This window comes from Vigna umbellata, chromosome 5 (genome assembly GCF_029865625.1).
Source record: "Vigna umbellata cultivar VRB3 chromosome 5, Vumbellata_1.0, whole genome shotgun sequence".
Taxonomy (NCBI): Eukaryota; Viridiplantae; Streptophyta; class Magnoliopsida; order Fabales; family Fabaceae; genus Vigna; species Vigna umbellata.
In genome coordinates this window covers 23,057,995-23,130,083 of record NC_142169.1, presented here as the reverse complement: position 1 = coordinate 23,130,083, position 72,089 = coordinate 23,057,995, and the positions used below count along the sequence as shown (strand labels likewise).

The 72,089-nt window shown below is 30.7% G+C and overlaps 3 protein-coding genes across 3 annotated transcripts; 1 reads left to right on the top strand and 2 right to left on the bottom strand.

Annotated features, from left to right (window-relative positions):
- Positions 1–31,033: 31,033 nt before the first annotated feature.
- On the bottom strand, positions 31,034–33,689 carry LOC148197955 (zinc finger protein WIP2-like). Its single transcript, XM_088091944.1, has 2 exons — positions 32,926–33,689; positions 31,034–31,630 (listed from the first exon to the last, which is right to left on the bottom strand). Exons 1-2 carry the CDS (start codon positions 33,532–33,534, stop codon positions 31,190–31,192), a joined length of 1,050 nt encoding a protein of 349 aa, XP_087948070.1. The 5' UTR covers positions 33,535–33,689; the 3' UTR covers positions 31,034–31,189.
- A 15,242-nt stretch (positions 33,690–48,931) lies between these two features.
- On the bottom strand, positions 48,932–58,062 carry LOC124827399 (1-acyl-sn-glycerol-3-phosphate acyltransferase 2-like). Its single transcript, XM_047300448.2, has 11 exons — positions 57,774–58,062; positions 57,025–57,147; positions 55,422–55,461; positions 55,186–55,259; positions 54,843–54,902; positions 52,968–53,045; positions 52,609–52,767; positions 51,319–51,444; positions 49,835–49,927; positions 49,514–49,600; positions 48,932–49,363 (listed from the first exon to the last, which is right to left on the bottom strand). The coding sequence occupies exons 1-11, from the start codon at positions 57,852–57,854 to the stop codon at positions 49,121–49,123; spliced, it is 1,164 nt and encodes a 387-aa protein (XP_047156404.1). The 5' UTR covers positions 57,855–58,062; the 3' UTR covers positions 48,932–49,120.
- An 8,110-nt stretch (positions 58,063–66,172) lies between these two features.
- LOC124827398 (uncharacterized) lies at positions 66,173–67,806 on the top strand. Its single transcript, XM_047300447.2, has 4 exons — positions 66,173–66,572; positions 66,658–66,707; positions 66,828–66,889; positions 67,156–67,806. The coding sequence occupies exons 1-4, from the start codon at positions 66,425–66,427 to the stop codon at positions 67,622–67,624; spliced, it is 729 nt and encodes a 242-aa protein (XP_047156403.1). The 5' UTR covers positions 66,173–66,424; the 3' UTR covers positions 67,625–67,806.
- The last annotated feature ends 4,283 nt before the right edge of the window (positions 67,807–72,089 follow it).

Here is a 72,089-nt window from a genome sequence, read left to right as displayed (position 1 = left end):
TGATTAGATAATGTTGCAGATGCGGTTGAAAAAGCTTAGAGATGAGAGAGATGCGGGGAAAAACTTTCAGGGATTTTTGTAAAAAGAATAAATTTGTATTGGGAAGATTATGTTGTGTAAAACTTATAAGTTGAAATTTCAATGGTGAAGACTACATTGTTTAAAGTTTGTAAGTTTGGTACTGTACTTTGGAGTAATTGAAATAAAGTTTGATTGTTTATATGAGATATCAAATTAATTTAGTCTCTACTATTAGTAATACCCTTTAAAATATTAGGGTGTTACATTTTGGTATCAGAGCAATGGTTTTCGAAAATATTTTGGGACTCTGGGGAGTGAAATTATTATTCTTAGTAAAATATCAATTGAGTTGATTCTTGTTTTATTGGAAACTAGACTCAAAGAGCTTCAATTTGACTACTCATACGCATATTTTGGACTTCGGGAAGGAGTCTAACTGAGCTGGGGAAAACGAGACAGTTTTACTGTCCAGGGGCTAGCGTCCAACCTTAATTTTAGGTGTATTTTTACAAGTTGCAACTTTTTGGAGTGAGTAGGTTGTGTTCTGCACTGGGAGAACATTTTGAGACCCTTTGGAGACTTTCCTTCCATGTTTTAGGGCTGGAAAATGGTTTAGGATGGTCCATTGGTTGTTTATTATTGTTAAGTGCCAAGTGCATGGGTCCTTAGTTGTCTAAGGCATCTTCTTTTAATTCCAAATCAGATTTGGAGTTTTGGAGGAGAGTAGAGAGGTCCTTGGTGGGAGGTGAACGAAATCCTAAGTGTCCTAAGTGTGGAGGCTGACTTGGTCTAGCAAGGAGGAGAGGAGTTGCTCTTTTTGAAGAAGAGTTTAAGGTGTTTTAGTCTTCATGAGGTAAGGGGAGCTAACTCAACTTAATTTCTAGAATTTTGTAGTTAGAAATATGGTTCCAATTGCTTGACTTTGATGAAGGGGAGCTAATCCTTTCTTGTTATGATCATGAATAAGAATATGAATATGTTAAAAATTTGGTAATGGTAGTTATCTATTGATTTGTGTAAAATTTGGTTTTCATGATTATAATTTCTTATTTTCGAGTTACTGTGGTGATAAATTTCTATTAATTGTTTTCACCGTTGGATTTAGCTAAAATTTTAATATGTGAATCCTAAGACATATTACTAAACTTTGACTGTTCGGATTTGAAAATAGAAGTCTGTACTTGGAGAAATAAATCCTATAAGTTTGAGTAAATTAGTTACCCCTGTAATTACTAAGTTGTCTCAGTAAAATATAGAATTCTGACCTATTTGACCGTTAGATCAACCTCAAAATTTGATATAGAATCCCTAAGACATATTAATACACTGTGACCGATCGGATTTGAAATTGAAGGTCTATGCTTAGAGAAAGAAATTTCGAAAGTTTGAAATATTTGATGAACAATGTGATTCTGTTCTTAAGTTATAATGGTAACAATTTCATATATATTCCATTTACCGTTAGATTGAGCCCAAACTTTAGTATGGAGTTCATAAGACATATTAGGTGATCTTGACCGTTCAGATTTGGAATTAGATGTCTGTGCTTAGAGGAATTCATTCCGTATTTTGAGTTTAACCGAGAATCACTTAAATTTCTGTCTCTGAGTTACCTCGGTAAAACCTTCATATCTACTTAGTTAACCGTTAGATTAACCTGAAACTTTAGTATGAGGTTTCTAACAGATAGGAACATACTTCGACCGTTCGGATTTTAGATCGGAGGTACCGATTTAGAGATATTAATTTTGTAACTTCTCAGGGATCTCAATATTGCTTAATTTATGTTTTTGGATCATTTATAAAAAAATTGATGATTTCCGCCTCATTAACCGTTGGATTGGACTGAAAAGCTTACCATATGATCTAAACATGTTGTTGATTAGTTTGATTGGTTCAGATCGTCGATAAATAATATGTTGAAAAAGGTAATTTGGTTAATTTGTGCTACTTTGGTAAGTAGGCAGAATTGAAACTGAGATATGTTGATTGGTTATTATGTGCTTGTTGAGCATCATTGGTTTGGTATTAGTGGTTGAGATGACATGTGATTGGTTATGAATGATATGTTAGGAAAATGTAATTTTGTTAATTTATGCTACATTGGTAAGTAGACAGAAGGGAATTGAGAAAAGTTCACCGGTTCTCTTATGTTTGTTGAATATGATTAGTTTTGGATGGGTTGTGGTTGATTATGAATAATTTGTTGAAATAATGTAAATGATGTTGGTTTGCGCTACCTTGGTAAGTAGGCGAGTAGATGTTGGGTCTACGTTACTTTGGTAAGTAAGCAGGGTGATTTGCGCTACTTTGATAAGTAGGCAGGATGAGATGATGAATGAAGAGATAAAGAGAATGATATAAATCGGGCTACTTTGATAAGTAGGCAGATTAACTATGTGAGTATTGTCTTGCTGCGCTACTTTGGTAAGTAGGCAGAAGATCTTGTTTTATGCTACTTTGGTAAGTAGGCGAATTAATTATACCGTACTGCTTTGGTAAGTAGACAATAATGTCTTGCTGTGCTGCTTTGATAAGTAGACAATATTGTCTTGCGGTGCTACTTTGATAAGTAGAGAGAATAACTTGGTTTGTACTACTTTGGTAAGTAGGTCGGATGAGGTGAAGTTGTAACACTTTGATAAGTGGAATAGTAAAATTGTTGAGCAATGATATTGTGATAATATGTTGAGTGGGTGTGCTTAACTGTATTGAATACTGTGGATGTATTATTAACGGATTGTGAATGGATTGTATGCTTGTTTCAGTTAGCTCACCCTATTGTTTGTGTTTGTGTATGTGAATGCAATGATCGTATAATGTGTCATATTATACGGGAGCATAAACTATTTCAGATGAATTAGCATATGGTTCTAGACTTGCTTAGAAGATGAGAGATCTGTGAAAAAAAAAAAAAAAAAAAAGAGACATGGGGGATTTCTAAATAAATATATTTTGAAATTTCAAACTGTGTGGAATTTTAAATTTAAGAAGTTTATGAACTGTGTGAAATTTTATTTTAGAAGACTTGTGTTGTAATACAACACTTAATATTTTGTTGGTGTTGAAAATTGTTAAAGAAAAGTAATATATGCATTTTTGTGGAAAAATAAATTGTAACGCCTAAATCGGGGTGTTACACTATTGGGTATCAGAGCAATGATTTTCAAAAATTCATATCTCTTTTGTAAGTAATCTTTTGTTAAATAGTCTTTGTTTAAATAAATAATTTTCGAGGACGAAAATAATTGTTGTTGGGGAGATTGTAAGATCCTTGAAAATATTTGTAAGTTAGATACTAGATAAAAAAAAAAATTTAAAAAAAAAAAATAGTGAATAGTAAATTGTGAATAGTAAATAGTAAAAAGTGAATAGTAAAAAAAAAATAAAAAAAAAAAAATTATTTTTGGAAAGGATAAGTGTTACACGTAGCTTTGAGATCAGAATTCACCAATTTGCAAATAAAAAATTATTTTTGTAATAGTAAAATGAATAAAAAAATGAATAGTACAAATGAATAGTAAAAATGAATAGTACAAATGAATAGTAAAATTTTTTACTATAAATAGCCAATGGGGGAGGCTGAAAATTTACACCAAAGAACTTAGAAAAATGTTGAGAGAAGAGAGTTGGAAGAATTTCTAACTGCAAAGGGGATATTCTGGAAGTTTTCAGAGAGCGAGGAGATTAAGTCTGTAATAGAGGTAAGGGAAGCTAACTTTGAGTATTTCTTTTTGTATTATCTTGAGTCTTGAATATGCTATATTTTTCTTTTGTCTGATTTTAAATCTTAAATATGGAGTATTTTGTTTCTGTATGATTTTGAATTTTAAATGAGAATATGTTTTTTTTGTGTGTTAATATCCAAGTGTGATAGTTGTAAAATGTGATATTGATTATGTTATGTCAATTGTATGTTATTAGTGGTTTATTTTTGTATTTTGGAAGGATTAGAAATTGTCTAACCGGCTCTGCCAGATTCAATTTCTTGTTTCCCCAAACATTTTATTGTTTTCCTTATTTTTTTTTGTATTTTGGAAGGATTAGAAATTGTCTAACCGGCTCTGCCAGATTCAATTTCTTGATTCCCCAAACTTTTTATTTCCTTCCGTATTTATTTTATTACATTTTTGGAAGGATTAGAAGTTGTCTAACCGGCTCTGCCAGATTCAACTTCTTGTTTCCCCAAACTATTTATTTCTTTACTTATTTATTTTATTGCATTTTTGGAAGGATTAGAAGTTGTCTAACCGGCTTTGCCAGATTCAACTTCTTATTTCCCCAGACATGTATTGTTCTTGTTATTTAATTATAATGTATTGATGGATGGATTAGAAGTTGTCTAACCGGCTCTGCCAGATTCAACTTCTTGTTTCCCCATGAATTTTTATATTAAGATTATTTTTATGATTGTCAAATATTGTATTCTTCTATGACCATTTATAGTAATGTTTTATTATTGTTAATTGTTTATAATTATCTTGTATGAATTCTATTATGGATGTTTATTGTGATGATTTTATTGAATGAGTTTGTTGGCTGAAATTAATCTTGTTGGAAGGTTTGGAATAAGGGTTCTGTAATAGCTTGTATATGGGTATTAAATATATATACAGTGTTTGAGGTTGTTGTGAGAGGAAGTAAAATTAGGCATTTTAAGATTTAGAGCATAAGAAAACAAGGTAGATAAATTAAATAAACAAATTGTTAATTATTGAAGGCCTCCCTTTGTTGGTAGGATAGAGGAACCTTAAAAACCTGAGTTGGCACATCCCTGATCATAGAGCAGCCCTGGTCTGGTCCAGTCAGTTGTGACTAGTCATATGTGCTGGCGTCGAAGGTGAGTTTGATGCGTTCAGACATCTGGGTCCTCTCCGGTGACCAATTGGGGTAAAGAAAAATCTCTACTAGGATGAAAATAAAATAAAACAAGTTGATTGTAGATGCATAATATTATCATGGTAAAAATTTCATATATATTTTATTTATCATTACATTGAGCCCAGACTTTAATATGTAGTTCCTACGATATGTTGATATATTTTGGTTGATCCATGATCTTTGTTTGGTGAAAATATGTTGAGTTATACTCGTTATGGGCAAAATGAGTTTATAATATGAAGCATGATATATGGCAATATGTTTAATTTATTGATACCAAAACGGGTTATTATGAATTCATGATTAAAGAATGAACATGATTGAGTTAGGTGGATAAGAGGGTATGAATTGTTGGTTTTATGAAATGTTGGAGTGGATATGAGAAATCATTACTTATGAAATGATGTTTACTACCGGGAGTAGTATGTTCGAGTTATACCATGAGAGTTTGGTATGAGCAATGTAACACCTGAGGTTTATGAAAGCAGGCAGAAAGTGGTCTGACCATAAGGCTTTGACATAAACATATGATTCGTAAGTTATATAGAAGCAGGCAGAGAGGGGTCTGACCATAAGGCTTCAGAAAGTAAGACATAGTATATAAGTGAGGCTTAAGGAAGCAGGCAGAGAGCGGCCTGACCATAAGGCTTCATGAGTAAGCATGGTACACTTGTAAGATTTATGGAAATGGAAAAGATGATTTTGATAATGATGAATTAATGACATCGGAATAATGATATTTTATCAATTGCAGAGATACATGATTATAATATTTTTATTACAAGTTTAATGATTTTATGATATGGTTGGCTTACCCTTATTTGTTTGTACTATGATCATATAACTCATGTTATATGTGATTAGATAATGTTGCAGATGCGGTTGAAAAAGCTTAGAGATGAGAGAGATGCGGGGAAAAACTTTCAGGGATTTTTGTAAAAAGAATAAATTTGTATTGGGAAGATTATGTTGTGTAAAACTTATAAGTTGAAATTTCAATGGTGAAGACTACATTGTTTAAAGTTTGTAAGTTTGGTACTGTACTTTGGAGTAATTGAAATAAAGTTTGATTGTTTATATGAGATATCAAATTAATTTAGTCTCTACTATTAGTAATACCCTTTAAAATATTAGGGTGTTACAACTTACAACCTTTGGATACAAAACTTGAACTAATTGACCTCGGGATTTACCCATAACTCTATTTAGATTGAAAACACAAAGTAAAATTAATATAATTATATTTATCATAAAAATTTAAGGTCAACATGAAATTCAAAGTCATTTTTGGAGAAACACTTACCCTTGAAGCATGCTTCTCAAGTTATTTCTCATCTTCCTTTCCAGCGAACAAAACCATATAATTTTACATTGATTGGGAATGATGACCATCAGCTGCCAATGAGACCTATCATGAATCATAAATAGTTAGTAAACTAATTAAGTAAACTTTAATGAACTTTTACATAAAACAACACATACCCATCAATGTATGGCACAAGGTATATGTCTCTTTTTGACTCATCCATCCATGTTTGCAAATAATATTGTTTGCTTTCAAGTGTGTTACCAGAAGGTTGAATGGTCTGAGATTCAACAAATCCGTACAAAGTTATCAATAAATATTTTTAAATTTAACATAGAAATACTAATAATAAAAATATTATACTTGTGGAATAGCAATGTGTGACATGATCAATGCTCTAGACCAGGCTATAAATGATCCTATGGCCTCCCCCACAAAATGAATTTCTGGAGTGGGTACAAGCACCTGAGCCTGGGGATCCCGAACCTCGTCAATCGTCACACGCACATGGTGGGATAATATGGGAACACCATGAATAGTCTGCCCTCCCTCAAGTACTCGTTCGACAGCCACAATGCGTAGGGGATCGCCATCAACCAAATATGAGAGTAGTCAAGGATGACCACAATCAAATATGCATTCGGAGAATAACATAAATACTGAATCGAAATTTTATCAATCTTATCCATAAACTCCAACGTACATGTTATAGAAAATTATGAAAAATAATTTTCTCAAACTGTCCAATCGGACAATTCAAAATTTAATACAAACGATTAAAAGATTAATCGTTGGTGTTAAATTTCAAACGGGAACTAAGTTTCACTCAATGATTTGATACTTATAATATAACATGCCAATTATAATAACACAACTAAACTTTATCACATGCATATTCAAAAGTCAATAACACATGCATACCTAAAAGCCAAAACATGCATACGCAAAAGCCAATAACATGCATACACAAAAGCCAATAACATGCATACACAAAAGCCAATAACATGCATAAAAAAGAGTCAAAAAGAGTCAAAAACGCCGCCCAAGAACACGCCAGAAACTGCACCAAAACGCAATGAAAACGAATTTTAATCGGTTCAAATAAATGATATTTCATCAAAGACTAATTTAATCAGAGTGAAACTAAATTTAAACGGTCCAAAAGAAAGAAAACACACCTGGAAACTCAATGCCGTAGAGAGAAAACGGGAGGAAGACGATGAACAGTGAGCGTAACTCCTCGCGGGTTTGCGTTTGCAGTATATTGACCTGTAGACGTCGGGTGCTTGGGGCGTCCGATGTCTATAACAGTATAGACGTTGAGACACTCACTAATATGACGTCTTTCCAATTTAAAAATTAATATTCGTGGGGCATATATATGTCGGGTAGGAGGGTGCCTGACGTCCAGGTTAACTTTTCACCTACCCTGTCAGTCATATAGACGTCTGCTACAGGAGGACCGACATCCATAATATTCTAGACGTTGGGCCCCCTACTAATCGACGTCTACATGACCAACTTATTTACGAAAATGTCACCGGTCAATTTTTTACGTTGGATATTATGTAATCCAACATCTAATGGGTGACGTTGAAGGCCATTGTAGCATGAACAATAGGAAAAGCAACTTTATCCAAAAATTGACTAGTAACTAAAACAAATAGAAAAAAACTAGTTTCAATAATGTGACAATATTGTAATTCACAAAAATTTATTAGAAATGTAGTAATCACCAATTTTGTTGAAAACATTTTATAACATTACATTGAGTTTCAAGTTTATTACAAAACATTAGACATAAACCTAACAACAACGTTCATAAGATAAAACAAACAATAATGAAAAACAACTATTCATAAGATAAACCAAACAATAATAAGCATGATAATCAATAAAAATGATATAATAGTGGGATCCATCCTTGGTAAAAACTTATAATGGACCTCATACGTCATAAAGAACCAAGTCAAAAGGTACATGAAAAGTAAAAACACTGTTAATAAAAGATAAAATAAAATTGACAATTTTACAGCCACAACAAAAAAAATATCATTAATTTGTAACTTTTCTAAACCTCAAGTGAAAATAAAGTAGTTAACTTAGAGGAAAAAACAAATGTCAAAGTAAAAATTGTCATAAATGAAAATTAGATGATATAGAAATTAAATGAAAAGATAATAAATCAATTGTAAAAGTTAAGTAAAGCGGAACCTTGAGCTCATCCGGAACCTTTAGCTCATCCAATGTATAAAGTCTCCTATGCAATGATAATGTGTAATTGAATAATATACCATATCAAATATATTGTCTTATATTAGTTAAATAGATTGTACTATCTCAACCACATTCTTGTTTATAACTCTTAAACTACAAGTGCGATGTTGGTTTCATTTTGTTATTTTTAGCTTCAATTCACAATGTTTGTATTAGTTATTTTAGATTAAATATCTCCCATTAGGGAGGAGAGGTTGCATTTACAACCATTTTGGAGACTGCGAAACATTAATAGTAAGGATAGTTATGAAAATAAAAGAGGCAAATTTAATGAATATTTTTTACTCTTAAGAATTAATTAGTTGACGCTTATAGATAAGCATATAAGAGTAGTTTTAGTTATAAAGATGAGTTTATTTATAATTATAATAATTCGAACTTATTTTATGAGATAAACATTTACGTAAGTAAAATTTTATGATATTCTTACCCTATATCATTTAATTTGATATAAATTATGAAAATAATTTACAATTTCATATATATATATATATATATATATATATATATATATATATATATATATATATATATATATATTGTCCACACATATCTTTTACTTTCAATTAGTTTCAACTCTCCATAAATATTTTAAATTTATTTCCAGCAAATTTAACAGCATCATCCATAGATAAACATTGTAAATATATGTTCACTTTATAATAATTATTTCCAAAAGTACATCTAACTTTTTTCTTATTGAGTGAAAATACCAAAAATATAGGGCCATGTGTAAAGATTAAATTATAATTTTCAGTCCATCATATTTTTAATGGCGATCCCCATTTTTCCAAAATCTCCATTGTCATTTAATGGCAATGCAGCATGATTTATTTTCCTTGCACAGTTTAAAGCGATTTTATATTGTCAACTAATTAGAAATTGATATTTATACGATTATTAGAAGTAAACAAAACTAGTGTCATCAAAATGGGTTGAAATTCGTGAGCCAACCTGTCTCACTACGGGTTTGAACCGGGTTGGGTTGAAAAAAAATACAAAACTTTTTATGCGACCAATTTTACCCGGCTCACTAAGAACCCGACTCACACGGGTTGAATCCGTGGTGGGTTGGGTTGACTCACCAACTCACTTATTTTTTTTAATTAAATTAATTATTCAAATCCTATTTTTTATTGAAATCAAATTAATTAAATTAGTTATTCAAAATGCACAACCTTTAGTTAGCAATAGAGCCTTTCGATCTGTCTTTCCAAAAGTTTCTCTCTGCAAATAAAACCCTAAGATTATAGATTGATAATATTATAAATGGAGATAAAGAAGAAGATGTTTAAAGACAGAATAATACTGTGAATTTGTCCATTCAAAAATTTTTGTTAACGGCTATATAATTTTATGTTTGATAGCTTATAATATATATATATATATATAACAATATATTTTTTTTTTGTTTCATTTTCTTTTATATCAATTGGTCAAATTATTAGTGTTTCAATTTGATTAATCAAACTAACATGTTATAAGAATATGAGAAAAAGAGGATGAAAAAAAGTTAATTAAGTGAATCAATGAGCCAACCCGTTTAACCCACCAATCCTTGATGAATCGGATCGGATCAGGTCGGGTTATTGACATCTTTAAACAAAAATTACTATTTATAAAATTTTATGACAAGACTGTGATATAATATTTTTACATCATCTTTATGTAAAACTTTTGCTATATATTTAAATATGTTACAAGCAACATGTGACATGAATATCTAAGTGCATGTCCTATCATTAACAGGTAATTATAGAGAAATAAATCTAACCATCACTATCAGAAAAATTGATAAATAGTGTCTAATATTAAAATTAATAATTTTAAAATATTAGAAAAATTTTAAAAATATATAGGTCATGCATTGGCTATACAAGACAGTTTTATACAAATAATCATTCATTACAATTATATTGACTTTTATAATAGTTATCTTAAAATTTTTATCGACGACCATATTTTTAGTTAACAGTTATTTTACTTTGCTAGAATACGACCATTTAAATATAATCACATTTACAAATGGTCAATTGATGGTGCTAAATTAAGTATTAACCAATTAAAAATCACTATTATGAGTTGAATATAATTAGGTTAAATCATTCTATTAGTTTCCATTTTTCTAAAGAAATCTGAAATCAGTTTCGTTATTTTATACGTTTTAATTTGGTTTTCATTTTGAAAAATTTGAAGACTCTGTTAGTACTGCACTAAGTTTATAATTTTTTATTTTCTTAATTATTTTTTTCAATTGTTTTTAAAAGCTAAAAATTTGTTACATATAAAACTTAAGTGATGTCACGTGGTAGTGACAGTATAACGCGGCTATAACAGTGACAATATCACGTGTTGTGTTATTATTATTATACTAGGTGTTATTGTCTTAATATTAATTTGATTTTTATATTTTTATTGTCTCAATTTAATTATAATTATTTTTAAAATCAAAGAATTTTATTTATTAAATTTAATTTTTATATAAATATTATACTAATATTTTTATTAAATATTTTTAATAAGATTAAGTTTATTTATCATTGAATTTTATTTAAAATTGTTTATAGTTGTTAATAGAAAAAAAATTAATTTAATATAACAAATATGTTAAACTTATTTCAACTACATTTCATAAAATTAAATAAATTTTTCAAAAATTTCAATTTTTTAAAATAATTGTATATTTTTAAAATATGTAAAATTAATTAATTTCTACACAAAATGTGTTAGTTTCAAAATAAAAATATTAAAAATTCTACAGTAAAATTTTAAAATAATTTTAAACAATTTTATAACAATTTTAAAAAATAAATTTAAAATTTGAAAACAATTTTAAATAAAGTTAAACGTAAAATATAAATATAAATAAATTAATATTGTTAAAAATATTTAATAAAAATATAAATTTTAGTAAAAATATTTGTATAACATTTATACAAAAATTAAATTTCATTTTAACTCTAAAATGAATGAAATTATTTCACTCAAAAAAATTAGGACTGAATTAAGACAAAATAAAAATAGAAGAACTAAATTGAAATGACAACTGGTATAATATTGACACGTGACATTGCAATTGTTACATCACACTACACTGTCACGTGACACGATGTCAATTTGACATGTGACAAATTTTTACTCTTTTAAAAAAAATAATTAAAATTCATTTAAAAAAATCATAAACTGACGTGACATCTCTTTAATAATGTTAATGCATTAGTGACAGAAAAGACTTGAGTGGATCAAATTTTTCAAAACAAAAATCAAATATAGATGTATAAAAAATGGAATCAATTTGAGATTTTCCTATAAAAATGGGAACAAATGAAATAATTTAATCATATAATTATTATAAAAATAAAAATATTTTCTATGACTTGAATCTAACTTATACATGTAGAAGGTTTTCATCTAACTTATCGAAAACTATATTTTTAATTTACCCGTAAGCTAGTTTTATTTTATAAAAGAATATTTTAAAATATCACACATCGGTTAGAGATAAAGTGAATTTAAAGTAGATAAGTGTGTGCAAAATTCATATCATAAAGTTAGTTTGACGAGGTTGAGTTAAATTTAAAGTTCACTTTTTAATATGGTATCAGAGTTATCTGAAGCTTATCGTAATGAGATTTATTGTATGTTTGGTTTATCATATCATCCCTCATCAGACCGCTATGAGATGATTATTAATGTCTAATTTCACGTTTGAAATATATATGTTTTGAGTTGAGAAATATGTTAAAAATATCACTTCAACTAAAAATAAGCAAATTTATATTATATAAGTGGAGGTAAATATTTTTTTATATAAGTTAATTTTATAAGATTATGTTAGGTTTAAAGTATTTACTTTTTTACTTTTATTTTCTTTTAAAAATATTTATAAAGATATTTATCCTAACATGCTTATAATTATATTAAAAAACGTTTATTACCTATTTTTCTATTTGTAAAGGGATGTTTTAGGTTGTAATTTTTATACATTTATCCTATGCTATGGTTTAACTCACTTGTATTTTATTTTAGCCTCTACAGTATATGTCAGGAAACGTACCTGCTAAAACTTGTACATATATTCGTTTATTGGTTACGTAGTGAACATTTTGGTTGTTGTGTCTGAATGCAGTGATGTATAGTACATATTGCTTTTGCGTACCAATCATTATTAGATGCGTTTCTTTGTTGAAAAATAAAGCTCTTGGCTGTGATCTGTACAAATTAATAAATTAAGAATGTTTGGCTCTATGATTATATATCATTATGATTATCATATAAGTTTGAGGTATATGTATATATCAACAATATAGTTAGTAGGGTAGTTTGCCTTTGTTCTTTCTTTCCTAAGTTTCAATCATGAAAGTCTCGTACAAAAGTAACCCTCGTAATAAAGAAACATTGTTTTGAAGATAAACTATAAAATACTTCAAACTTAATGGAAAAACAATATCTTCTCTCTCCCTCTCTCGTTTAAAGATAGAAATTTATGAAAACTATGACATGTTTGCGTTTTATTTATTTTCTGACGAAAGATGATGTTCTCATATCTATTTTAAAGAATACACATACAAAAAAAGTATGCTTTATGATAGGCATGTGTGGGTGTATGTTAAGATAAACATCCGGTTCAAAACCTCTCTGTAAAATACGTGTACTAATTATGAACTGAATAAAACACAACACGTAATATGTTTTCAGAAGCAGGGCATCTTATATGTTACAAGTACAATAAGGGAGTGCCCACAAAAAAAAAGTACAAACAAGGGAGCGTTTTCTGAATGGACATTGTTGTTTTGCAGCAAAGACACTTTTTGAAAAACATTATATTTCTAAAAACACAAAGTTAGACTTGAGGATACAATTTTTCAGCCACGTTCTTCCGTAGAAAAGCAGAATTAGTAATACTTTTGATAGGATAAAGATGGTTTGACATCCTTAAAGTGTATATACAGCCGTGGAGAAAAGGAAAGAGATAAAAAGAGCAAGAGTAAAAAGCAATATTAACGAAGAGATATTGTAAAATTGGACATAAGAAAAATGAGGTTGTTTATGATAACACAGAAACGTCAAGAGAGATAAAGAGAAAAAACATTGATGTTTAGGGCAGGGTCTAGTTAGAAAAAAAACTACTACATAGTGATGGTTCATGATTGTTTGTATAGAGTTATTATTTTGAGGGGAATAGTATGCTTCAAAAGGGGCAACCGAGTGGGGAAAGGAAGGAAGGAAAATACTAGAAATGGAAAATGGGTCATTAATAATTAGGAAATTGATAGCTGACTAATGTGCAAAGACATTAACTTTGGTTCAGTGATGGAAGACTTGTGGGATATTGTCCTTTTTGCCAACTAAGAGAAACTTAATGAAATGAAGGACTTATGGCCATCGGTTTAACCAGAGGAGAGAAGCACCTTGTGCCACCACTTTCTTCTTGCTTACCCTCATTTTCATCCCTTATTTATGATCCTATGTTTTTGTAGGGTCCAGTAGCCATGTGTTCTTTCTGCTCTCTCTACAATCTCTCTACAATAACCATATACCTACATTAACATTATATGCTCTCTACACTAATCCAACCCATATACTATATCCAAGTTTTCATTATGCAGACATAATCAACTGTCTGTGGGGACTCCTTCTGTCACCTTCACACTGTGCCCTTTATTCTATTTGTCTGCAGCAAGATCAATTCAAAGAGTTAATACATACACCAAATCAGAGAAGATTTCGTTACTGTACATTTCATGCGTGCATTTCTGTAGTATATATATATGTATACATGTACAGAAGCTGTAGCACTGTAATTTCATTAGAGTAACTGTTGATGAACAGAAGATAAAATACTTCTCTTGATTGATTTATGTACAATGAAAAGTGAACTTATTGGTCTACTTTTTATTTGATAAGACGGCATATTGCAAAAAAATAAAATATCATGAAAAAGAGTACATAACATAACATGCAAATCAATCACCAAGAGGATTTGATTTGTTAGGGTTTAAAGATGTTTATTGTGTCTGCACGTTTTTCTCTCACATTAGTCACTTCAAGATGGGGGCGGCTTTACCTCATTCAAATACATTTATTAATTAATTAATTAAGGACTTTTTCAAATGATGTTTCATGAATAACATGTACAAAGCGTGTTGACAATTAATTGAATAAATTCCGATTGAAATACTGCAAAACCGTACCTCCATCAACGGGAGACAGATCATGCAGTTCTTCCCAAAATTACATGGTTTTTATGGATTGCGTAATACTGCATGCTCTGTCAACCTCTTACATGGGCTATTGGGAAAATATGATTCAAATTTAATTTAGTTAAAGCGTTTTCTTCAAACTGTCGAAAGCTGAAACAATAATGCTGCCTAACGTTGCCTGGTTGGCATGATCTGTGACTTGTATCTTTGCCATTTTTTCCACCTCAGAAGACATCATTGTTGAAGCAGCTAAAATCCCAAGAAACAAATTAATTGTAATGGTGTAAAGGAGGGAGCTATAATAGGTAATCTAAGCCACATATCGTGTAGCTACCTAGGAAGAAAACCAAACAGACCAAAAACTAAACTAAACAACCAAACACACCCAATATACTCTCATTACGCTACAGTTTACACCCTAGGTTATGTCTCTACATTGAGAAAAAAATTTCAGCTATACGTGAAGTTAGGTTATTAATTAGTTGCGTGATTACTTCAAGTATCTAACTAATTGGGGTGAAATTCAAGCCCTGCATAATGTTCCATTGAGATAAAGAAAATATGTATCCATTGAAATAAAGATCGTCAGGCCCACCGACTGAACTACCATAATTGATTTCCGACAATATTCTTTGAGGAGACAAAGTGATCACATGATCTCTGCAAATTTGTGTGTTTTTGGACATAGGGTTTCAAGATCTATCAAGAGACCTGACTTATGGTCAAGATGATAATTAATATTTGATCTGTCATAAAAAATAAAATAAATTTTAGACTCTATCAGATTACAATTACTGTAACAAATAAAGGGTACCGCCACCCTAAATATGGCAGGTCCAAATTTCAATCCTCTCAAAAACCTGCACTGCACAGGATTATATGAAAAATCTTGTAGAAACCTGCAGCAATGACATTATTCTGAAGTATTACAGCCCTTGATTAATAATTAGATACCAATCCAATGGTCACGCTTTCTGCTACACAGAAAACTTTGCTGGAGAGGCTGACATGATCCAAGTCATCTCTTTTTGGTTCATAAATTTGTGAATAGCACAAAATTAATGCTGAATAGACGCTAATACTATGCTGAAAAAGGAATCTGCAGGGCCCACTTCTTTCCAAAAATTAGTTCAAGGCCAAACTGGTAATCTTATAATTATTTCAATCATCCAAAATTAGGTTATTTTAATTCAAATTTGTATAAGTAAATATATGTAGATGATAGATGATGAAATACATCTAGGAATAATCATTATGATATATAATTTGAATTTAAACCTAACCTACAAGTTAGTTTATTTATTGAATGAGAGTTAATTTTCTTTTTATATGCATTATTTTGACTATATTATTAATCATATATAATAAGATCTTAAACTATTGTATGCTTTACTAATGAGAGAGAAAAATTTAGGGTTTGAATTTATATATTCCAATTCACTTCAATCTTTCTGAACTCCAAATTGTTGTCTCTCCATGATCATTTAGCTAGCTACTATATTATTAATTTTTGCATGGAAACACATAAAACTAAATTCATTTTCTTTGATGTTATTTTATTTTACTTTTACATTTCATGCCCCTCTCCTTCGTTCATATTTCAGTATTCGTTTTATTCTTTCGACGTCATTTCTCAATTAACTTTTTTTTTTCTAATAATTATTATCATTTTAAAATTTTTAAAAATGTCGATAGCTTAATAATTATAAATTTATTTGATTAGTTTATAAAGTTGTTTGACTAACATAAAAGTGTTTGATAAACATCTTAAAGTAACTTACTAGAAGTTTTTAATTTATAGCTTATAAGCTTAATTTAACTTTATTTAATTTTCTTATATTATTATATCTTGTATTTTAATAATTTTTTTATCATCCTTAATTCAGTTTTTCCTTTGAATTTTACAGAGATAATTAATTATTACCTTATTTTTAATATTTTTTGAATTATTTCTTAATTCTTTATGTAGCTCAAGTTAAAAAGTATTTAGAGTTAAAAAGTAAAGTAATAAATGTTTCACGATGTTACATGAAATTTACACACAATAAAAGTTGTAAAGAATTAATTCAATATAATAGTAAATTAAATTGAGAAATAAAAAAGTTAAAAATTTATTTGTTGAAAAATGAATAAAAATTAAGTTTGATTAATATTTGTTATATAAACTAATCTAATTAAAAATTACTTGTCCAAATAAAAAGAATCACATATACAATTTTATTTAAAGAAAATAAAATATTAAAACTTTTTTTAGGAATACACATTTTATTTATACAGTAAAACTTATGTAGTTGTATCCTTTTATATTATTTATCAACTACTTTATGAGCTAGTTTGCTAAAGACTTTTATTTTAATAAACTAATTCATTATCTCGAAACTTAATTATATATTAAGAACTCATTAGTTAATAGTCAACTTATCAACATGGAAGTCGTTTATCAACTAACAATCAGTTTTGTCTGCTAGAAGTTATTAGCTTATCAATTAGCCCAATTAAATTATTAACTAGTTTTACCTTGTTTGTTTTTGTTTCAACTCAATACTTAATTTGTTATATTTGTACATTGAATTTGTGTTTATAAGAAAAAAAAGAAGAAGATAAATTGAAATGAAGTTTTATTATTGCATAATGCTTACTCTTAATTATGTGATGAAAAAAAAAGGCTTTCCTTTCTTGTTTAGTTTGAGATTGAGATGATATCCATTATTTTTTATGACTAACATTCTTCAAATTATAAGTAACATATTGTTTATGACTTGCATACTTTACAGTTAAAACACAACGTAGGAGTTTGAAAAGAAAATTAAAAAATGTTTGTTAGTTTTAATAAAAGTTCTCTCTAAAATTGTTTTATTATTTATCTAACATCAATTAGTTTATGATGAAATGGACACTTAGTTTGCGATGGAAGAGACGAAATATGAATTTAAAATGCAACTTCATTTAACATTTCTTTTAAAAAGTTATTTCACCATTTTTCTTCAATAAAAAAGTTATAATTATTTTTAAAAAGGTTTTCTCTAAAATGTACGTTTGGCTCCTCGTTTCGTTTTAGAGAAAAGCAAAACAAAAACAAAAGCAAGATATCGAAAAAACAACATTAATTAATACTAGTAACACTTTGATTGTTAGAAACGTGGGATATTATTTAAGTTTCCTTCCCAATCTTATATATAGGGAAATCATTTGTGTACAATTTGCATACACAAAATCATTAAATAAATATATTGTTTACGTGACAGAATTATATAATTTTTAAAACATAGACGTGGATCGATCTCATATTTTTCTTTCCAACCAAATCTGTTTCTTTTCTTAATATCCAACATTTCAAAGAAAGAATTTTAAATGTCTAATCAATATGCATTTAACTTTCCTTTTCCGTATACAATGGCGTAATAAACCCACCTTGAGTATTATTTTGGTAAAACATCACATTTTATTGATTAAATTGGAACCACATAATAAAAGTTAAAATTTCCTCATATTTTTCACTAAAAAATAATATTCCATAGACAAGTTTTTCACAAAAAAAAAATGTCATATTCAATATACTATATACATAATTACATAACATTTTTTTTCTATGAGTCTTTAATCATCTGAGTAATAAATTTGGGTATACCATGTTGAAGGATGTGAAATGGCTATGATGGATGTAACACATGCCTGACCTGTTTATCCCATTGCAGTATGGGTATGGAGGAAAAAAAGTTGCACTCAATGACTGGTGTGAGGATGAAGGAAGCTTTCTTATAAAGCATAAGCAGAAGCAGAGATTCTGCGTGCCTTCCATCAATAGCTCTGCCATACCTAATAAATGTTAAATCAATATTATCCTTTTCTAATTCAATTTTAATATTATTTTCAGGATTCAAAGACTAAATCTATATATATATAATAGAGGAAACAAATATTTTCTCAATATTAGAGAAAAATAATACATAATAGTTTTTTAAAATATGAAGATGATAAATGTAGAGAGCGATAAGTGTGAGATGAAACGTTACCATAAAGTGTATATAACATTAAGAACACTAACATTAAAGAAAAGGACCAACTAATGGTTAATTAAGGTTTTAATTAAACGTGTTTTCCATTAATTACATAATTTGATTATGGCTTCTAGAGGGAAATTTTTTCAAGGTTTTGTTCTCCTCTCCTCTTCTACTAACAAATCAAATTAACCAATTATAATATAAGAAATCATGTTAATTAACCAATGGAACCACTGAACCTATAGTATAATATGAACTAATTACAGTCAATCAAAAGTCAACATTAATAACCTAAACTAATCAACACTCTCCGAATTCGTTTAGTTATATCAGTATATAATAGATACAAAAATACAATAAAAATATAATATAATAAAACCAACGTAACTATTACTTTTATTTAATCTGCAGTGAATATGATGACAAGTATTAGATGAAGACAGTTATAACAATTTTCTTTGAAAGTTTAACATTAAAGTATTACTATAGAATAAAGAGAATCCAACAAAAGCAGTATATCAAGATCCATTGATTATTTTATCATGTAGTTAAATTCACTAAAAGAAATAATAAAAAATATATAATTATAAGATAAAAGGTAAAGACGTATCTTATAATAGTAAGAAAGAAGAGGTCGAGGAATATCAATTTAACATATTCGGATTGGTGATTATAGATGTGAAGTGATTTGGTGACATGGAAGCTTCATGAGAAACAAAACTATTGAAGATATGGGGAGAGAAACAGGAAGATATGGTGGGAGTGTGAAAAGGTTGGGAATGTAAAATCAAAACCTGTATAAGAAAGGGTAGGGCTGGGAGGGTTGAAAAACATACTTAGGTAGAATTTAACATTAAATTTAAGAGAGACACCCCTTGTGCCATTAATAATATATTTGTTTATTGATGATAAAAAAAACTAATCAAATAACCCAAAGTATATTCACTTATTTCTTCCATCTGATTTTATGTTCCATAGTGATGATTTTAAAGTAATAAATGGTAAAGTTTTTGGATTATATTGAATTTATAAATTAGAACATATGATATTTTGTAGGATGAGATTTACACATACCATGGACTTTAAACTTACAATCCCATAAAATCGGCTTGTAAAGTGAGATTTGTAATCATTTATATATTATAAATTGGTCTTATGTTCAGCCAATGTGAAACTTCTAACATTCTAATTGATTAAAATTTCAAGTTTTTTTTTTAGGATTTTTGTTACTACATTTTAGTCTTTTTAGCCTTCTAGTTTTTTTAACGTATGAATTAAGGTAAGAGCTCATGACTTAATTTTATTTTCAATTGATTTTACTTTTGATATGGAGTTGAATTTTCATTTAAAATTGAATGTTTTAGGAGTGAGGTTGTGCAAAATTTATTTAAATTTGAAGTTGTTGAGTAGTGAATTTGTGAAGAATTAAAAAAGATATAAATATATAATTAGTCTAGTTCTATAGTATGACTTAAGAATATGAGAACCTACGATTTGTTGATATTTGATTAAAATGACATTGTTTATCAATGAGATGAATTTCTATGTGATAGAATTATTTTGGATTACGATGATTTTATACTGTTCTTAGTAGGACGGATCTTAATGATTTTAATGGGAGCCGGGAGTGTTTCGGTCTCAAAACTTTTCAAATTTCGTAATGAAAATTTATGAAAATTAAATTAATTGGAATTTTATATTTTTTTATATAAAGTATTCATATGTTAATATATAGTAAAACATAAAATTAAATATAATAAAGAATAAAATTATTAAGATGTTTTTCTTTTTTATTTCCTTTATCTTTGTCTCGAGTTAGTTACTAGTCTTCGTTTTTCATACCCTCATACGTTTCCTTTTTATTTTGAAGAAAATAAATTATAATTAAATGAAAATTATTATTCTGCTTTTATTTCTATTTTGTCATGTTTCATTTTTTAAGGTAAACAATAATTGTGTTTTATTTTATTTGATAGTGAAATATTATTTTTATAGTACAATTTTTTTATGTGTACAGATAGAAAATTCTATTTCAATAGAGTGAAATATCAAATGAGATCCATATCAAATATAATATCAAAATTATTGTTTTTCTAGGAAGAAACATTCAAGAAAATTTTAATACAAAACCTTTTTATATTATTAATAATGATTAAATATATAAATTTTATGTATATACTATTTTGATTTATTCAAAATTGTTGATCAAGATCGCAATTAGTTTTTAGGTTTATATTTTTTTGTATTAAAAGTATTTCTAATAAAGAATAAGACAAACATGTCCCATTAAAATGATACGACTATACAAGTAAGGATACTTGTGATTTATAAAATGTGAAATACTTGAGTGAGTGTTAAGATTCGCATTTCAAACAGATTTTTGGACAGATTTTTGGAAACCTAAGTTTCACATTAAAAAAATTAAAAATAAGATAAAAAATTTTAAATTCATTATTTTAAATTTTTTTATTAAAAACACTATTAATTCCTTAAGTATGAGTTTGACTTATGTTTCTATATTTTTAGTTATTATTCATAAAAGAATCCATTATATTGATAGCAGTGATAATTACAGTTATGAAGTTATTATCCATTACTTTAATCATTAACTTGATTAATGGGAAAGAAATAAAAGTAATTTAGACATCAAAGTTTGTAAAGAAATATTAGCTTTGTTTATCTTTAGAATAGAAATATTCTTACAAATCATAACTACACATTAAATATATAAAAAATCCTAACCTTGACACGTTAGAATGACGGCCCGGTCTTAGAATTTCTAAACCTTCATTATAGCTAGGGTCTCTTTTAAGTGAACCAAAAACAATAAAAATAAGGATATCAAAGAAGAATCAAATAACGAGAATTAAAATTATATCCTAATTATAATTTATATCCATATATAAAGAGATACCTCTTTTTATATAAACCATTTTTATTTTCATTTCATTTTTTATAATATAACTATTAACTACTTTGTCTATAGAATAGTCGTTATTTTAAAATATTTTATATAAAACTGTTATATTTTATTGTTTATTTATTATTATATATTAGTTTGTGTTGCTAATATATAGATGTTTTTACTATTTTTTATTGTTTTTTTACATATTAGCTTAATTAATTTTTACATATTATTAACTTATAATATAATATAAATATTTAAAACTCATAATACGATAGCGTCTGTTTTTATGCTAATATGTATGTAAAAGAAAATATATCTTGTAGATGTTTCATTGAGTGCTTGCGCTATCTTTAACCTCTTATTTTTTTTCTTGATTATTCTTAATTAATCCAACCAACGTCCCATTTGTGCATCCTTCTCCACTGCAAAAGATAATAAATGAAAAAGTAATTAATTGATAAAAAGTTCACTAATTTCTAAGAAAACATTCCTAGACGGCCTAGAAATAAATCTAACAAATATTAGTGAAATATGACTAAACTAAAGTGCATCACTTATAATAACTGGAGTTTTTTCGAATTGAAATCTTAACATTAAAATCATATTTTCTAAAATACAATTAAAATTTAAATTCAATAATTAAAAAGGAGGACATTTTGAGTGTTGACTAAACAAAAACAATAAGTCACCAGATTTGATATTAAGTTCTGTAATAGTTTGTTTATAACATTAGAAGAGTATTAAAAAGAGTTATACATGTAGTATTTTTTAAAAAAGCAGCGTGTGTTACCATCAGAATCTGCATGATATTTTATTCTCTTTTTCGTAGGCTTTATACTACATGTTTCCAAGAATTTTGAATTCTCATCCTCAACTTCAGCCTATGATGACGACGTGAGATGGTAGAGTAACTTGTAATATTACCTATGTAAATCACAAAAGAAAAGAGACTTTTGTTATGCATGCAACATATATAGTGCGATGTTAACCTTTCGTTTTTCAATTTGTTCCTCTTTTCATTTTTCGTTTCAGATGAACATCTAAGGATAGGATCCTTCTCGGAAGCTGGTGAAAGTTCTCTTTTTGAAAGGAAAAGTTTCCCCTTTAAATTTTCTTGTTGTATTTCTGAGAAAGATATCATGAACACTATGCATGCATGGCCCCGCCAAGGGGTAACATTTTCAGTTTTTAAAGAATGAGACTTACCCCACCAAACCAGACCATTCATCCAACAAATCAATGCAATTAATACTACTTAATCATATCCAAACCCTTAATCATAATCACAGTTTCCTTTTAATTAAAATGTCGATCGCCACCACATACTCCAATATATCAAAGTTATCGATTAAAGATTTAATATACTAGATACGAAATGTTTTATTGTTGTTAGAAGAAAAGACGAAAACACAACAGTGAATCACTTTATAGAAAGATACTGAATGGAAGGCTTTGCATAATGACGATTCTCCTGCAATAATTTCTTTTTCCGTTTGAGTCTCTGCAAAAACAATAACTACAAAGTTAAAGCAGTACCCCAGATCAAAGAGGAAGGGAAATTAGAAGTTTTGACAAGCATTAAATAATGATGCCATCTGGTCTGAACTTTATGTAATAACCTTATTTTCAGCTGAGGCAATTGACATATATGTGATGCACACATGTCGTTCGGAATTAAAGTTGAATGAGGTGGGAAACGAACAAGATATACTTGCCCATTAAGTATAGTCATATCAAGATAGAGACAGATAATGCAGTGACATTCTCACTTAGATTTTAGCCATCTAGCTAAAGAAGAATCACTTAATAGTAGTTTGTGTTTGTTGTTTTTAATGTTGTGAAGTTCATGGTTTTACTGTGAAGGTGAAACAGCAGTGGACATATATAAGAATAAGGATGTTGAAGATCCTATGATGCTTTTCCAGTTTGGAAGTACCTTTCAAAGGTTGTTCGTGTGGGTTGTGCTAATGAGTGTCTTTGCCTGCGGCTTTCTTTAACTTTATTATTAGTTTGGTTATCTCAAATAGGATCTGAGCAAGTAGACCTAATTGATCACACCCCATGTCCCAAATAAATAAACGAATAAAAAAGAATATATTTTTACCAATTTGATTCGATGGGCATGAACGTCAAACGCAACCTTTAATCACTCTTCACCTTGAGAAAAAAAAGGAAAAGGAACCTCCCAAAAATCTTTCTCACACACATATATGGTGATAACGGCTTGTGTGTGTGTTTTGTCGAAGCATGGTCTCTTTCTTCTGCTTGAAGTTTTTTCTCCATATTCCCCAAACAAAAAATACCCTATACCCACAACTTGGGGAATCGCCAAGCATCAAAAGAAAAGAAAATTATCAAAGCAACCAAGCATATGTCATTTGGATAATCATAATTGAGAAAATAAAATTAAAATGGAAATAAAACCAAACTTTAGTTCTCTAGGGTACACTTCAAATGAAGGAATTTTATTTGTGTTTCCTTTTTTTTTTATAAATGAATTTTTAATTTTTATATATTATTATACATACTAAAAAATATATTTTTCCTTTCAAAGTTATGGTGATTATGGGTCAAAATTATTTTTTCCTTTTTCCCTTTTCCTTTTATTGATTGGGGGCCTCACTAAGAAAGTTGTCTCATCTACTTTGAGGAGGATCAAAAGTACCTCAAATTAGCCCTCTTAGAGTGGTCCATTTATTTAAAGGATCATATATTTTGTTCCAACCCCAAGGCATGGTAATCATTTTATTTAAAAACAAATATATAAATATATATATTTCACAAAACACGCAGATATAATTTTTGTGCATTATGACGTTCATGCATTGCCTTTTGATCTTATTCTGATTGGCTGCATATCTAAAGGAATCAATAAGGTAAAGTTACCTAATGAGTCCTTTTTTATACACAAAAAATTCATTGATTATGCTTACCAAAAAATTTCCATCCTTATGTGCGGTAGCGCTAGTCTAAGTGCTTTTTATTTTAAGTGTTTTGAGATGAATTTAAATACTTTTATCGATAAAAATCATTATTCAAATTAAATTATAATTAATAAACAAGTATTTAATTAACATTTGGAGTATTCTATTATATAGCTCAAGGAAAAACTCGATTATACTTATATACAACATTTTGCTATTTTACAATTGTATTTTTGTCATATATTGAGATAATGTACAGAATAAACAATCATTTATTTCATAGTAAGAAATAACATAAATATTAGATGTTAATTCATTTGCAAGTTAGGTTAATGTTTCATATGTTGATGGATCATTGATGATTTATTGTTTACACTATATGCCATAAAAATATAGTTATGCTCCATTACTACTCATTTGTCTAGTTATCATGGAGTCGTGTCTTTGATAATACTTCTGTGTGTAGCTAAGTATGGCATGATCTCGTAATGTTCGGAACTCAAACGTTAGAAGTTCTTAGTGCCATAACATTTACCCCGAATCTTTGTCTCCAAAAAACTCTTTTCAATATAATTCGCCCTACTAAATCTTTCTATTTAACTATAGTACTCCTTACAAATTTCATAATACTCAAACTTCTGAAAAAAAAAACACAGAAAAGCTCTAACTTCTATTTTTATATTTGCTTTCTAAATAACACTTTCTTTAATAAATTTTAATTCTTTTTTCTATTTTATGAATTTCAACTAAAAAATTTGATATTTTTTATATTTTTAATTTCTATTTTTATTTTTTTCTAATTAGAAATGTTTTATAAACAAAATTTTCTGTAGTTTTAAATATTCATTTTTATATTTTTAGAATAATATATATATATATATACATATGTATACATACACACACATATATATATATATATATATATATATATATATATATATATATATATATATAAAAGTGTGTATATATATATATATATGTATATATATATATATATATATATTATTTCAAATAAAAATAAAAAAATGGTGTTAACAATAAAAGTGTCTAGTTGATAAAATAAAATGCATGTGGGCCTAGTGGTTATAATAAAGATATGAAAGAGTCTACTGCAGGACAAAAATTCTACTAAGGGATCTATCAAAATCTTATGATTGAATTGCAATAAACGCTCATTATAGCTTTTCTAGTAAATTATATATTATTTATAAATAGTTACAAATTTATCTTAAATATATAAATTAAATTGAATATTAATCATCATTGACTTGCATATCAACTCAATCTCGTCCTTCTTTGTGTGATTGACCACAAAGAACTAATTTGAATCTAAAGGTTCGCTACATTTAAAATGCTTAAGAAATTATACAACTAAAAGAATTATATTGTTCGGTAGATAGCATATAAGGGAATTTACTCATGAATACTTATTAGGCTTAGTGCAATTTGTATTAGCTGTGTGTATTTACAACTAGAATTTACAACTACAATATCCTTAATTTAAAGTTATCATTGTAAAAAGAAGAATATAACGAATAACAAACAAAAGAAACGGTAATTTAAAATTTACAAAAAGAGTATTATATATAGAATATATAATTCAAGTTATAAAATTTTATCAATTATTTATCAATATATACTATTCATAAGATAACACTATAATAAAAACTTAATTATCCAAATACAAGCATTGATGTTGAATCTCAAGGGGTCACTAATGCAAAAAAGACTTCTACATCGATTAAAATTGGCTTTTTATACAAGTTTTGGAATTGATATAGAAAGTATTGACTTTTTATATCCGATTTTAGAACCAGTATAGAAAATGTCACTTTTTATACCAGTTAAATGGACAACTGGTATAGAAAAGTTTATTTTCACCTAACCCAACACAAACACTTGTTCACGAGCTTAAACCTTCATTATACTCATGCAATCCCCATCTCCATCATCAACCAATTACCAACCACTAACAACCTCAAGCAACCCTCTAAACTCCACGCACCAGCATCATCTTTAATCCACTCAATAACCATAGAACGACAAGGCTATTTCCTCCATACACACCTATTATCTCCATAACAACCATTCACCACATGACCAAACAGAATCAACCATCACCTTCCAACAAAAAACCTGCATAGAACATAACCGCTCTAGCCCTACCAACACCCACACATGATCATATCTAGTAGTCACCATCACCTTCGAATCTCATAGGCACAAATTCAGTCCCCTTCAACACCGAATTTTTCCATCTTCGATTTTCAGCACCCATATCCACTCACAAAAAATAACAAAAAAAAAAGAGAGAAGAAAGGGAGAAACAATCGCTAACGAGTCGAAGTTTCGATCGGATGCAAGCTGTGATGGTTGTAGAGGGAGCAACAACCTTGGGTTACGCAAATATGTCTCGCAAAGATGACGAGACGTCAAATGCTCCTCGTTCGCACTAGTGGTGCATGCGGTTGCTTTGGTGGTGGTCTCAAACACAAGTTCTATAGTGGCGCCGACTTTGACTACTGCCAAAGGACACGACAACTGGTAGTTTCGGGCATTCATATAAGGCCTCGCATATTGGGAAAGAAAGAAGAGAAAGATGTTTTGCCAGATGATAAAGGAAAAGGAGAATGAGGTTAAGGATTTGGGAACCCTCCGTTTACAAACAAAAGAAACAAGATGATTGTCAGTTTTAGAGTGTTAGTTTTCAAGTGTAAATGAGTTTATAACAATTTGGGTGTGGGGACACATGACCTCGATTTTACTTTGGTGGATCTTAACAAGATGAGTTATATTGAGGAACCATTTATTATGGCTAGTTAAGCAAGACAAATATTTTTGTCAATGATTTAGCCAATCAAAAGTGGTTAGTCGTATTGGAAAGAAGAAGCACGTACAAAAATCATGATGAAGACTCTCTAGATATACTTGAGACAACGTCTTTCTCATCAAGAACCATTCAAGGCAAGGTTAATGATGTAGTCAATGACAACCATTCCATTCAAAGTGATCCCAATGAAGGCATATGAGAGGAAATCCTTGAGTCATGAGGCCTATAGGAAGATGAAGCTCCAAATGAAGGAAGGAATGAACGGATGCATGGTAGTTATGGAGCAACGCTTCATGGAAAAACTTTAACAACAATAACAAATACAAAGAGCACTTGAAGAAAAACTTTAGTCCATGCAACAATAAAATATGGAATTACCCACCAAAACTCTAATAGGATATTATGTAAGCACAAAAGGCCCATGCTCTATTGTAGATCATACTTATTACACAAATCAATATGAGTTATTGGTTGATAGAGATCCTTCAGTGGCTATAGGATGACAACTTGAAGAAGGGTAAATTATTCATGATGCTCTTATGTCGCCTTACTAGGTGCATATGATGATTGGTGAAGTTTAACATCTCTATCTTTAAATGTTTAAATGTTTGTGACAATTTTAGAAATCCAATTCTGCGAGGGAGACCATAAAAACATTTATAGCTTGAAGTAAAACATTAATCATGATTCCTTCCATAGAAAAATAAAATCTAAATTAAAATTCATGTTTTAAAATTAGAATTGGTTAAATGAAGTCTGCTTATAATAATTTGACGTTGTTGTTTGGTAACTAAATTGTTTATAAAAAGTATATGCAAACTGTTGATTATTATTTTGATTCAAATATAATCTTGAGAACTTATTTAAAAGGAATCTTCGAAAAGTAATTTTGAATTCATTTTTATCTGAAAAAAAATGCAACTAATTAGCATAGTGGTAGTAAAATTTAGAAGATTTTAGTAACTCTGTTAGTGTCGACAATCTAGGGCGCCGCATATGATTATATACACGCACCTAAAATTTTCAAAACACTATCCCTTAAGAATATATATATTTTTTTCACACACCAGAACCCCCTGTTTCTTCTAAGGTGGGTTTTTATCATGGTCTTATGAAAAGGAAAATTCCACCTCAGCAACTTATAATATATAGAGAGAGAAAGGGGAGGAAATAGTTATTCGAGCCGAGGGAGACAAAGATGTCCCTACTGTATTGGAATATGAATGCAAAAAGGAGAATACACCACATAACATATTCTTGCGTGTTGGCTTGTTTGGTCTCCTTTACATGTTCATGGCACGGTATATCATGGGGCTGTAGAACTACCTCCCAACACTGTTCACATTAAATCATTTATTAATTTTAATCTCTTATTGCTGCACCAGATGTGATCAACAATTTTCATATATTCTCACATTCTTTTTCTCTTTTTTATTCAATTTTTCCTTTTCCTACTTATCTTTTCCTCTCATTTTAGCACATCATTCATAACTTTTCTTATATGTTATGGTCCAATAGTTGTTTTATCTGTAACACTAAAGGATGCATGTACATGCATGGAGTTGTACATACGCTACGTACTTATTATCACTTTGAGTCCTTTTTAATGTTATAACATTTGAATTATTCTACGTTATTATTTAAAAAAAAAGAAAGAAAATTGAAGTGATGATTATTGTGGATCAGTCGTTTGTGAGGTTGTTTCGTAATCACAGTGCAGGGCATATTGGGGGTATGGGTGGTTTTAGGATAGGGACTTGCCATAAAAGCACAAATGCCACATACAAAAGATGATGGTGAGAGACACACACGACTCTGTAGAGAGAGAAATGATCTGATGGAGGTAGGAGAGTCTCAACAGGTCAATATAGTGGTAGGGTTGGTCTCCACAACAAAAGGGTGGGATATTGATGGTCAATAAATGCTTTAATTACAGTTTGCTGTTCAGTTCATCCATTCAATTCCCACCATTTCTTACCCTCACAAAACACTTAGTCATTTTTCATCGCTTTTTATTTTGGAGTTCAAAGAGAAAGACTTAATTAATTGAATGTACGACCTAAATGATTATATATTCTGTAATATTTATCTGTCTTAAATAGAAGTATAAGCAGGTCCTGTTAGGGAAGCAAAGAGAAGGAAGGCATGCAGAAAGAAAGAGAAGAGATGTTTCATTTGATTTGTTTCTATATTATTATTATTATTGGTGGGGTGTTTTTGACATTGGTGTGAATTGTACATCACGTATACATGTACGTACCATATGGATTGAAGACTCCACCTAAAATAGAGCAGAGAAAAGAGGTCAAAATTTGCTGAAAGGTCGTTTCAGTGTACAGTTTATCCATCAGATATGGAAGAGAGGTGTGTATGTACTGTAGGAGGCATCGGTATATGTTGCCAATCAGCCCAACCAACACAACTTGGGCTCCACAGTTTTGCAGTTTTCATCTCTCTCGACACAGCACAACACTTGAACAACTTTTGCCCATTCTCTCTCTCTCTCTCTCTCTAACCAAAGCTGCAAATGAGATCCACTTCATTGCAGTAGTACCCTCATACCTTGCAAACTTCACACTGGGACCATTATGATATCACCCATCCTACCTATATATCTTTTGATATCCTCCTTTATAATATGTATTTCTCTTAAAAAGCTAATCATTTGCTTTGAATTTTCCAAGCAAGGGTGAATCTGAAATGGTATATGTTCCATCTATCAACAAACACATATCTTCTCCACTACCCAAAGCAAAAGGGCATCATATGCACCACCCCAACAAAAAAGCTGACGTATATTTCAGTTTCGCAGCATGAAAAGCCTATCTAATTACCCCTAATATACTTCCTTCTTCCAAATACATCACCTTAAACCCTCACCCCTTTAATTTACCCTCCACTCATAACCTACCTTCGCTTTTTTCTCTTTCCCGCACACAAATTCTACGCTTATTTTATTATTCAATACGTACCAATTAGGTCATCTTCACCCAAGCAACTTATCGATGCCATAATATCTCTGAAATGCCCCACAGGTATATTTTCTTCATGCACATGCACCATGTCCCCCAAAGTTTAGAGATGATTATATATAATGTATTTCAGAGAGAGGGGGAAAAGCCTTTTCTTCATCTTGACTGCTTTTTCATTAAATTACGTTTATGGTCATCGTTGGCTTCTGATTACTAAAATTGCACTTATTGTTCCCATTGATTCACCAGTCATTATAATGTGTCATATAGAGTTTTCAAAAATTGTAGTTGAGGCGAAAGTTATAGTATATAACAACTTTAAACCATAGATGCATATATACTAAACGGATAAAAGAAGAGTACAAAATATATATATCTGATAAATTACACGTAAATATATCTGACGCCTCTACTGATAGCTCCGCAAAATGAACCCACACTAATAAAGAAAAACATGCAGTGAATTAATTTAAATAGAACTTGAGACATTACTTTATCATTAATCAATAATCAATAATCAATGAGCTTAAGCTATGCTTTTGCTGAAGATAGAAATCAAATAAGAATAATTCTAAGCATCTCATAGTAAGAGAAGGGAACGATGTCTTATACACGAGAACAAATTCAAAGTTGGATATATATATAGCTTTGCCAGCTTTGTGTTTTGTATCCAGTCTCTAGTCCTAGCTAATATTACCAACAGAAGAAAGGAAAAGAAGAAGAAATTAACTTTCCATTAAACTTGGTGCTTATATATATATAGTGCTGAATAGGAAGCCAACGCTTTATATATATATATATATTCCCCAATCGTTGGACAAAATAACTAGGATAATTCACATACATAAACCCAGCAGTCTCGTTAATCACTGTGTGGAATCATCGTTATCTTGTTCTACTTCAGATGCTGGCTCATCTTCTTCTTCGAAACCATCGATTCCATAAGCTGCATGGCCACTTCCAAAAGCTTTAATATGGTCTTTAAGAGATCTCTTGTGCTTGAAATCGGAGCCGCAGATGCAGTACCAGAGCTTGCCACAGTTCTTCTCATGAGTTCTCCAATCGCCCCTCACCGCAAAAGCCTTACCGCATTTCCTGCACATGAAAGGTTTAATCCCATGCTTCCTTTTGTAATGCGTTTGAAGTGTTCTAAAGTCTTTGAGAGGCTTTGATCTCGGGTGATCAATGTTGTTTCTGCACCCCGGAGCACAACAATAGCAAGGAAGCCTCAGCATGCCCGTTGGTTGGGTACCCCTCAGAGATTCAGGTCCTTTTCTGTACTGTGATCCATGCCCCCACATATGCATCTGAACACCCCTCAGTCAAAGCACACAAAAATGTTACAATAAAGAAAACAAATTAAGTTGAAACAAGAAGAAATCAGTTTCGTTAAGTTAGTTAATTTCAAGATTTTTTTCACAGTGAATTTGTAGAGCATAATATTAAGATATAACAACCAGAAAGGTGCTAAGATATGATTTGGAGTACAGCTTCCTTTCCAAAATAAAGGAATATACATCTGGGAATCAAGAAGAATGCGGGAGGTGTTATATATGTATGCTTTGATAGTGGTCGCTTCAAAAGAACAAAAGGGCTATATTCGTAAAGAGCAAATTTAATAAAATTTAGATGAGTACTGGTTCTTTCATAGTTTTGTTTGCAATGGTAAAAGAAGGAGGACAAACGAAAAAGGTAAAGAGAGGAGTAGATGTAGGCTAGCTATGTCCCATGTATGGGGCATTCAGAAGCAAAGGACCACAAAAGAGAAACGAAATTGGTGTAATTATCTGAGCGATCTGGAAGAAACTCTGCAAGATTTTCAGTTCTACCAAAATATATAAAGAGCACAGACTTCAATGTACTGAAGGCATAAGGCATAAGGAACATAGCTTGAGTTGTTTAATCAACGAAAAGGAAAGGTGGTAAGGTACTGATCCCAGTCTCAGTCTGGATCAGAAACCACTCGTTCATTATTTAACCAAATTTTATATATCAAACCCGCTCACCATGCAAAAAACAACCCCAAATTAAACTCGTTAAAAAGATCAAATAAAATCACGACTAGAAGCGAAATCGAGGTATATAGACCTGGAAAAAAGGATGAAAATAATTTATAAATAGAAAAAATAAAGAAAGGAAAGGAAAGGAAAAGCAGAAGACAAGCAGCATAGATTGCAACCCAAGCTTTTCCTCTTTCCATCGAAGCATCAAGGAACCGTTAGAGGTTCAAATCAGGGAAGAAAGTTATAGACAGAAAGGAGAAGCAGAAGCAAAGGAAAGGAAAAAAATCTTTTTATTTTAATTTTTTTCTTTTGGGACCTTGAATTAGAAAGGAAGTAGAGCAAGAAAACCTTATAAAAAAAAGTAGTAGAAAAAGGACACGAAGAAAGAATTCGAAAGGGTGATGGAGGTGTGTATAGCTTCTAAAATAAGTCTGGAACCACAATTTTCTGCAGCAACATCAAGAGTTTTGGGGTGTCGGTGACCACAAGTACGGTTGCATCCACTGTTATTTGTTACAATATAAAAAAAATGAGAAGTTGCAAGCAGTTCTGCAATTTAAAAACCTTGTGTGGCAGTCATTGATATGTGTGACATATACCTGCATGTTGTTGTATCTGTTGAAAGTTTTGCAGCAAACAGGGCAAGAAAACTGAGTAGGACCAATGAGAATCTGAGAAGGAGTAGGGATCCAGTACTGGCCCTTGTTGAGTCTGAAGCCAGCAGAAGAATCCTCAGCAGCACCATCTCCATGATCTTTGTCAGTGGTCTCCGAGGAAGAAGAGAGGACGGAAGCCATCTCAGCAGCACTAGGGCTTGGCAACCCTATGTGGAGTGCAACAGTGACAGTGCCATCTTCGTCATCTTCTTCCTCTTTGGGGTGGATGTGCATCCTCTCCTCCACATCCATGGGTCCAGTGCAAGACAGGTCCTCCTCCTCCTCCTCTTGCTTGGCCGGACTGAGTCTCAGAAGGGGTAGTTCTTCTCTCAAAGGAGGGGAAGGTGGAAAGGAAGAAAAAGTTGCAGTTGTGGAAGAAGTATGGTTGTGGTGGTGGTGGTAGTGGAAAAAAGTGGTGTCGGTTGTTTTGGAGTGGTTGATGAAGTTGTGGTGGACATAGGGAGCGTGAGGAGAAGGGTTTGAAGATGGGAAATGGTGATTGAAACGGAAGAAGGAAGAGGATGAGAAAAAATTGGAGTAGGGATCAGCCATGGGTGAAAAAGGTAAGTTTGTGATTGTGTGTGGGTTTGAGGAGAGAGTGGGAACAGTTTATGGCTAGTTGTCTTTGCTTTTATAGAGAGATAGAGAGAGTACAAGATGGCTGAAGGAAGTGAACGGTGGAGAGAGAAAGAGAGACCGAAAGAGATTGCATTGCGGTATCAAACATGGGAAAGAAGGTAAGTGGAAGAAGAAAATAAATAAACTTCTCAAAAAAAAAGAACACTGTCACTTTAATTAGTCTTTCAACTTGATAAAAAAGGTTTAATCAGTTAAAAGTATGCATGTAGGAATCTAATGACATTTCCAAAAAAAAAAAAAAATACGTATATTTTTATGTAGAACGCCGTTAGCGTCAGTTTACGGTTACAGTCTCCATACGAATACTATACATATTGGATTCATTTTTTTCAGTGGTAAAAGTCAGCCATTTCACTCACCAGACTGTCACGTAAGCGATTCCATTTCGAATCACTTAATCAATGAAGTGCTTTTTAGTAGGTTAAAAATTAGCTTTTTTATATTTGCTGTAAAATTATACGAAATTGTTCCTTTTTTCAAAAATATCTTATCAAATAGTTAAAAGAGTATTTCAAACTTTCAACTGATTTTTTTTCAATAATATTTTTTTTATGTCCACATAATTTTGAAAGATTAAATAGTTTAGGTATGGTTAATTAATAAGTAATGATGGAGAGGGAAAAAGACAAAAAACGATGGTGGACGCTAAAACACTTGCATTTCAGACCAAATTTAATCAACAAACTTTTTTTTCTAGTACAAATTTAAATTTCTTAAAACTATTATATTCTGTCTATTTTGTTGATTTCGCATCACCAACTAAGCACCATCCTGGATTTTGATTCCTTTTTAATTTTAAGTTTTATCATCATCACGCGTGACCGTATAAGTATTTATTAATAATTATAATACTGTGACATATTCATTAAATTTTTAAAATTAATTAAATAAAAATAAATTTAATATTTTTTAGTGCTTTATATATAATTATTTTATTTACTAATTTTAATTTTATTAAGCAAAGTCCCTCTAAATTTATTTTTATTGCTTTAAAGTTATTATATCATTAATTTACTTGTAAATGTTTCTTGTCATGTTGCATGTAATTTTTACAATAATATAAATGTTCGATGGTTTAAGTAAATAAATATACACTATTGGATCATAACATCAAATTAAATTTTATATATATATATATATATATATATATATATATTATATATATATATATATATATTGTCAAATAAAAAAGTTTTGGAACATGTTCACGATTCATAAGTTCGTCATTAGTCTAAATATATATGGGCTTTATCGTAGTACAAATGACAAACTAAGTAACTTAAACTAATGTGACTACAATTTGTTTAAGTGGAAGTGATTCACATAATTTATATACAATCTTAAATTTATTACAAACTGAGTAAAATATCGGTTTAAAAATCTTTTATACTATTTATATTTTTAATCAATCTAATCTCTCCCTTAATAGGATATTTAATTAATTCTATTAATTTTTAAAATGTAACAATGTAATTTTTTTCATCTGATAAGCTATAACATCATTAACACATAGTAAGTATTAACTATTTTAATTTATATAAAATGAAAATTCATAACCAATATGTATTACTAATTTATGAGATTAATAATGCCAATTTAACTTAAATAAACCGAAGAATCACATTGTTATTTTTACTAAATTAAATGTTTCGATAAAAACCTTTTACTAATAAAAAGTAAAATTGAATATAATAATTAAATACTAAGGATAACAAGATAATTACATATCAAATTTTACTTTTAACGATTTATGAAAATAAAAATTATATTATTAATCCGTATATATATTTATAGTAATGTGAACGAGTATGATATTATTTTATATATGGTATTTTTAATTAAAGAATTAAAAAGGTAATTATAAAATATTGTTAGTATAATTAAACTAATAAAATGAAAAGTATATAATAAAACTAATAAATCTATTATATATAATAATTTATGGCATAAAACTAATAAAATTATTATACGTAAAGTTCACCACCTAACTATATATATATATATATATATGTATATATATATGTATATATATATATGTATATATGTATATGTATATATATATATGTATATATATATATATATATATATATATATATATATGTATATATGTATGTTACAGTGTTAATTGTTTAAAAGAATACACTAAATTTCTTTATAATGAGAGTGATTAGTTCCATTATCTTGATAATATTTTTTTACAACCGCATTTTTGCATCCGAAATATTTAATCACTTAAAATATGAACTAACACACTTGAAAACCTATTAAAAGATATAAATTAGAATGGAGAAACTTAATGTATAAAACACGAAACCTAAGTGTAGTATAGATCACAAAAAATTTAAAAAGAAATCGCCAGAAAGTAACAAATATTTGAAGTATGTAAAAGCAACTAAAAAGTTCAACAATGTCATCTAAGTGTCTTATATCAAAATCTATAAAAAAAAATATCACATTTTTTTAAAGGTTCTTAGAGCTTTTATGATATTGTTTAAAAGAAAATGTAAATGATACCTACGAGAAATAAAAAAGTTATTTAATTTACTTTAATATTACCTTAGTTTCTGTTGGTGTGACAAACTCTAATGATAGTAATTTTAAAGAAAAAAATTTCTCATACAATTCATCACTAAAAGGAATAAAACAAAAAGAATAGAAAAAAAAAATTGTAATGGAAGAAGATATATTGATAAAGGAAATGGGTGTTATAAAGGAGATAGGTGTGAATGAAGGAGATGAGTCTAGATGAAGAAGATGGGTGTAAGATGTGTGTAAACGAAGGAGATAAGAATGAATGAAGGAGATGGACGTGGGTAAAGGACATGAGTATGAATGAAGGAGATGTATAATGATATTTATGTAGAAAAGTGTGTTGTTAGGCACAATCTTGATTGGGTTTCTAAGATCAATCCTAAGTAGACCATTAGGCCCAACGTTGAAGACATGCATTGATTGGGGAAATGAATCTAATGGTATTGAAGGTTAGGATAATTTGTAATTGTTTGTTATTAAATATAACTGCGAGATTAATAGAGGTAATAAAGTGGGAGAATATCTTAAAAAGGGCTTGAATGAAAAAAGAACATGTGAGAAGCTAAGGGGTCAGAAGGTCTGCTTTATAATGGTGATCGAGAATAGGAAGAACAATTTTAATGTTCTAGCTGTTGCATCTAAGGATTTTCACTTAGAACATTTTGACTCCCATCATAGGACATGTAAATCTATCATGCGTCATATAATACGAGGGAGAAACACTAAGTGAGGAAGAGGATAGGAAAATGATAGAAGAAACATCCAACACGCTAACATAATTGAGGGCTATGATCGAGGACTTAAGGAGACATAATGGGGATATTAAGGAAAGGGTGGAGGCTTTACAACAGCAATAAAAGGAGTTGAGGAGTGAGAATGAAGAGTTGAGACACCTACTAGAAGAATCATTGAGAAACCAAGAGTTAAGGATTTATTACTCCATTCATTCAATGCCTTTAAAATTATCAACCTTAACATTGTTGATAATCGCCTAAAGTTAGTTGCACTAAGATATAACGAAGTCTCTACATCAATAGACATATTTTCATGCACTGCTTCAGCAAAGGACTATACTCCAACATCATGAATCATGTCTTCTAATCTATCGTTCATTGTCCAAACAACATATTCATGTGTTTCAAACACATTCGACATGTCTAACAATTCACCATATGCCACATTCGTGAGTATAATTTTTCAAAAATTCATCCCAGAAAAGATTTTCTCTAGTTTCGACAACATTAATTCAATCTTCTCTCATTCAAACAACTCACACAAGAACATTTCATCATTACTATGTTTTCTACACTACCGGCATTGCATTGAGCACACCTTATAAACTCTTCAACCCCTCTCTCGTAATCATCATTTATATGTGATAAATTAATTCAACTTCAATTCATATCTATATTCTATAGATACTTGATCGAAATTAGTTTTTATCCATGCCAACAAATGCTCAATGAAATAGTGTAACAGATAAAAAATAAATAAATAATATTTGTTGGGGGTCAGACACTCCAAACTCAATACTTACATGTTTGAATAATATATATCACATGTAGTACCAACAAAGTTTCTCTAAACATAATATACATCAACAAAATAAAATACAATTTAAATTCATCCAAACACAATTTCACACATTTTATCATAACTCAATATCAACACTAACACGTTTAATTATACATATTCAAAAATTTTAATTTATAAAATATAGAAAAATGTAATATCTATCCTAGAATGGTGAAGACTCGCAGTAAACCCACCAAAAAAATTACCCACTGCGAAGAACATAAGAGGAGACCTACCAGCACTCGCAAAATGCGACCCCAAACCCAGCATAAGACAAGGAAACTCGTGGTAGCCCAAAAGATTAAAGAAAGATGGCGGAAGAAAGGCAAAATGCCTCTAAATGCTAAAAGGTAGAGTTGAAGACGCATGCAGCGACGATAGTGAAGAAAAAGAGAACGACAGTGCCTTAGAGGTTCGAAGAAGGTGACGGTGACTTGGTGGGACAAAAAGGGAAACCACATTTGGTTGTGGCAATGAGGAGCACAACAAATGGAGTGACCAATGTCAATGTGAAGTTCAACCGCGGCCAAGTGCTCCAAAAACAATCTTAAATAATGACAAGTAATGATAAACAGTGGTGGATTTGTATGCTTCGACAACAATGGGAGAAGAATTGTTTGCAGGGAGAAGTTAAAATGTGAAACTATTTTAACACTTATAAGTTTTACAACAAAGATTAAGTCACTTAATCATCATCATTTTGAACATTTTCAATGATGAATGAGAGAAAGATTGTCATCATTTACCCTTATAATGTCTAATGGATGACTAGTTACAAAAAAAGTTACGATATTTACAAGTATGACACTGCATTTTGATGCAAAAAATCATTATTATTCATTATCATGCTATGCTCTTTTTTCACTAATGTAGATATTAAAAATGTATTATGTTAATATCAACCTAATCAACATTAGCTTATAAGAAAATTAGTGTCAATTAATTTAAATAAATATAAATACTAAAAATATTTAATTTTAACATATATAGTAGACTAAGAATAATTTTATTTATTTTTAATAATTACGTCTATTATCAACAAATCGATTCTAATATCACAAATAATTTTATTTATTAAAAGAATTTAAAATAGATACTTTCAATTTAAAATTGATTAAGTTTATTAGCCGACGTTAATCCGATACATTATAAGGATTTTTATTTATTAAAAAGTTAGTGTGAATTCAAAGTTGACTTAATGGAGCTTATTCTTATATTGAGCATAAGCATTAATGACATACACGTACATAATATAAAATAATTTTAAACCTTTTAATCTTTGAAAACAAAATTTAACTATTCACATTGCATTAATCGACTCTAATAATATCGCACTTTGTCATACGCATTGTTCAGAAGCTAATTTGATATTTTATTATAGTATATTAGACAGTGAAAAACATCTAAAATTATTTTTATATTACCTTATCCTCTTCGTGGCTAGTTTCATAATCAATTTCACTGCTTGAAACAGGTTGTTTGATTTAAAAGGATGAAACAAGTGGGACACAATAGCTATAGCTTAATAATTATAGTAATGAGTAATGACAAGATAGTTCTAACCATAGAAAATTGACAAGGTTGTTTACCTAATCTCCACACGATTGAACAAATATAAATGCTTCTATACTTCAATTAACTCGATTTTCCTTCTTCACTGCCACCTTCTTAAATTTATCCCATCCTTTATATTCTGTCAATAATCAATTCATGTATATATCATGATGTTGTATTAAAGTATGTTAGTTTCTTTCTGAAACAGAATGAAATTAACTGAAAAAACCTGCAGAATTCGTGAAAATATAACTATATGTTTAAACTGAAAAATCAACCTTAATTATAGTGCATTAGATCTCATTGAAAAAAAAAGTGTTATTTATAGGTAACAATAAACCTGGATGCAGCAGAAAAAACACAAACAAAAGAAATTACAGATTAGTTATTCTCTTTGTGTGTGTTTTTGTCTCTGATTATGCATTTAAGAATTGAGAGATAGTAATAGTGAGAATTGTTATATTCTGACCCTTAAGCTTTCCTTTTCCCAGTGATGCAATTTGTTAGTGGCAAACAGTTTCTTCATCCCTTTCAATTATGCATGTTAATTGCAGCTATTGGCCCACTCCTAAATGCAGTCGTTGGAGATTTAAAAGCAAGAGTTAGTTAAATTTTGGAACCAAATCATAAAAATAGACACATGAAAGGCTTTTCTTTTCACTTGTCCCTTTTCTTTTGGTATCCAAACACTAGTACAAAATAGACCTTTAACGTCACCTTTTAGACGTCTAACCCTCGAATATCAAACGTAAAAAATGACCGGTGGCATTTTTTGTAAATAAAACAACTATTTAGACGTCGGTTATGGAAGGGTCCGACGTCTAAATACCCATATACGTCGGCTCCCCCGAATAGACGTCAAAACTAAACGAAAAAGTTAAAAAAAAAATAATTTTTTATTCTATTTAGACGTCTGTTATGGAGGAAACCGACTCCTGAAGTACTTTAGACGTCTGTTAATTGGGGAACTGACGTCTAAATCCTAAATCCAGAAATTTAAAAAGTCACTTTTTGACTCCATTTAGACGTCTGATCCCGCTACTCCGACTTCTGAAGCACTTTAGACGTCTGTTAATTGGGGGAACCGACGTCTAAACCCTATATCCAGAAATTTTAAAAGTCAATTTTTGACTTCATTTAGACGTCTGATCCCGCCACTCCGACTTCTGATGCACTTTAGACGTCTGTTAATTGGGGAACCGACGTCTAAATTTTGACATTAAAACGCCGTGAACGCGAGACAGCCGTTACGCGCGCTCATTGTTCATCATCTTCGTCGCGTTTTCTCTCTACGGGTTACGCTTTTCAAGTTCGTTTTCTCACTTTTGCACCGTTTTAAATTAATTTTACTCCGATTACATCACTCTTTGATGCATTGTCTTTCATTTGAACCGATTAAAATGCGTTTTCATTGGGTTTTGGTGCAGTTATTCTCGTGTCTTTAGGCGGCATTCTATGGCCAAAATAACAGACGTCTAAAGTCCTTTTTGCACTAGTGAAAGATATTTTTGGATCCATAATCAAATCACTAATCCCTCAAAACACCAAAATCTATTTTAAGGATTCCATATTCAAAAGGTTGACCATATGCTCAAAACATAGACAAGGATTCCTTGCTGTTAAAAAAAAATTGTATTACAGGACCCTACCTTATCAAAATAGAATTATTATCTTATATTTGATGGAAAAAAATTATCATCAAGAATAACTACGTCAAATATAACATGAAAATTCTAAATTTGGAGAAAAAACATAGTTATTGTCTAATGACACCTAATATTATGCAAAAAATTTACAATATATAAACAACTATTCCTTCTCAAATGCTCGATAGCAAGAATTCAACCACATCTACTCTATTATAAGAATATAAAAAAAGTTAAACACAAACTCAAAATGTCTTAGACTTAGGATAACTAAAATCATGAACTTAGAGTCTATTATATAGTTATTAACGTTCACTCTCTTGATTATCCTAAGTGATGTGAAACTTTCCAAAATGTATTATTATCATCAACTCAAGCATCTCTACTGTGTTTAAAATAAGCACATCTCCATTGTTGTATCAACAATCGTACTCCACCATAAAGGAGTATACTTATTTGAAATTAAATTATCGCAAGAATTTCTTTTCACTACACATTTGCATCAAAGCTACTCAATACCCATGTATAATCACCACACACCTTGCATCAATATTAGTCAATGTCCTTGCACAATTATCACACACCCTACATCAATAGCAATGCTTGCGAATAATTACCACACTCTGCATAAATGTTAACCAATGTTTGTGTATAATACCACACACCTTGCATCCATATTAGTCAATACTTGTGCATAAAATTACCACTAGGAAAGACTCATCCTCACTTAAAACCAACATTAGTCCTCCATGAAACTCGTCAGAAAGGTTGCAACCATCGAAGTAGCATTGGACTTTCCTACACCTCGCTGGAAGTACACTAGTTCCCACAGCTCCATCGTTAGCCTTCACTGAACACCACGTTAATCAGTGCAAGCTCTTCTATGAAAAGCTCCCCAGATCCACACTCGCACCTCGCGAACCTCCACAAATTCATTGTGCTAGCATGATGTTGATAGTGTTCCTTTTATCAAATTTCTCTATCTCACATTTGATCACACTTGCAAATGTTATTGTAACTTCATCATCAAGGATAATTTTCCAACGACAAAGAATTCATCTTTTGATGTGGAACATCAAACTAAACTACAACCACTGAACATACCAAGAATATTATATGAAACTATAAGCTCTTGATACCACTCATGAGAAAAAACACATCATCAAGAAAAACATCAAATAACACTATGTGAAAAATTGTACCAACACATAAACAACTCTCTTCCTTTGACCCCAAATACTTTCACACTCTTTGAACAAAAATTAAATTACATCCTACGATACTCTACTGCAAGACTATAATAAAAATCAAATACTCAAAATGTCTTACACTTAGAGCCAACTAAAATCTTAAACTTGAATTATTATATAGCCACTTACACCTATTCTTTTGCTTATTTTAAGTGACGTGAGATCTTTCAACATATATATTTATCTATTGAGAATACAACTGTGAATATAAGTCCTACGGTTAAACAAAAATAAAAAAATTAACGTCGTATAAAGATAAAAATCTCGTAAACTTCCTATTATTTTTTAATCTTTCCTCAAAATACCTACAATATTAAGATAAATGAGAATATAACATAAGTAAAAGATTAATAAATTGAATACTATACTCTTCCTCGTAAATCTTCGAAAGACCCATCATTATTGTACATATATAATGGGAAGAATGTGATACGAACACTTTTGTGGTCACCGTTAACTATATGCTACATTTGTTTTTGTCCTTGAGAACAGAATATTGCCACACAAATTTAGTTAGATATAATGAAAATATTGCCACACAAATTTAATGAAAATACCACCATTTCGACCACCACCATTGGTATTTAAGTGTTTTCACCGACCAAACGTATAGAATGTGAAATAATATTGATATGGTGGATCTTTATTATATTATATGTGTAATATATATAAGGTCACTTACTATATGAGAAGCAGGTAGATGAGTGAAATGGAATTTGAAGTTTAAAGAAAATGAAAGAAGATGGTTGGTGAGTAATTAAATTTAGAGAATGCACACATCCCATTAATTCCAACAAACACAAGATTAAAGTGGAATGTGTTTGTAAAGAGATGACAGACACCAGAGCACATGTAACAATGTTGTGAAGTTGAAAGGATAAATGCAGAGACAACAAACAAAGCAGTTCCAATATGCGGCCAACATTTCCATTGGTATGCGTACATTGGTCGGCTATGTTACCTATGAACTCATCTGCCTCACAAGATGTTGAAATTAAAAGTGTGATAAATTATTTAATGTGATAAATTTTAAAATATTTTTGCTTTCTATTCGGTATCAGGTAGAATTCAAAAGATTATCTTTAAGAGTCCATAAATGTATGCTAAAATAATATAATACTTAAATACTTTTTAGTTTTTAAATTTGAAAAAAAAAAATTGATTTGTAATTTTATAATTTAAAAAACATGTTTTAATCCTTGCATCCAACCGCTACCCAAACTTCATTAAAATAAACATTTTTGAAATGGAAACACAAATATAAAATTTTTATTTTAAAACTAGACTTAATTAAGTTTAAAAGTATTGTAGATTTATTAAATTTTGTGATGAATCATCAAAGATTTAAAAAAATTAATTGAGACTTTATTATTAGATTTTTTTTCTTTAACTAAGCTATATGATTGTTAACGAGACAATGTTATATATTGTTACTTTGTCCATTTTACTTAATTTTTATCCTATGTAATTTTATGATTACATGATTTTATAATTTATATAATTTTATAATTTATATCAACAACCAAGACCGTTAGAGTTATTTGTGAAAGATAGTGTAACATTTTATAGTTTCACCATATACTAGTGTATGAAATCGTCAAGTCAAGGAAGATGATTCCTATGTTTTTTTTTACCTTATCAAATTCTTAAAATAATCAAATGATCTATGAAGTTGTCCTACCTCCTCCCTTGTCCAACTTATATAATGTTCTTTTATGTATCAATATGTTGAGAAATATGTACTTGACCTTGATCATATTCTGAAATCATACTAAAATTGAAGGAGATTATATCTTTGATGCCAAGATAGCTAGTATTATAAATTTTCAAGTGAAGCAATTGTGTGGTAGAAAAATTAGTTGAGTTAAGGCTTTTAGGATCTCAGGTTTGGTAATTGTATCTAATAGATACGAGAAAATATATGTCAAATATATATCTTCATCTTTTTCCTGGTAAGAGAATTTTCAAGGATGAAAATGTTTGTTGAGGAAAATGTGAAACCTTGAGCCTAAGGCCCATCCTTTTCATTCCCTTCTATTATTCTTTCTTTGTCCTTCTTTTATTTATAGAGGTGTTGCATGCCCTCCTTTTCTATGATCAATCATCTTCCCTTTCATTTCTTATCTCTTTCACAAATTGATCATATCATCTATGTGATTAAATTTTAGTAGGGTTTAACTTGGTGAGTCACTGGATGGACTTATCTATTTGATTCAAACAAGAGTATTTGAAGTTAAGATGAAACCAAACTTATTATACTTGTTTTCTTGATGGACATTAAATAAAACTCAAAAACAAAAACAAAAAATAGAAGTGAATGAAACTCATGAAAATAACATTGAATTGATTCAACAATTGCTTTATAGAAATGAGAAAACAAGAACACGTCAAATCCTTATAATCTCTCCATTAAACAAGTGATATTCAAGGGTAAAAAATTGATTATAAGAAAAAAAGATAGAAATAAAAAAATAGAGAAGATAGAAGATAAAGAAATCACCACCTGAATTTAGAAAACTTAAGATTTTATAAATGATGCTAATATCTTAATGAACTCACAATGGAGAGATAATTCTTGGCCAAAGCTTTCATTCAATGGAAGTTGTCTTATAAATGGATGTAGGGATAGCAATCGGTCGGATCGGACACGGATAATGTCTAATCGCAATCCGACCTGACAAAAAGAAAATTTACATGTTACCTAACTCGCTACCCGCATGAATACTTGCTTAAAAAATATCCATGGATATTTTATACTATAACATCTATTCCTTATCATCCATTTATATTTGTGATCAAATTCCTTTTTTTTGATTTTTTTTTTTGAGAATTTTGGTTCTCTCAACTACTTTTACTTTGAATAGTGTTTTTTTTTTTTTCATAAACTTGTAGGTCACTAGATTTTGGAGTTCTCAGGTTTTGTTTTGACTCCAAGTAAATTTTGAATTAAGAGAATTATTATGAATCATTGTTAGAATAATACATTGGTTATGATTATGGGTTATCCTAGATAATTGTTATTAATAAGGTAACAAAAGAGCACCTATCTCAAGAATGTAACATTTTATGTCTCATGCGAGAAATACATTACTTATTAATTAAAACAATTAATAAGTAAATAAATTAGTAATAAAATATAAATTAGTAACTGGACTAATTAATTATGATTATTGTTATTTGATAAATAATAGAAATTATATCTATATAAATCACTAGTAGATAAACATTGTTCATTTCCTAACAAGTTTGTATGATCTATCCTACATTCATTAAGTAAGAGAGATGGTAAAGTTAAAGAAGATGAAACATTAATTTGATCATTATTCATCAAATTATAAGTCTCTTGAAAATGAAGAATAATAATCTCTTATAGAAAAAGAAAGTTAGAATCATTTCTTTAATTGAAACTTTAGAGTATGAAGAGTAATCTCATAAAAAAATTATACAGTTTTAATATTTCTTTAGTGTGAAAATTATTATGTTATAGTTTTTTATATTATGTTATATATTGTCAGAGAGCACACAATTATACATTTATTTATTTTTTCTTAATCCTTAATTTATGTATATATGTATGTATTTATTATAAAATAAAAAGATGAAACGGAAAACAGATAGAAAACTATTTCATTCATTTTATTTTTTTAGGTAAACTTTAGAAGATAAAAAAAAAGAATAATTTATTGTATAAATTATGACATAATTAAGTAAGATATGTGAAAAAGAAAAAAAAAGTTTGACTGAGGCAAAGTGTGGTAAAATAATTGCTCATTAATAACGTGGCAGCTGTAGTAATAGCAACAGTTGAGCATTTATAAGCCATGGCATAGTCTATCTTTTTGTACGTACGCCTAATATACTTATTCTTACCAAACAAGAGTATTTAATCACCTACAATTAATTCATTCATATAGAACAAGAGTATAATTGTACAATCTTCACAGAAAACTCTGTAGCAACACAGTATTATCTTCACCTTTTCCATTCTTAACAGTAACTTCTTCTCACTTACTTCAAATCATTTCCAAATGTGAAAACATGCAGCAGTTTTTTTAAGAAATATACATCATCATGTGATACTGGGTGAAGCACTATAACCATAACTTTGTCATTGCAGAAAGAATAATAACTATGCAGATTATCTGAATACTATTTTCAATATATATTTAACAAAAGGATAGAGGTAAAATTTGTGCAGCTAAAAGGGGACACAATAAAACAATATTAGCACAAAAAGAGTATGTGTTGACCAGATCAAGATCCCATGCTTATTTCATCCTTTATGTTTCCAAGACTGCTCGAGTGACTTTGCATTGTAAAATGAGAATCACTAATTAACTAAACATCATTCTCTGTATCCATGCCCATGTCTTCTGAAAACTTTCTAATATCTATACCCTGCACTTGTCAATCCCTATACTCACCACCAAGGAATAAATTTAACAAACCCTGCTTTTTTATTTTTTATCATTAGTCTAAAAAACAGACACACTTTCTTCTTTTAAAATACTTTATGCAGTCTGCTATTCAATGCACCAAATTTTAAACTAAAAAAATCGAAACCACTCTATGTCATTAGGTTCTCAACTTTTCCACTGATCTAAAATGCTAGTATCTGGACAGACTACTACCATTAGTTATTCCAAGAGCAATGTGAATTGAATTCACTCAAGCAAAGCAGATTTTCTTCTAAGACTAACCTTCATTTACAGTGTGAAGAATTAAAATCCATGAGTTATTATTACTCTTGGAAGGACTTTGCTATACCTTCGGCTCAATTAAGTGCTATTTTCAATGAATTACATGTGAAGAAGATATATTCAGTAGATCAAAAAATAATTAGAGAATTATTAATACCCCATTAAAATTTATTGATTGTTTGTTAATATACAGATAGAAAGTTCTAGCTTGTAAAATAACATGGATGTTGGATTTTTTACAAACCAGAAAAGTACGGAAAGTGTAGTAAAATAGAATATTGTGGCTCTTTAATGATTTCATTTGGATAAAATGCTGTATTTAAACTTTAAAACAAAGGCTTTTTCTTGCAATGATAATCACTTGATCACTTATAGTTGTTGTATAACATATTCATCTGACTTGTAACTGGTATTAATGATTAGTCTGACATAAACTATAGGATATATCAAATGAAAGAATAAATAAAGTTAAGAAGAGAACTACTCAATACTAATGGACAGTCTGGAGAGTCTAATCTTGGAAGAGAGACGGCAGTTAAATATTGGAAGCATGATGATTGAGAGTCACTGTTCGTACAAAGTCGTGACATCATTTTCTCTTTCTAAGTTTAATTGAATTCACTGTGCATGATGGTGAAAGATAAATCTATCCATCAGACATGCATATCATACAACTAAAGAAACTGAATACACAGGCCTGTTTCAATACTGAACATCAAGCTCTTGGTTTTTCACCGCACAACATTAATACTTTCTGTCCATTCATGGATGAACGGGTCAGCAACAATGAATAGATGTATGGTCAAGTTGATAATAAAGTAATAGATTATCTTTATAATAATAATGAAGCTTTATATTCAAACCATAGTTATGTTTCAACGGATTTTATTTCAGTATATTTGTACAACATTTTCACTGCCATCCAAAATGAATAAAATGAAACATGATTTCCATATTCTGTTTTGTAGGTGAATATGATATAAAAAAAGAAAAAGTGGCTTATGGGGGGAGATAACAGCGATTTTCAGTCATCAATGAGCCTCCGGAAAGTCCAAAAATGGTGTCACTTTCATCAGTTGCTTTGAGCTTTTGACAGAGACCACAAACTATTAACCATTCTGAGATCATAATTGAGATATTGTCACTTTGTGTTGTGTCCTTTAAATATGTTGGCAGCTACAACATGCACATAAAGCTGAACTTAAATGTATTCACTTTCCTGTGCTGATTTGGAGATTGATGAGAATGAGTTGGATAAGGAATAAGTTGATGGTCAGTGGGCCTATATATGGTCCAATCTTTATGAGTCCTAAGCACACTTTCTGAATCATCTCTTTACGCCGCAAAACAATAAGCAAGAGAACACACTCAGCAACTGCAAATTCTTGTTTAGTAGTGGAATCACAAGGATGCTTCTTGGATTCCGATTTACAACTACCATACTCTATTATTAGTAGATAACCCCACTATATTGCCTTTAGTTATCTCAGTATTCATTTCATTACCTCGTTACTTTAAAACATAGTAACGATAACATGATAATAACATATCACATCCTATCTCAATTAATCCACAAGGTTTCCCATTTTATAAAACAATCGGACTATAGTGTACAGTCCAGATTAACTGTCATTTCTCATTTTACTCATACATGTGAGTGGCCTATGATAACGATATCCTCTAAACATTCTAAAGCTTGCATTTAATACTATATATTTTCTCTATTTTGAAGATGCTGCATATTTTTTCAATTAACAAATTGTTATTATTATTATTATTATATTATTATCCATTCCTTAATCTTAAGGTGCAATTTACTGAACTCGTACAACAGAAATGGTGATACCACATTTCCACCTATGGCCTTAACTCTTAACTCTGAAGTTAAGGACCCAAGTTATGTCATTAACTCTACATACTACACGGATCAGCCGGTAATAAACCTCCAGAACGGTAATGTTGTTGCAAGTTCATAAATAGAAAAAGACTAAATAAGAGGTTGTAGAGTTTTACTAGGCCAAAAGGTTATCCTGATAAATTAAAAAACAATGGATAGTTAAGCATACACTACATGTATAGAATAGAAACATAGCGTACTCACATTTTGAAATCAAAATAATGAGTATTACGTGAGTAACTCATCATACAATCCTACTTTAAGCTCGTCAAAACATGATCGTATATGAAGTCCCTGTCCCTGTCTCTGTATGGAAAACTTGGGTCGGGGTAACAAGAGAATAATCTATTGTTGCTTGTCATTCCTAGCCTCTAGTTGTTCCCCCTTGTTTTTTGACTGAACAGGGGCGATCTTAGTTGGGTTTGAACGCTCTGACTGCGAGAATTGAATCAAAATTTGCATAAGTGCAGTAACCACTGCCAAACCAAAAGCTGAGAATGCAACACCCTTCCATGAAGATAGTAGCGAAGACCGTTGTAAGAACTTTAGAAACCCCGCAACAATTAGACAGGCCCAAGATATCACTACCTGCTCCCAAATTGTAATTCATGGTTCTTTAGGAAAACATCTCTATAGGATTGACCAAAAATAACGGAAAACATCCACTGGCAAACGGGATACAAAAGAAAAGAATATCTTATAAATAAGAATATTAGACGTCTTGAGAAAGTATCTTACCAGAAGAGACTTTATTGGTCGACCAGCATCCTGCAGCTCTTTGTCACTAAACGTATCCTCGGCCATATGTTTGTCTAATAGAGCATCCTAGTTTTCCAATGGGTAAAAAGGAAAATAAAAATCAGTGATTTTTTAACAGGGCTCAATAATATATAGAGAAAATCAACAGTGCAAGTAGTACATTGTGTACAATTTTTCAAAATTAACCATTAATCATAGTTCTACAAAGTACAAAACAATTATAGCACGCTACCAATATGTGGACCCAGAGTGGAAAAAAAAAATAATAGAAAAAAGTAAAAAGGTTCTTCCAACAAGCACCTTGGCCACAAATATATCTCGACACCATTGAGCAACGGCCTCATCTGTTTCTGGCATTTCCTTCATTAAATGCCGCTTGATGTGAACATGCACCTGCGGAATGAATATTACAGATCCTGTTCATGAAATCAACCAAATTAAAGCAAAAGGTAAACGTAATAGAAGCGTCCAATCTCTTCAACATCAACAAAATAGCAACCTCAAATATTCCAAAAGCCAACCTTCAAAATCCCTAAAAATACCGTGGCTTAACATAGAGATAAATAAACAACAATCCTGTTCCAAATTCTTCTGATAGAATTGCAGCAGAACAGAATAGAAAAACAAATATTATAGCATAAACCACTCTAATTGGGTAGCAGTTTGATAGAAAACCAGTAATTTAGAATGATACAATTCTCCTTGTATCATTAACTTTCAGGAATTCAAAAGACCTCGTTCTCTTCCTTCCAATTTCCGTCTCAAATCTTAAGTCACTTTAATAAACTCCCAATCTTCCTTTTTTACCAAATACTAGCTACTGTCGAATTGGGACCCAATCCCCTTCTAACCTCCCCCTCTAATTCTAACTTAATTTAGACCCTTTTAAAACAGAGGTCTACTAACATCCTCCTACTTTCCCTGAACCCCAGACTCGTTATCTTGATGTGCTTTTCATGCCTCCATTTTCCCAAGTAGTTACAGAAATATCAAGGTATTAAGACCACTATCCAACTGTCAAAATCAACCAAATAAACTTGTACTAAATATTAACTATTAAGCACATTAAAGGCACGCAGTCAGCAAGGAAATCATTCATTTTATCTTATCTGAAATTCCAATTTTTGATCCCACAAGTTAATATCAGCAATTACATCCACATCAGATATCAGTGCAGCAAGTAAACTTACCGAGAGCATAGGGACTACTGAGTTTAGAGAAAGGGAAAGTCAATAAAATCATAAATGTGCTATTTATTGACGGGGGAATAACAATTGTGTCTGATATGTGGACATTGTAGGACAGGCTTTTTTGTGGCACTGGGAAAGTCATGGGACAAAGTCGATTTTTTGGCAGTTGAGGAAGGCCCAACCCAATATCAAATTTTCTATATGCCTTAATACCATCTTGAATTTGGGTTAGCCCTAAACACTAAAAATAACTCATGAGGTGAGGTCATGAGGATTGCTCAACCTCTCATAAACTCTACTTTTTGCCATATGTCAATGTGGGATGACAGCAGACTAGGATCGGGATAAGTTTGTTTAATCATTACGTTCTTTTGTTATTTGAGGAGTTGCTATAAGCTTGGGGAAAGTTTTTCACTTATTTTCCTCTCTCCTATCCGTCTATATATTTTATAATATGTTTCAGCTGAATTAATGAGGAAAAAATATCATTATTCTCCCTGCTTTCTATTATGATACTCAATGAAAGTAACATAATATAGGCAGAGAAAGACTTAAGATGGAGATATTTATAAATCTTCATTTTGATTGCCTTACCACTGAAGGTTGCCCTTTGAAGAGTCTTAGCATTGTAGGAGCGGGGGAATTCTTTGGGACAGCTACTGTTACATCATAAATAGCAGGAACAAATGAGCGCATATGACTTACTGCAGAAACAAAACCCTGAAAGAAACACAACAACCGTAAATATTAAACAATAAATGTTACGGTGCAAAAATAGAATTACTTTCCTAATTCTTGTTGAGTTCATAAATGGGAGAGCTAACAAATGTCATAATGTGGGCCTTTTAAAATCAGAATTTAATATCGGCACATCTTCGGGTGACAATATATTATCCTTGTATATAGAGAGATTCCTATTCTGTATGGACCTAAATTCTAAAATGTCTCAGCCCCAGTTGTAACGGTTTTTGTTGTGGTAGTTATGGTATGATTTTATGTTGTACATTATTATCTAATCACCGTAAATAGGGTAATTGTAAACCCTTGTATTTATGAGCGTATGACTTAAATAATATCCACCGCTCGGTAATTGGCCTACAGATTCCATAATGCCTATTGGCTTCATTCTTTTTCCCTCTTAACATTTTCTTTTGATAGATTATAACATAGCTGAATTGCATGTCTCTTGTAAGTGTGAAGGAAACACACCCTAGACGTAATTCCTTGGTCACTTTTCTTGTTTTCTTTGATTTCTATACCATTCTAACCTGTTTTCCAGAAAAGAAAATCCAAACAGTTTCTTTCCTGGGTTTTCCCTGATGCACCTCTAAATCGAAGTCCATATTCCCAAAGGTACTGTTCAAAGCACCTACCTAAGGGGCCACCCAAAAATATCTAACCTTGACCCAATGGAATCATAACCCTATCATGTACAGAATCATAGAGGGCCCTTCGTCCAATTTTGTTAAGGCATAATCTACATGAGATGAAAAAGACACAGCAACCAACTAATAATTAAATTTAAAAAACTAAATAGAACTCATATTTACTATTCTTACTGGTGAAAAATCTATAGAAGTTAAATATCCTATCTTTTGCTACATCTTTAGGTCAATTTCCGTATAGTCTTCAAAACAAATTAACAATGCCCACATGAACCTAGCAAGTGATTTCTCCGATTCGAATGAACCTTTTTACGACCCATACCAGCTAGAGTGATATCCACATGATAACGAGCAGTGGAAGTGTAATATAACTTCATCAGCAATACTGCTAAGATTTGTAAGTCTGTAATTGCCGCTAACACAGATTAACACAGTGTAGCTTCCAATCCATGAAAGGAAAGGCAACAGAAGGAAGAAGGCAAAAATTATAAAAATTCACCTTAGTTCTTGGAATTAAAACATTTCTAGGAACAGGCAATCCAGTGGAAGTTGCGTATTCCTGAGCAGCTAATAGTTTGGCCTGTGTAAAGCGTGTTCCTTCTACAAAGAGAGCCAACCAAAAGGGAAGAGGATAATCACTCAGTCGTTGGATGCCTAACTGCAGATATGATAACAAAATATTCAAATGAGATTCCCAAATGAAATCAAACAGCTAAAGCAGAGAGAGAAAATCTATAGCCATTGAATGTATTGATGCATAAGTAAGAAATAAGAACACATCAGTTTGACAACACAAGCATGTATCCCTTATCTTGTAAGCATAAAAATATAAACTAATTAAATTTTAGCATATCATACCTTTAATGTGCTTTCATCTTTGGCCCAACTTCTCTCCAGAAAAAGATACTCAGAAAACCACATTGACCAGCCAATGACCTGCATAAATACAACTTAGCATCTAAGAGTAGTACTAATGAACTAAGCCCACTGGAGATAATTATGGACATCAAGTTGATACAAAGTAATGCAAACCAAAAGGTAATTCACACAATATAACAGCAAAGTGATGAATAATATGTATTATTGATGAAACAGAAGTAAAATGCAGTAGGGAAACTTTCACTTCCACAGAGTTCAGCTCCTCAAGCAGAGAAAGGTATTTTTCCAATATAACCTCTTTCCCTCAAATAACCGAGTTCTCTCACATCATCCTTCCCTTGTTTTCCTCATCATTCCAAACAAATTTCCTATTCCTGCTCACATACACTTTCCACATTTTCCGCCTATTCAGCTGGGCCTCCCCATTTTTGAGGGCCTATCACAAAACCCAACAAGTTTAAAATATCATTGGAACCTAGGGACTAGAAAGACAATATCTTCTCTTCAGTCATGACAAGAACAGGGCAGCAAGGTGCTCTTCATCAAAGAATTGCAGACATGCCAAACAAAATGAGGATACAAAGCATATTCCATACCGATATTCTAAGGTGCTTCACCAATATGTATCAATGAAGTATCCAAACCTACAAAGCACCAATACTTTTATTTGTTTCACGTATCAACCATACTTCCGGATACTTCACCAATACATGTTAGTAAAATGTCCAAGCTTTTAATGCATTTATATCCAATACAGCTATAAGAAAAGTACATATAAACATTGTTTCTTCATAGAACAAAGAGGGAAATGGTTCTCTGCGAATTATTTTTAAAAAGTAATGACATTGACAATGTTATACCTATACTCATAACAAAAAGTGGTTTATGATGACAATGATATAAAAATTTTAATTTCGGCAAAATGTCTAAAATTGTGATTTCAATCTGAATGTGCACAATTGTAGATATAGATTCATTACATTTTATGAATTTGACACATTTTTAAATATGTATCTTGCAAGTATCCTATTATTTTAGAATAACCTTATTGTCATATTGGATATGCATGGTATCTAATACGTGAATAGTATTCAAGCAAGCTAAACCCTAAACATGGAAGAAGGGTTGTCTTGTCAGCAACCCCCTTTTTGTGGTGATGTTGGCAGGTCAACACCGTCGAAGGATGGCATGTAACTCACATTCACCATAGGTTTGGACAGCACATGTGGCATTGGATGGCCATGATTCATTGGAGATGAGCCGGTAATTAGGAGGTACTCCTCCTGGTGTATTCACCAACCCAATGAGCAGCAAGAACAAAAAGTGGCCCCAATGACTGAGCAGAGGCAGCAAAAACAGAGTCCTCAAGATCAAGAGCTCTAGTACCAACTAGAAAGAAAAGAACTGAACATATTTCGTGTGTTCGAAACACAAGCTCTAATCCCATTTTATAGGCTAATGCTATAATAGGAAATAGGAAAACTTACCATGAAAAGGGAAATAGAAGGAAGTAGGAAAAAAATCAATATATTCTAATAACAACATATATACAAGATTTTATTCTATTTACAAGAATAATATAAGCCAAAATTATTCCCAAGAGGGAGACTAAAAAAATATGAGATTTTGTGCTTCCAAGAAGGTAATTGTTTCCTAGTTTTTAACAAGGTTTAATGTATACTAGAAAGGTTACAATTGGTTTTACGAAAACACGAGAGAAAGCGGCCATGTAAAAGAGAATTGGATGTTACTGTTTCCAAAAATTAAGATCCCCTAAATGCAGAGTTCACATTAGGTGATTTCTTCATAATGACTAAATAAATTTTTTTGAAAGTAAAAGTGACAGGTATATACCGGCAGAAACTTTGAAGATTTCTTCATCACAGCTAGAGTGCTGCCAAGACAACCTGAACGCTGTTGAATGATATTGAATAACCAATCAGCAGTTGAAGCAAAAAGCAAATAAATATGTCACGAAAATTTTAAGATAGCAAATCAAAGATTAGCATATTTTATTACATAATAACACATGCACTAGTAACCCTAAAATGCGTCCCTTTGTCTTAGTATCGCACAATATCATACAATCCAAGATTATTAATTAAATAAATTACTTGTATTAATACACTAGTGTGAATTAGTTTTAATTTGCTTTCATTGAAGATGTGAAAGATATCAAACCATAGACGGCTTTCACCTGAGCTGAAACCCATCCAACAAGCCAATCAATATCACTTCTGTGATTGCTTATCACAAGCGCATGCTCTTTACCTGATTGTACAAAACAGAATCAAATTATCCCATGTAAGCAAATGTTAACCCGAGAAGATCCCCCTTTTTCCTTTCTAGAAGATAAGAATACATGCACCACACTTGAAGAAAAAATGAGAGTAAGAGTGTCAAGCTAAATGCATAGGCTGACAAAAGACTTACCCATTAAACGAAAGGTTTCATGATCTGTGAATATTTGGACCTAGAGCCAGAAAGTTTCAAATGTGAGAATAAATTACATGAAATGCAACCGAGTAAACTATTAAATTACAGTCCATGAATTATTATTTTCAAATAACCAATTTTATTTATTTGATAACATCAGACTTTCGGAAATATTAAAACAGCACAACTGATGGAGAGAGAGATTCATGTGGTACAGTAGCAATCAACCAACCACCTAACTCATTAGCATTCTTTTGAAAGGAACTGATTTCAAAAGTAGCTCTTAGAAGAATAATCAAAAGGGGTTAATCTTTCCAACTGATCTGGTGATACAAAAAATATAGAAAGGCAATATCCCCTTCCACAAAAAATTATTTAAAATCAAGAAATCTGTAAGCAAGCAAAGGCTTTATTTCACAAGAAAAAGTTCTGGCTATGAATAACAAACACAGAGACTTTTATTTTGAATAAAAAGTTTAATTAAAAATAGAGAAGAATGAAAATTACAAGTTAAATTAAATCATATCTTCTAATTAGCAATATTCTCCCACTCTCTGAATCTTAAACTCCTTCATAGTCTTTTCCATCCAGCTGGACTGGTAGAAAAGGGGGAAAGTTTAATCAACTAAAAAAGGGAGGGATCCTTCTAATATTCACCAATCATATGGATTATAGAGCTATGCAGTATCATGTAACCGTTGGATCTTCCCTCAGCTTTTATATCCAAAAAATCTAAATATCTAAATACACTTGCAGTGCATACAACCACTAATGATTAAATGAAATAAAAATCTCATTCCAAGCCCAAGAAAAACCTGAGAAAAAAAAAAGGCAACTATCTCCAAAATTTCTAGCTCTGCCTATTGCAGGTCAAAGAATTAATGGAAAGTGGTTGTTCCCTTTGCTCTATTAATTTGCTAGTATAAAATAAACAACTGCTAGACTAGCTTGATTGAGTTGGTAGTCTATTCAAGTCAGACATTTTTTTTTGTTTAAGCTAAAAAATGTAACTATGAGATAAGCTTTACTTAGAACCTTTTTCTTCAGAAGATAGTATTTTTAGGTTTATGAAAACACACTAAAACAGCTATTTTTGAGGTCTTCATTATTTTGTTCGTGAATATAAAACTTTGATTGAAATGTAGAAGAAAAGCATCAACAAAATAGCCCTAATTTTGAAATTTGGTTAGCTTTTAGTACTTCCGTTTCTTCTAAAATACCACATAGAGCAAGCAAAACAAATTACAGTGGTGGATGACTAACTAAATTTGAAGACAAAAATAGTCCCAAAAGTGGTTGAAGTGAAAGGGAGGGACAGATAGGTGTGGGTTTTAGTACCCACCAATAAAAACTAATATATTTGCAACTAATGTTTGGCCATTAAAAAATAGTGCCCAAAAATACCTGTTTGCGTAAATCTTCTCCCAGAAGTTAAAAATTAACCAGAAAAATTAAAATCATTTTTTAAAGTTACGATGTTTTAACTTATGGGGAAGCTTAATTTATTTTATCTTCTTTTTTTTTCCTCTAAGTGTTTATTGATAAATTTATCCAAACAGGACCAAAGAAAAATATAGAAAACATAGATCTAGATTAACACCTTAACTCCTGCCCACCAGTCAATAAGCCATACAAGCTCCAGCCACAACAATTCCGCTACAACCCGGTTGATCCGTCGGTACAAATTCTTTGACACCGGCCTTAATACAACATAGCATATCGCCTGAGACAAATTAATCAAGAGATCAAACAGATTCATCGAAGCAGTTCAACATATTTCTTAGTACTTCTCTTTTTCTTTTTCATTTCCTTTACAATTTCATTTGTGGCAAGAAACCAAAAAATATACAAAATTTATTTCGAACTGTTGATTTTCAATAATGATGAACAGAGTAACAAGAATAGTGTTAGCATCACCCTCTAAGACACACACTCCCCCGATCAAACTTTACCAAAAATGATAACCTTGTTAAATGAGAATGAGAAGTGGAATGTAAGGACTCAAGAAGAGGAGAATTCAACCCATAAGACTAGTTCATTAGATGGAATAGCCTCCAAACTCCTAACTATGAAGTAGCTAATTTTCTCAGTGTGGGACTCCAAAAATAGAACCCACTACAGTTTATGACTTCAACCTATAAGGAACTTTTCCAAAAGAGTGCGAAATACTTCTTCCACTCCATCAGTAGAAAAGTCGTGTATGAGATAAGAAAGAGTCCGGAGATATTGGTGAAACCTCCCATTTGCATGATAATGTGCAGAAATGAACAACTTTCGACACATTCGAGAAAGAAAGAGGAGAGATGAGAAGAGAAGAGATATATGACGTGAAAAGGGAAAAAGAGAAACCTGAATGAGATTAACAAGGAAGCCGGAAGCGAAGAAGAGGAGACCCAATGGCACGACGACAGCTGCTGCAGCAATAGCCATGCACAGCAGAACTCAAGAGAGAGTGATGAAAATGATTTGTGAATGTGTTGGATTTGGCGATTCAGATTTGATTTGGGAAGTGAGAAGAGAGAAAGAGTGGTGAATGGAATGGAACGTGGTGGTTCCTTTTTTCCCTCTTTGGATTTGCGAGAGAAGAGTGAGGTAAGTTTCCGTTCCCACTTGCCACCACCTATTTAATTAACTCCTTCACCTCTGTACTGCATCTTCCTCGTCACCATTGTTTTCCTTTCTTATTCTTTTTCCTCATAAAAACCTTCCTTCTCTTTTTACAATAAAAAAAATATTTTTTTTACACTTTCAAATTATATAATTATAATTATAATATTTAATTAAAAAGTTATATTGAACGTGCATGATTATTAAAAAAAATTTAAATAAGTTTTGAGTTTATAAGCTTTAATTCGTTTACATTTATTCTTATCTTAAATCTTAATACAATTTAAATAGATTTAATAGGTTAAGATAAATTTAAAGTCTATTTCTGAAAAGATATCTAAGTCATAAATTGAAATCAATTTTAATAAAATTTATTGTTTATTAAGCTTCTTTATAAAATATATATATATATATATATATATATATATATATGTTGAAAATTTTACACTAACATTAAAACAAATTTATAATATATAAAGAAAACATCACTTTACAGATTTTGTGAAATTTAATTAAAGTTAAAAAGAATTTCTTAACATCATTTAATATATATAAAAGTTTAACAATGTTTAGTTATATTCATTCAAAGATTATAATAAAATTAATAAATTTTGAAAAAGGACAAATTTTAATTTGACTCCAAATTTATGAATTACGAGTGATAAAAAATAATTATCAGTATATAAAGAAATAAAAGATAAAAATAATATGATGCAATGTCAATTTTGTAATTATACGTAACTACCCATTGTCACTTATAGGTTGTAGTAATGTTATTGGATGACCGAATTCAAAGTATTTAATTTGGTTGGCCAACTAATTTGTTTTTAAAATAATTTTGGTAAGTGAGTGAAGCATTTGAAGTAAATGCCAACTTCCAACCACCCTTCTATTTATGCAAAGATGAAGGATGGAACTTCCATAGACTTTGTATCATCTTTCTTTCACATGAAGTTACCTCTACAAACAACAAAACTGATGTTATTTGCTAGTCCAAACTTCTTACTTCTATCACAAATTTTTTTAAGATTCTTAGTCATTTTTCTTTAACAAATATTTTATAATTGTAATAATTTTTTTTTGTTTACCTGTTATTAAAACAGGTACTTTTAAAACAGAAAATAATTTCCTATTTTTTCTTTCTGAATTTTATTTAAATATCCAGTATCTTAAAAAAAAGTATTGTCGACAAATTTCGAAGATTTTATATATATTTTAAAGTTTTCACCATGAATATCATACCCACATTACAATGCCCTAAGGACCAAAAAGAAAATAATAAATAATAAATAATTTTGAATAAATGATATCCTTCCATCAGAGTAAGAGGGATGTGGTTAATTGGAAAATAAATTAACTTATGTAAAACAATTATTTTAGTAAAATAACGCTTGAAAAATGTCACTATAGTATTTTTTTATTATTATATCTAACTCTGACATTATTAAGTTCAAAAGTATAGGAAAAATTTGTTAAAAATGTTCAGTATTATGTTGAAGAAAGCCATGTTGTACCTTCTTTCATGATGGCATGACCTTTTACCATTGTATTAAAGTAGTTGCAATCCTACACGACTTCTTTGTTAATTTTGATTATGCTAAATATGTTGCATGATTTGGTCATGGCAGTTCCAAAGTTCTACCATAGTGAAAAGACTGTTTCATAAAGATTGACACTAAAATTGTGGTATAATGACATTTCACATTAGGTCAAAGAAAATAAAGTTAAACAAATTGGTTTTAAATAAAAATAAAAAGTAAAATTATAAATATTAAATTTACTTTTGAAATTTCATTACTCATCTCTATAATTACACCAATAACATCCATTATTTTTTTAATTATCTAGACATCTTATACATTTTCCCTTACCTGTTATTTCATCATAATTATTTATGCTACCATTTGTTTTCTTTGATTAGGTTAATAATTCTCATTTTTTAAACATTTGTTTCTAATGTTCATTAATTTGTGTATTATGTTATTTGAAAAAGAGACTTTGAGACCAAGTATAAAAAGTGAAAAGCACTATGTTATGGGAGAATTATCTATCAATTAAATAAAAAATAAAAAAAGTTAGAATTTTCTTTTAGTAAATTGACTATATGTTACTAAAGATAGATACACTCCTTTGAGACAAGCCTAGCAAATGCAAAATATTAGATATATTATTTTTATATTATCTTTATTTTTTATCTTTAGTTAGTTTATTATTATTTATATTTTGGGCTTGACACATATTTTTTTCTATTATAAATAGAAAACTTTATGTGTATATTCAACACAAGGAAGATTAATTACATACATAGTTTTTACTATATTCAATATCTAGAGCCTAAGGTTCTTTTGAGGAAAAAAAAATTGTTGTCTCTGCTACTACACCCACCGTTGTCAACAATGGCGCCATCTACTGCTGTCAACAATGTCATCGTCTAACGTCGTCATCTACTGCAGCCACTACTAGAGTTCTAGTTTCGACCGACGATCACATGATTTTGATCATCTTGGCCAAACAATCACCATGCCATCAATGACTCCTTTATCAGAGCTCCTACGCATTCTTAACTCCTTTTGAAGTGGTGGGTTTGCTCCATTTTTCGTCATGCATGGTAGCATGTCTAGTAGCAATTCAGAGCGTCGAGGTTCTCATTTTCCTCTTTCAGGTTCATCGTGCATTGTCGCATGTTCCGTCTCCTCTCAAGCAGTTATTCAAAACATTGAGATTGCTCTTTTCCCTTTTCAGGTGCCTTGATTGGAGAATCTTGGATTTTTATGATTTCTCTCTCTTGTTCATCCATGGCTTCTTCCATTGTCATCTCTTCTGACTTCCCTTTTGTCGCCATTGCGTTTGACCCGTCCGTCCATATATGTTTTTTTTCCCATATAAAAGATGGTTTTTGTAAGTTTATTTTTAGTTGTGGTGGCTCTCTAACAATGACCTATTTATCCACTAGATTTCAACAATGCATTCCTCAACAGTGATTTGCAATAAGAGATTTACATAGAGCAACCTCCCATATTTGTTGCTCAATGGAAGTCTTTTGGGTTGGTATTTTGTCTTTTATGTTATCTTGCAAATCATTAGCAATTTGGTGACACTCGAATGCAGAAGTAGATATTTTCACTAAGTCTTTAAGAATTATATTAGTAACAAGTTTGGTACATACGATTTGTATGCACCAACTTGAAGGGAGTTTTAGATATATTATTTATATATATCTTTATTTTTAATCTTTAGTTTGTTTGTTATTATTTTTTATTTGTATTTTGGGCTTAGCCCATATTTCTTCTATTATAAATAGAGAACCCTATGTGTATATTCAACACAAGGGAGAAACCTATGAGAAAATATTTTATGAAGAAAAAGTAAAGTTACAAAAATTATTTATCTTAATGTCTTGTGTCTTGCATCAATTAATCAATTGCACTCAAGGACCCAACAAGTTAATCATTGTTCCAAAAACATTGTGAAATGTGTGCTTTTTGGATATCATTGTTTGAATTAGACTTGAGATGAGATCATATATTTCCATTTAAAAACATTTATCATTATGTTCGCATGATTCTATTTTAGTTGAATTTTAGTTGCATTATCATTCATACCATAGTTTAGGATATTTTCATATACTATTGCATTATTTGAATGATTTCATCGTGTGTTATCTCTATTTTGGATCATACACTTGAATGTTGTGTCTTTCTTGTAAGGTGTTGAAATCACAGTTTGGAGAGGTTAGTGTTAAGAAAGAAGCATATCGTATTGTATTAGTATCAACACGTATAATCAAGAGCAGCATCTAGAACGTTCAAACGTATGTTGTCATCACTTTGACATAGGGTTCTTTGCTTTGAATTATGATCATTTCTCCCTCTCGATTATGTATACGTCTTCAACTTCACAGAATCTAGATTCAATAATAACTGGATTTGAATCACAAGTTGTCTAACCACCACATGATTGACGAAATTCATTATTGTCGTTCAATTTTTCATAAGTTGAACATTCACTGAAAATTTTTATTTTTATTGCACCACAAAAATGGAGAAAACCACAAAAATGAAGAAAAGTAAAGGTTGAAGCAAAGAAAAAGACGAAATACAAATTAATTAAATCTGTAATACTTGTTACAATTTATCGTGACTTAAATTTTTTTTAAAAAAGTTACACTATTTTTATAATTTCGAAGTAAAATTGCACCAAATTTTTTAAATTCTCGGCGAAATCGGAAAGAACTAAGTAATGTATAAAAAATATCAATTTAACTCGTTTAATTGTGACAAATAGACGCATCAATTCACAAAACCATAATCACTTATCATATTTATCTTCACTTTTATTTAATTGCTCATATTAATATTTACTCATTCATGATTAACGATTTCTTAAAAAAAAAAACTAGGTCATGATTAAAAAGACAAATCCACTAAAAATTATCCATCACATTATTCAATAAAAATCAATCATAGACAAAGTCACTATATACTTGTATCAGCAACATGGTTATAAAAAATACTAAACATATTTTTCTAGATTATACAAATCTAAAAAGATTTTTAGATAAAAAATAACTTTATTCTCTTTTTTAGAGATTAAACATCTAATTGATAAAAATGTTATTAAGAGAATATGTTATTCAACTCATTTTCAGATTAATTTTTTCAATTTTTAATTTGTTATTTTTTTTATTGCATTAAAAATATTTTAAAAAATTGGCATCACACTTTAAACATATTTTTAATATACTTTTTATTGTTGACTGAAATTTATGGTCCACTTTTTTAATTTAAGGTTTAATATGATTACTGGTTCCAATTTTGGTTGGTTATGTTTAAATCCTTAACGGTCATTGTTCCAATTATGCAAACTCCAAATGATATGACATTTAACTACTGCCACATCACCAAAAGTAGAGTCTTCGTGGCAGTCCCTTTACCACCCCAAAATTAGGGTTCTGCATTTGCGGAAAACCTTCATTGTGCCTGCGCCGCGAGAAGAGGGAAAACGCTGCTCACGGTTTTGCTTCAATGGAGGATGATTTCGCGAATTGTGCGGGTCATGGTAGCATGAAGAAGACGAACCTAATTATGTAAGAAAGCACTCATGGTGGCCGATGGAAGCAAGCAGCGGCGCGATTATAGGTTTCTTTGATTTGGGATTTTTCTAGATTTTGTTGTGGTTCTATACAGGTTGGAGAAAATTATGGCCTTGGAGCTTTGCACGGCGGCGGCAAGGATTGTTGCGCTGACGATGAAGCTCTCGATTTGGATGATTCATGGCTGATGCACGAGAATGAAGATTCGAATGGAGTTCGAGATTAGGGTGGCTTGCGGCATTATTGACGGTGAAAACTTAGCAGTTTGAGTGGTGCGATTCAGCTTTCTCTATTTCTAGGTGCTTGTGTTTGATTTACAAGTACGAGATGCGGGCAGCGGCGGCTTGAGAAAATCCTGTAATAGCGGAGGCACGGAGGTGATCTGGTTAGCCCGACAGCTTGAGGAGAGTTTTGTGAGATTTGGGGGAGATCACGACTTTGATGGTGGTGGCCATGGAGGTTGTGCGTGACGACTGCCATGGTTCTCTGCAGGCGTGGCTTCACGGCGGCATGGTGACTTTAGACTATCTCTACAGAGGCGATGGCGTTAGGGTTCGATTGAAGAAGATGGTGACCTGGCAGTAGTTAAATGTCATCTCATTTGGGGTTTGCACAGTTGGAGCAATAGTCGTTAACGATTTAAACGGTGTTTGTAAAAAAGACTAAATTAAACACAAATTATGCATTTTAGGACTACATTGAACAATAACCCCCCAAAATTGGGACCAATAATGGTATTAAATGGGTTTTATCCATGATTTTATATTTTTCAAACAAAAAATATTGAGTGTTAGAATTACAATATATGTGTTGTTTGCACTTCTCAAATAATCATTATTAACTAAATTATTTTTTCTGAAATATTCCCAAAATTATTATCTTACAATTTACTTATTTTTACATATGTTATACTATTCACTTATTATTATATACATTACGAACTCTGTTTACCTTTTACTAGAGTTGTCAAAACGGATAATCCGACCTGACCCGACCCATCACAGGTTGGTCACTTAGTGAGCCAACCCAACTCGGCTCATTTATTAGCGAGCTGAAAAAATTTGAACCCAACCCGACCCACCACGGGTTGGTGGGTTAAACGGGTTGGCTCATTGGCTCACTTAATTAACTTTTTTCACCTTTTTCTTCTCAGATTCTTATAACATATTACTTTAATCGATCAAATTAAAACAGTAATAATTTGACCAATTGATATAAAAGAAAATGAAACAAAAGAAATATATTGTTATATATTCTAAGCTATCGAGGATAAATTTTTGTCAGTTTAGTTTAATGAGACATACACAATCGTTTGACCAAGAAACTACATATAGCTGTTAACAAAAATATATAACACAAGATATAACTGTCATCCAACCCAACCCGACTCAAACCCATGGTGAGCCAATTAGCTCACGAGTTTCAACCCATTTTGACGGCACTATCTTTTACGATTTCTTGTCCCTTCAATGACAAAACTATTATAACTTTAAATAAATTAAATAAGTGATAAAAGTTTTTATTTTATGTTAAATCAATTTTTAAATATTTAATATTATATCATGTATCTTAAATACATTCTCAAATTCGAACTTTTAAATTTTCCTAAATTTAGAACCGCGCATCCCAATTTAAAAGCAAAACAATAGTAGCGAAGTTAATACGGGAAACAGGTTGAACCAACTAAAGTAGAAATTATACCCTCAATTTCGGAAAAGAGAAATACATTAAATATATATATATATGGGGTTTGCTAACGCGCGTACGCCTGTTTTTCAGTTGGTACATTTTAGCAATGTGTACCGGATTTTAGTAGACAAAAATACCCTTATATATCATGGATTCTAAGTTTTAAGGTTAAGGGTATTTTAATAATTTTCATTCTCAAAACTTAAAAAAAAAAAAGGAAACCCCCCAAACCCTTACTCACCTCTCTCATTCCTCTTCTCTTTCATCTCTCTCACTCAACCTTTTCTCTGTCATCCCTACTCTAGCCCCAATTGAAAAAATCAGAAACACTTGTCTTTAAACAATTTGTCTTTCTAAAGAGTTGAGTACATATTCACCTTGAGGCAAAGGTTCATTCAAGATCTCTTCAATTTCACCATCTTCACTAATTTCTCTAATTTCATCATCTTGAATCATCATCTCTAAAAAAACTCTCCAGGCCAATTACCAATTCTTTCGGATGTCATTATGCTTGTGAAAATTAGATAAAATTAGATAAGACAAAAATTATAAAATAAAAACTTATTATAAAATCATTTTTTGTAAGAAATTGTTTAACAACAAGTATTTCTGATTTTTTTCCAGGTCAATTACCAATTCCTTTATGCTTCTGAAAATTGGATAAAATTAGATAAGACAAAAATTATAAGATCAAAACTCATTATAAAATCATTTTTTTGTAAGATTGTTTAAGGGCAAGTGTTTCTGATTTTTTCAATTAGGGCTACAGTAGGGATGACAGAGAAAAGATTGGAGTGAGAAAGATGAAAGAAAAAGGGTTGAGAGGAATGACAGAGGTGAGTAAGGGTTTGGGGGGTTTCTTTTTTTTTTTTTTTAAGTTTTGAGAAGGAAAATTATTAAAATACCCTTAACCTTAAAACTTAGAATCCATGATATATAAGGGTATTTTTGTCTACTAAAATCCAGTATACATTGCTAAAATGTACCAACTGAAAAACAGGCGTACGCGCGTTAGCAAACCCATATATATATATATATATATTATATCACAAAGGAGAAAGGTATACAATAAACTCCTTTGTTTGTATTTTTTTTAAACAATTTTTAATACAATGAAAAGTAAATCTTAAAAACTTCTTAAGTAAGTGATTTATTTGAAAAAAATTATTTTAGTTAAAAAAAATGTATCCACTATTTGTTTCTAATTTGTTCACTTCGTTTATTTATTTTCTTAATTTCAGTTTTTTCTCCTAATTCTTACAGTTTGATAATGAAAAAGAACATAATAACAGAGAGTCAAGAAGAAAGAGGGAGAAAGTGTCCAACGGTCGAATTTATTTAAAACATCCTATTCCTACACGAACGTAAATGTCATGTTCTAACGTCCAAACGTTACACATTCCTTAATCCTGATTAACCATATACAAAGGCCACACCTTCTTCTGCTTATTCCACTATAATCTCCTTCTCCTTCTTCTTCTGAGCTTTCTCCTGCAACAAAATACTGGGATCTTCACATTTCCAACAATTTTCATCCTCTTCTTCCTTTCCATTTTCCAATTCCAATTCATTTCTCTAACTACTATTTCTGGCTTTAACTTTTCAGATTCAGATGGAACCGGACAACATTGACTGGGACAACATCGACTCTACGTTCGCTCTAGACGACACATACGAGAACTTTGACGCGCCTATGTGGGTCGATCTCTCTGCTTTTGATGACTCTCTCGTTGATGATGAAGCCTGGTTCTGCACTCGCGGTGAGGCTCTTTACGAGCGTATATGTGGAATTTCATTTCTCGCTTTTTTTCCCCTCTTGCTCAGTTGTTTCTTTTCCACTCGCAGATTGCAAGCATCCGAAAACCGCTGAAGATTTTCTTAAACGCAGTTCCAAGGTCGCATCCTCAATTCTTGTTTCTTGTATTCTATTGGATTGTTCAATAACTTAATTTGTGGATAAGTTTTTCGTGATGATGAATTAATTTTTCTTTTCCCTTTTGTTTTTGGTCGAGCAGGTTAAGCGTTTAAGATTTGCATCCTTTTCTGAAATGCTCCCCTTTAGAGACAGACACCGAAGGTACCGAATCCTATGAAAAGGGATTTAAGAAATGTCTTTAAGTAACTTGAAATTTGGCTAAAATTGATTTTAGTATCTATATTTTAGATAGCATGATTTTAATCTTATATTCTGAATTTTACGGGCTTTTATCTCCTATCAAATCAAGATTAAGTATAAGGTCCGGATCAAATTCATCACATTTCAGAAGGAGACTAAAGATCAAGTTTTTTTATGATTGCAAATGCGTATGATTAACCTGACTCATTTTTATGGTTCTGTGGTAGGGGAAATTCTTCAATTGTGGAAATCGCTAAAGCCAAGAATAGTGAAAGATCTAGAAGGCCAAGCTGTTCTGAAAACTTTTATGAAGACAGTGAGAATAGGAATCCAAACTTTACGGCTCCACTTCCCAGTGGAAGTAGGACCAACAAGTTAAAGAAGCCATTGATGAAGACAAAGGATGGAAATCCAAGTCCAAAAGAGCTGAATACTGGTCCAGTGGAGTGTCCTGCGAAAAGTCAGCGAAAAAATCAGCTCAAGAGTACTTTCTCTGCACAAAATTTGTTGGGTGGTAGAGAGATTCTTAGTCAGATCAATGGGTTCTGCTCTGAATTGAAGAGGCTGGCAAGAGGGAGAAGAGAGAAAGGTGGAAGTTCAAGTGGGGTGTCAGAAGAAGAGGTGAAGAAGGAAAGGGTGGTAAAGGAAAGGGTACCTCTGTTTGTGGTCAAGAACTCTTCAAGATCAAGTAACTAAGCTTGATCTGTTATGTTATATAGGAATTTTTCAGTAGTGAAATGGTGCTATAATCATCCGTTTCCATTGGATTATAATTGTAACATAGGATTTGAACTTCTATGATGATTCCGTTACATAGGATTTTGACAACGAAAATGGTGCTAAATTATGCATTTCAAATTTTCAATTGGATTTTGAGAGTTAAGTGTAATAAAGTTCATGCCTAGAACAGTATTTCTTCTTGTTGGGGCTGAAGAACGACGTAGTCTTACAAATTTTAAATTTGTATTGAAGTATCACTTATTTACCACTATTCATCAAATCATAAACCTAAACCTGTTTTTTAACATTGAATGGAATAGGAATCTTTAAAATCAAATCGATAAATAAAAACCTAACAGAAAACTAATTCATAAAGGAAAAAACACAGAATGAAGTCGAAGATTTTTGGATTAGTTTGCAATTATTTTTATCTAGAATAGAACGAATCACGTTACTCAATTAAATTGAGATCAACTATTTAAATACTATTATATTATTTATTATTTTTGTTATTTAAATAATATATTAAACATTAATATATATATATATATATATATATATATATATATATATATTCACGTGATTAGCCCGTACCTTTTCTGGTGTTTTCAAAATATTTGTATTGTAAATTCAATTTATCACTTTTTTTTTCATATAAATAATCATTTATATTTTCCCACCCTTTTGATATTTAAGTTAAAATAAAATAAAAGATAAATATAATTTATAATAATTGCTTAAAAATTGTTGGTGTTAATATCAATTATGCTTACTAAGCTCACAACCATTATCATATGTCTCAACATTTAAGTTAAAATAAAATAAAAGATAATTATAAAATTTACAATAATAGCTTAAAAATCATTGATATTGTGTCAATTATGTTTACTAAGCTCATATTTACAATATTTATCATATGTTTTAACTATGTTTTACTAAGCTCGTGTTTGCAACAATTACCATATGTCTCAATTTTCCTTTTAACCTCGCATAACTTATCTTTCAATTTTGTCTAATGAATCCCTTTCTCCATGCATTTTATGAGTTTTTGTTCATTTTTTTATTTCCATTACTATGTTGGGTTTATTTTGTTTCCTTCCTGTGATCTAATGTGTAATCATTTCTTTCTTAATTTTGTCTTTGATCTTTTCATTGTTTGATGTGTTTATCTCATTCTTTTTTATGTATTTATCCCGGTAACCCCTTCAATGTCTCGATTTCAATGCCCTCAACAAAATAAATAATAAAATCATTCATTATGATATAACATTAAACTAACTTATAAAAAAATCATTCCTCTGATTTCATGTGTAATCATCTCTTTCTTAATCTTATCTTCGATCTTTTCATCGTTTGATGTTTACCTCATTCTTTTTGATGTATTTATCTTAGTAACTTCTTCGATCACTCGATTTCAATGCTCTCAACAAGTAGAATAAATAATAAAACAATTCATTATGATATAACATTAGACTAACTTATAAAAAAGAAGAAATCCAAACTAAATTGTAAGAAAAATTATTCATACCATGCCATTTTCTGTAAACATGTTTAATGTTTGTCCTATGTGTCTTCATTCATTGTATAACATATGACATTACTTTACACTTCAACACTTATCTTTTTGAATGTCACCATGGTTGTCTAAGGTCAAAATTATCACAAAGAACAAGATATTAAATAATGTTGTCCACTACCACTAAGACTGCTACGATATTGAGATGCACGACTCCAACAAGAAATATTGATTATTGACTATGTTCATTATTGTTGCGTCTACAAGTGTTTTGGTGTCTCTACATAACTGAGATTCACAACCTTAACAAGAAATATTGCATCTAGCTTGACATCTTTGATATTCATTAGGATATTTGATTATGTTAGAATCAACTAAGAATACAAACATGTTTACATTATATAAGTAGATGTAAACTTCACTTTACAAGTTGATTTACTAAGATTGGGTTAAACTTAAAATCTACTTTTTAAGACATTAACACCATATAATGAATTTACATATAGAAGTAAGTGTAAATCATCTTATAAGTCGATACATAAAAATTAATTAAACTTAAAATTTACCTCCTATAAATTACATTTAAATACCACATAACAAAATACTACACAAACACTTTAATAAAACATATTTTAAGGAAGAGTACTAAAACTTTACCTAGTAAAAATTGGTTTAATTAACCATATATAAGACAACATATCATTTTTATATTTGGTTTTGAATATATGTGTTTAACTAAAAATATAAGTATGACAAGATAATACTGTATTATTGTTACGTATATAAGATTACGACCTTTTAATTGACTTACACTACTACCGTTATAAAAAGAAAAGGCCGTTATCACACAAGATTTGACTTATACTATTTTATCCACAGCCAACGATACTAAATTAATAAATAAGCATTCTCTGGGAGGATACGCCATTGGTTTTATTAATTTATTTCATTCCTACTTTATAAATGTTTAAATTAATGTTTCAAACTGTATTTTTAAATAGCTTTTATTTATATTCTAAGAACCGTTATATATTTGTTTGACGTTTCGATCCATTGATCTCCTGTACAAGAAGAAATGAATACCTATATATATATATCACTTAAAAGTGATCTATTATTCAAATTTAGATCATACTTATCTTTAATAAAGGGAAAATTAATACTATTTTATAACATCAGTTGTTTTTTTTTTTTAAGTTACATTAATCTACTCCAAACTCTTATATTTGTTTCCGGCTATGAAAAGACAAAAGAAGTGAGTTTACCAAGAAAGTCCGAGAAATAAGAAAAAAACATGAAAAACAAATAATAGTTTTCTGAAAACTTCCGTATAAAGTAGCAAAAGATAAAGAAATTACAAAATTAAAGCAAAATTGAATATATAATTTGTTACAATGAGTTTCCAAAACTAAGTGTTTCGGTAGATATTTTTCGAGACATATGATTTACCGAAATAACTTTGTCGTTTGCTATTCGAATGTTCGCTCTCCTGCAATATAAACCGAACGCTCGTCCTTCTATTGGTCACTCGCGCTCCTTTGTTTTCTTACTGCCGACCGTTCTGTACCTGTAAAAGGCACTCTGACGCTCAAGTTAGGCGTGTTGTTGAAGAACTTTAGCTCTTAATGAAATACTTAGTGAAGAGTTAACACTGTTTGAGTATTTGAGAATGATAAAGTGTGAGTAAAGCATAAGTGGAACGTACCTGGCCTTTGGCTCTGTCAGTGTACTTATAAGTGCTTCATAGACGAAATAATAACAAACTTACCTGAAGATTCGGTTGGTTGCTCATAAACTGCTTTATGAATATCTTTAATCAGATATCCTTGATTATTTTATCCTCTGCTGGATTATTAGTCTAATAACTTAAATGCTGGCCCAATTGTGGCCCAACATCATTTAACTTGGTTTGTTGACGAGCGCTGCTATAGTAGAGTTGACGAGCACGACTACAATAGAAAGGCCGATCGATCCTAAGTGGATGGACCAAACGGTGCAAAATGTTAATCGTTCGGTCTCCACTAGGTACGATACATATTCCCCCAAGTCCGAGTTAAACGTTCAACTTTAGCTAAGGTTAAGTATAGGACTTATGAGTTTGAGAGAGGCTGTTTTTAGTCGTTGCTCGCTGCTGGCGAAACGGTGGACTTTATAACTTCTCTTTTGATATTCAATAGGCCGAGAGGCCATTTTATAAGGCCGGATTAGATTCCACAAAGAACATTTGTAACCGTTCGACTTTGACATAGGAGCTCTTCCTAGAGAACGGGCTTTATCGTTCAGATTTACACTAGGAGTTCCTAGAGAACTTCCTAGCGATAGGGCTTTACCTCTTTGCTTTGATTTTGACCTAGGAGTTCTTCCTAGGGAACGGGCTTTACCGCTCGGTTGAGGACGAGAGTGAGCGTTCACTTAGAACGTTCCCGACTCGGTTTAGGACGAGAGTGAGTGTTCACTTAGAACGTTCTCTACCGCTCGGTTTAGGACGAGAGGGAGCGTTCACTTAGAACGTTCCCCACCACTCGGTTTGGACAATGTGTTTTTCATATAGTGTCCCTGGGTTTTGTTTACGAGAGTGACAGTTCGTTGAGAACTTCTATCACCGCTCGGTTTGGACCATGTGTTTTTCAGATAATGTCCCTGGGTTTTGTTTACAAGAGTGACAGTTCGTTGAGAACTTCTATCACCGCTCGATTTGGACCAGGTGTTTTTCAAATAAAGTCCCTGAGTTTTGTTTACGAGAGTGACAGTTCGTTGAGAACTTCTATCATCGCTCGGTTTGGACCAGGAGTTTTTCAGATAATGTCCCTGAGTTTTGTTTACGAGAGTGACAGTTCGTTGAGAACTTCTATCACCGCCCGGTTCGGACCAAGTGTTTTTCAGATAACGTCCCTGGGTATTTTTCATGCGAGTGATGGCTTACTT

Bases quoted from the DNA above. Each gene is read 5' to 3' on its own strand.
- LOC124827399 (XM_047300448.2), bottom strand. From the start codon at position 57,854: ATGGCTATTGCTGCAGCAGCTGTCGTCGTGCCATTGGGTCTCCTCTTC. The intron at 54,903-55,185 runs GTGAAAGCCGTC...ATCATTCAACAG, and splicing joins TTGGATGGGTTTCAGCTCAG to CGTTCAGGTTGTCTTGGCAG. The intron at 49,364-49,513 runs GTAAGATACTTT...ATTTGGGAGCAG, and splicing joins GACCAATAAAGTCTCTTCTG to GTAGTGATATCTTGGGCCTG.
- LOC124827398 (XM_047300447.2), top strand. From the start codon at position 66,425: ATGGAACCGGACAACATTGACTGGGACAACATCGACTCTACGTTCGCT. The intron at 66,573-66,657 runs GTGAGGCTCTTT...TTCCACTCGCAG, and splicing joins AGCCTGGTTCTGCACTCGCG to ATTGCAAGCATCCGAAAACC. The intron at 66,890-67,155 runs GTACCGAATCCT...GTTCTGTGGTAG, and splicing joins TTTAGAGACAGACACCGAAG to GGGAAATTCTTCAATTGTGG.
- LOC148197955 (XM_088091944.1), bottom strand. From the start codon at position 33,534: ATGGCTGATCCCTACTCCAATTTTTTCTCATCCTCTTCCTTCTTCCGT. The intron at 31,631-32,925 runs GTATATGTCACA...AGGGGTGTTCAG, and splicing joins ACAGATACAACAACATGCAG to ATGCATATGTGGGGGCATGG.